Consider the following 72,089-nt stretch of genomic DNA (forward strand, 5'->3'; position numbering starts at 1 on the left):
AACATGGTTGTCTTCTCTTTTGAAGGATCTCGGCTTACAAAACTTGCCCCCAACTGTTTTGAAATGTGACAATCAAGCTGCCTTCTCAATCGCTGCAAATCCCGTGATGCATGAAAGAACTAAACACTTCGACATAGATTGTCACCATGTACGTGATCAGCTCAAGAATGGCAGCATCATAACTGAACATGTCTCCTAATTGCCAGGTAGCTAACATAATGACAAAAGTTATTCTTGTGAAACTTCACGTGTCCCATGCCAACAAGCTGAGAGCTTCATCTGCTTCTCACTCGCCAGCTTCCGATGCCAACAAGTTGGGAGCTTCATCTGCTTCTCACTCGCCAGCTTGAGGAGGAGTATTGAGAGATGTCCACATGATCATCACGTCCTCAATCATTTTCTCTTTGATAATATTCATAATGCCCTGATTATTAGATTGCAGTCTTATTACTATTGTACCCCTAGTATGTTGAGGTGACAATTTTTTATTTTCTTTTGTCTGTAATGAACCCTACAAATAGCCTAAGAACTGTCATGATAAGTCATATTGGAATGTTATCCTTGTTCACCAAAACAATCTTTTCTAGGCTCTTTTCAATAGCTTCATATTGAGTCAATATTGTAGTATACTTACTCTTTAGTTGCCTCTTAAAACAATGTGGCACCGCTCATTTGTTAGCATTTTATAATTTTAATTTGGAACTATAACTTATATTACGCCCCGAAAATTTGACTTACTTAAATAAGGGTGCCCCGAATTTGCTTATCAAATTCAGAGAATACCCACGAGTCTATTAGTATTTGTGGAAGGCAACCGCAGCTGTACCTTTTTTTTGTTGTTGTTGCAACGTTCCACAGTGTCGCGTGCATAAATAGCCTGTCCGTAGAAAGCATCACTCTTAAATTTTTTTTGGAGAGGGCAGTATTTTCACAATTCGATATAATTAAATAGTATTAAGAATTCAATTCATAAAAAAAATATTTGTAACTCAATTATACCCATGTCAAGTCTTTTTAAGTTGGATTGGGTCGGTTGATATGGATTAAACAATATTGTAAAATATGATTAATATTATACAATATGAGTCAATTAGTAAGTATAAGCAAACGGAAATAGATATTTCATAACTTATGATCTAGAGGTAATTTTTTGTTTTACATAATAATTTAATTTTAATAATATTAATTATATCGTAAATTATATAAATACATACAAATAGAAGCATATATCTATAGATGATAGTATTGTGAAGACAATCTACGATTAATACAAATAATCAAACAAGTGTGTGCGTGAGTAAACGAGATCAAACGGAGGAAGAAAAGATATAAACAGAAGAGAGATCAAATTTTTCGAATTCGGAATCCAAATCAAACTTTGTTGGGGTCCTGAACCTATTCGTTTCAGATCCAAAATCGAAATGACCCCCCCCCCCCCCGAATTCTTCGCGGTTGTGAGATACAATAAAATTCATGAGTCCAGTTAAAACTGTCTCCTTAAAGCTATTTCGCCTCTTACCGTATGTGCGAGTCGATAGCCTCCCAGGATAAAACGAGGTAGCGGCGGCGTTATAGATTACGAGCACCTTCAGCGAGCTTGAACGGGCACGAAACTATCACCGAGAGAGAGAGAGAGCGAGAGTTTTGTGTTTAGAGGCGAATATGTTTTTTTTGGTGTGTCTAACCCTAACGCCTTAGAGGTGTTTATATAGGTGTAGATAGACTTGTGCGCTACTCTTTTCCATAATTAAATATCATTAATTATGGAATCGGTGTAATACTTGCAAGCTACTCTATTCCATAAATAATCTGAAACAGAATCAGATTAAATATATCAAGACATACACCATATCAATTAATCTGAAACAAAATCAAATTAATTTATGCCATAATATTTGAGCCAAATTCTAATGGAAAATAATAATTTCCATTATTAAGAGAATATCATCATATCTCACACATCTTTTAGTCATAATGCTCAAAATATGACTTACCAATATGGGACTTATACCCATATTTTCCAACAATCCCCCACATGGGTGAGATTGGTGATCTTAGTAGCACACACCAGACAGACAGACAGACATACACGGAGTTTGACTTGGTGATAGTTTCTTCGATCAGATATAGCATACGATAGGTAGAGAATGCTCCTTGAACCTTCGCTCGAGTAAGCATACCGACTTTACTGGTAGACAGTAGACGTGCTTGTCCTTGAACTGTTCGACCGTTTGTGTAAACAATGATATACTTATCACTATATCGTTTCTGACTCGTTCAGCTCTTATGAGTATGTCCATTTTGGCCATAAAACATCGACCTGGTTCTGCAGAAGTTTCTAAAGAATTGTGCCTCGCAATTCTCCTTTGAAGCGGCCCCACTTCTCTCCCACATAGGTGATCTTTATCTTATAGAGTAACCCGCGTTTACTCAACTGAATTCCATGCGTTCACTCCTGAGCTCCATGTATTCATCAAAGATCATTAAAAGCTCAAAGTTTAACCTTGTACCTTACGGGTCTCACTGTTTCCTCATCATAGGAACAGGCCAGGGGTTACCCCCACAGTGATTTGGTCATCATGATTTAGTTTTCCCATTGAACCAAGTTCTTGGGATCTCCAGTCAGCAATGGTTGGGTGTCCACCATGATGCCGTTAAGCAATAGGCTTAAGGCCCATCCCTCTCGATGATTTCTCAACCACTTCTCTTGATAACCCTTTGGTTAGTGGATCCGCGATATTATCTTTTGACGGTATATAGTCAACAGTGATAATTCCGGTTGAGATCAATTGTCTAATAGAACTGTGTCGTCGTCGTATATGACGAGACTTTCCATTATACATCATGCTCTGTGCTCTGCCAATAGCGGATTGACTATCACAGTGAATCCCTATTGCAGTTACAGCCTTTGGCTATCTTGGAATATCCTCCAGAAACTGACGTAGATATTCAGCCTCTTCGTCGTATTTATCTAGTGCCACAAACTCAGCTTCCATCGTGGAATGAGTTATCACCGTTTGTTTTGAGGATTTCCATGATATTGCCGCTCCAGCTAATGTAAACACATAGCCACTCGTAGACTTAAGTGCTTTCTTGCTAGATATCCAATTTGCGTCAGTATATCCTTCTAATACTGATGGGTATCTGCCATAGTGCAGTCCATAGTCTCGAGTTCCCCTCAAGTACCTTAGTACCCTTATGATCGCTTTCCAGTGATCAGCTCCCGGATTACTCGTAAACCTACTCAACTTGCTAATTGAGTATGCAATGTCTGGTCTTGTACAACTCATGAGGTACATCAGACTACCAATTATCCTCGAGTATTCCAATTGGGAAACAGCTACACCTTTGTTCTTGGATAGGTGCAAAGTCATATCCACAGGTGTCCTAGCTTTCTCAAAGTCATCCTTAAGAAACTTCTCAAGGATCTTGTCAATATAATGTGGTTGACTTAATGCGAGACCCTCTGATGTTCTAGAAATTTGAATTCCCAGAATTACATTTGCTAGTCCCATGTCTTTCATGTCGAATCTTGATTTCAACATGTCCTTGGTAGATTTGATCACTTTATCATTGCTTCCGGCAATAAGTAGATCATCTACATATAGCGTCATCATGACATAGCCATTGTCATTCTCCTTGACATAGCTGTTCTCGTTATCCTTGTAATAGGCACAGCTATCACATTCATTGATTTTGAAGCCATTGGCCAGCACGACCTCATCAAATTTTTCATGCCATTTCATAGGCGCTTGTTTCAAACCATACAATGATTTTACCAATCTACAAACTTTCCTTTCTTGTCCTGGGACAACAAATCCTTCGGGTTGTTCCATATAGATTTCCTCATCTATGTCCCCATTTAGGAAGGCTGTTTTCACATCCATTTGATGTACAGTTAGATTACGCATTGCAGCAATAACAAACATCATCCTTATGGACGTTATTCTCGTTACAGGAGAATATGTATCAAAATAATCAAGGCCTTTTTGTTGCTTGTATCCTTTAATCACAAGTCTGACCTTATACTTATCAATAGTGCCATCAGTTTTCAACTTCTTCTTGAAAACCCACTTGCTACCTAATGGTTTGCAACCAGTTGGCAAGTCCACTAATTCCCAAGTATGATTTTGCATAATTGAATCAACTTTATTCTTGATGGCCTCTTTCCACATAGGCCCATCAGGTGAGGTAACCGCCTCCTTATAAGTTTTTGGGTCACCTTCTTCGAGCAAATAGGTCATAAAATCAGACCCATAGGATTTCTCCGTTCCTTGTCTTTTGCTCCTTCTCACTACCCCCACATTTTCGTCTTCACTTTCGTCACTCTCATTATCATCATCTACAGACTCATGAGATCGTTTAGACGTCGTAGGTTGTTGGTTTCCTGGATTACAGGGAAACATCGTCTCAAAGAATGAGGCATTCCTTGATTCCATAATGGTATTCTTTTGAATATCAGGAATCTTGGATTCATGAACAAGGAACCGATATGCAGTACTATGTGGAGGATATCCGATGAAAATACAATCCACAGTCTTAGGACCTATCTTCACCTTCTTCGGTGTAGGGATCAGTACCTTTGCAAGGCACCCCCACACTTTCAGGTGTTGGTAACTTGGTTTCTTTTTCTTCCACATTTCATAAGGACTTACATCCTTATTCTTGCGCATCGTAATATTTAAAATATTATTTGCGCTTAAGATGGCTTCCCCCCACATCGATTGTGGAAGCCCAGAGCTTAACAACATCGCATTCATCATTTCTTTCAGAGTGCGATTCTTCCTTTCAGCCACACCATTTGACTGAGGGGAGTATGGTGCAGTGACCTCATGGATTATACCATGTTGTGAACAGAATTCTCCAAATGGTTCAACATATTCACCTCCACGATCACTTCGTATCGTTTTGATTTTCTCAGTCTGTTGTGTCTCAACTTCTTCCTTATAGATTTTAAATTTATCTATAGCTTCGTCTTTGCTTTTCAACAAATATACATAGCAGTATTTTGTACAATCATCAATGAATGTAACAAAATACTTGTTTCCTCCTCTTGTTGGAGCGAATTTTAAATCACATATGTCGCTATGTATTAGGTCTAGCACTTTGGTGTTCCTTTCCACACGTTTAAATGATGATCTCGTTAATTTTGCCTCAACACAAGTCTCACACTTATGTTTTGAATCGATAGTAAGTTTAGGTATGTATTCTTTTGCACTTAAACGTCGTAAAGTGTCATAATTTACATATCCTAATCTAGCATGCCATAAATTAGGAGATTCAAGCAAGTAAGCAGAAGAATTCTTTATTTCATTATCGTCCTTAACGGACATTACATTGAGCTTAAAAAGCCCATCGGTTAAATAAACCTTGCCTACAAACATACCACTCTTAGACAAAATTACTTTATCTGACTCTATTATAATGCGAAAGCCATGCTTACTCAACAGAGAATCAGACACAAGGTTCTAGCGAATATCAGGCACATAAAGTACATTCTTCAAAGTCAGATTCTTCCCAGAGGTCATCTTCAGGATCACCGTGCCTTCACCCTCAATGGTAGAAGTTGCTGAATTCCCCATGTAGAGCTTCTCACCAGCATCAGAAGCTTTGAGGCTAGAGAAAATCGCCTTGTCTGAGCAAACATGCCTAGTAGCACTAGTATCAATCCACCATTCACGTGGATTAGAACCGACCAGGTTCACTTCAGAGACTGTAGCACAGAGGTCTATATCACCCATATCCTTGGAGATATTCTCTACCATGTTTGCTTCTTTCTTCTTGTTGGGCTTCTTGGGCTTCTTGCAGTCAGAAGACCTATGACCAACTTTATCACAGTTGTAGCACTTCCCCTGAAATTTCGACTTCGAAATCCCTCCTTTGGGTGCCAGCTTTGCCCCTTTACTAGAATTAGTCTTCTTGGGCTTGGAGCTTTGAACATGCTCCACCATGTTTGCCTTCTCAGTGGCAACATTAACTTTCTTCTCGGACCCTCTGTTATCTTCTTCAATACGAAGTCTAACAATAAGATCCTCCATATACATCTCCTTTCGCTTGTGCTTAAGGTAGTTCTTGAAATCTTTCCATCCAGGTGGAAGCTTTTCAATAACAGCAGCAACTTGGAAAGACTCACTTATGACCATTCCCTCAGCATGAATGTCATGAATGATCACCTGCAGTTCCTGCACCTGACTGACCACAGTCTTAGAGTCTGCCATCTTATAATCAAGAAAGCGGCCAACAATCCACTTATTTGCCCCAGTCCTCGGTTTTATACTTATGGTCAAGTGACTCCCATAAGACCTTAGCTGTTGGCTTCGTGCTGTATACGTTATACAACGGGTCAGACAAACAATTTAACACATAGTTCCGACAGATGTAGTCGGAGTGCTTCCAAGCATCAGCAGCATACACAGTCTGCATGTTACTCTCAGCAGTGAGCAACGGTGGTTCTTCCTTAAGGAAGCGATCCATATGCAACGTGGTCAGATAAAAGTGCATCTTTTGTTGCCAACGTTTGAAGTTCGTTCCGTTGAACTTCTCAGGTTTTTCAGCATGTGCAGCAGGCACAGTTGGCATAACAGGTGCAGCAGGCACCACAGGTGGAACAGATGGTACGTGCGTCTGTACTACATGTGTATGCACACCAGTAGGCACCGCAAGTATGATCGGAGGAGTGAATCCTGCCGATATCTGTCCAAGAGGAACACTAAACTGTCCAATGACAGTGTGTCCCACAAGCACATGTCCCGAAGGCACATGTCCAACAGGCGTTTGACCCCCATCAGATCGTACGATCTGTGCGTTAGGGTTAATCGGTTGCTGGTGAACCCCATCAGATCCAGTGATCTGTGCGTTGGGATCAGCCGTCATGTTCATCGAATCGTTCACAGTTTGGTTCTCCATCGATCGTACTCAACAAAACAAGCAGATACAGATGTATCAGTCACAGATGTATATAAAACAAATAGCTTTAAGATTGTGAAGACAATCTGTGATTAATACAAATAATCAAACAAGTGTGTGCGTGAGTAAACGAGATCAAACGGAGGAAGAAAAGATATAAACAGAAGAGAGATCCTCGAGTCCAGTTGAAACTGTCTCCTTAAAGCTATTTCGCCTCTCACCGTATGTGCGAGTCGATAGCCTCCCAGGATAAAACGAGGTAGCGGCGGCGTTACGGATAACGAGCACCTTCAGCGAGCTTGAACGGGCACGAAACTATCACCGAGAGAGAGAGAGAGTTTTGTGTTTAGAGGCGAATATGTTTTTTTGGGTGTGTCTAACCCTAACGCCTTAGAGGTGTTTTTTTTATCGTAGGTAACCCGCAGCCGCTACCCTTCGGGTGCGCACTGGGTATAGGGCTGAGCATTCGGTCGGTTCGGTCCGGTTTCCGGACCGAACCGAATAGACCGAAAAATCGAATAGTCAATTTTTCTTGGACCGAATCGGACTGAAGTTATATTATGGACTGGACCGAACCGAACCGAAATAATTCGGTTCGGTCCGGTTTTGGACCGAATAGACCGAAAATTTTTCAAAAAGAAAATTGCATTAAAAATTAAATCATAAATTATAAAATTTAAAATATAATTAAAGTATTGTGCTATGTAGAGTTCTAATAGTTCATGAATATAATTAAAAATTAAAAATTATGATTATAATTTTTAAGATATATGTAAAATGTATATAATATGAAAATATAGCTTTTATTATTTGGTCTATTCGGTCCGGACCGAAATCTTTGTTAAAAGAACCGAACCGAACCGAGACCGAATAGACCGAATTTCTGAAAAAATTAGGACCGAACCGAACTGAATTAGCACGGTTCGGTTCGGTTTTTCGGTTTCGGTTCGGTTTTGCTCAGCCCTGACTGGGTAAACCCTACGGGCTCACGCAATAGCCTGCAAACCACGTGAACCAAGGTAAACCGCATTTAAGCGACATGCTCTGACTCAGGAGGCATAATCATAAATTCTCCTCCCGTGGGATTCGAACCTGTGACCAAGATGACAATTTTCCTCTCTTTAACCAACTGAGCCAACCCTTGCGGGCGCCTTAGAGGTGTTTATATAGGTGTAGATAGACTTGTGCGCTACTCTTTTCCATAATTAAATATCATTAATTATGAAATCGGTGTAATACTTGCAAGCTACTCTATTCCATAAATAATCTGAAACAGAATCAGATTAAATATATCAAGACATACACCATATCAATTAATCTGAAACAAAATCAAATTAATTTATGTCATAATATTTGAGCCAAATTCTAATGGAAAATAATAATTTCCATTATTAAGAGAATATCATCATATCTCACACATCTTTTAGTCATAATGCTCAAAATATGATTTACCAATATGGGACTTATACCCATATTTTTAACAAGTATACTGTATTATTGTTTAAAGTAAAATATGTTAGAAGGGCTACTCCTGGAGTACCGTATATTTTGCATAATGTTGTACTTTAAAATATATAAAAATATAAATCGCTGAACATATGAGACTCAAATTTGTACTCCCTTCAAGGGTACACTGTTAAACAACACTCATATATAATATAATTGTATATAAAATGTAGATATAAAATTATTTATTTTATATATATATGATATTTTGATTTTACATATATTATTATTATATATATTTATGTAAATAAATTTAAAATATGGAATATAATCAAATATTATTCTTAAGACATAACTTATGAATTGAGGTTATTTTCAAATGAAAAACTAAGAAAGTTTATTATTTAATGCGATAATATTATTTTTACTAATTCCTTTTACAAATTTAATTTTCTTAATTTTTTTAGATATTTTCAAAATTTCATTAATAAGGCTGATTTTTGACCAATTAACACAATTTTTGACCTATTGATCCGATTTTTGGAGAAAACTATTTTTCACCTGATTTTTACTTAATTTTTACTGAACAACGATTAATAGCCGACTTTTAAAATATAGCTAATGAGTTTCTTGATTGAACAAATATAACCAATTAAAAATAATTTTTTATATTTAGTTGCTAAGGGCATCAAAGGATTATTTAGCTAAAGATTTTTTATGCTCACAAATTTAGCTAAAGTTCAATAAACTTTTATTAAAAAATAAGTCAGTGGCAAAAATTTGAGATAGAATGGACTGTGGAGGAGTATGTCTAATGTGATATACCCGGAAATAACAATAAATGTAAACATAGGATCCTAACCAATCTAGTCCTAAATTTTGCCACCAACGTGGATGCAGCTGCTGCAGCTAGGAAACAGCCATCAAACTGTGTTATAAAATTCTTCTTTAAGATCCGATTATTTTATTTATTGAGCTCAATGAAAACCCCTCACAATGTGTATAGAAAATAAATTGTACTAGTAGCTGATTGCGGATCATGTATTTTTTTGAACACTGTAGCGTCCGGAGACAGATCCACCTAAGGTTCACAAGACAGAAGAGAACAAGGAGTATCTTTGTTTTCTTCTGTCCGATTAGATTTTTCTAATTCCGTCCAAAACTGTGAAAGAAATAATATACACCCATATTCATACAAACCAGTTGTATTATTCTATTACGAAAGGTCCTTCTCAAAGGAGACAATAAGATCTTCTTCCCAGCAATAAGACAAAACCCCTCTCTTTTCTCATTTTTACATGTGATTGATTAATGTGTATTTGGAATATTATAAAATATGGCTACAAATTGTATGTTGATCGTTTTCTGACAAAATATTACAATAAGTCTCCGTCTAAAGCGTGGCACAAAATTAAGGCATGCATGTAATAAAACAAGAAAAGTTATATAAATACTTTATAAAAATGAACAATTTTAGTCTCTCAAATCCGCATCCAAGTTTTCTCTGTCAGGATGCTTTAACCTATGCAGTCCTATATCGCAACGCTAAATATTAGCTATAGAATGGATTTGGGCTTTGAATTCAAAATTCTAAAAAATATATCTAAGAAATTAGTGTTAGGGTCCATTTCCAAAGTAACCATGGCTTATCAGAAAAAAACAGTTTCATAAACACTATACGAAACGGTAAGACCATTTTCAACCAACTTCAAATTTATATTTTAACACTATTTTTGTATAAAAATTTTCTTCAACTCGACTCTAAATATTACACCATTTTTGTGTTGCACCAAAAATTAAATCAAATTCGGTGTCACACCAAATTTTTAGAGTTTTTGTTAATGCCAACATTACCTCTGTTCTCTTTACCTAAAATAAAATTATTCCTTCTATATTCTAGTAACTTTATTACTTTTATACTTTATTTTGTATTCTAGTAATAAAATAACTTATATAGTATAAGAATTGTGTAAGATTTAGTATATATGTGTTGGAGATGAATATGAAAATAATGTAATTTTGATGGTATTTTGGTGTAAATTTCACACCAAAATAATGTAATGTATCGGAGATTCTCTGATAAAAGGAAATGGCTTGCAGGATAATGAGGTCATTCTCGCGAATGCAGCTAAACACAGTGATTATTGTTTGAGATCATGTTTTTAAATTAAAATTAATATGGATTATTTCATTATATTGTCTTTTGCCCTCTATGAACAGAATGGTAAATCTATCGGACTTTGAGGTAACTTGTACAACTTTTAAACTCAGGAAGAGGGCTGGTTGATATATAATACTAACTGAAGAGTGTTAACGAGTAATGAGGCCCAACAAAATTGTGAAGTGGGCCTTAGGCCCATTATCCTGGAGGAATCAAAATCAGGTCCCCCATATATGAACTAGATACTCTATCTTCCTCGGAGTAGGAGCCAACGGTTAAGGCTGATCTTTGGTTCTCAACTTCGTACAACGGGGCAAGAACCTAAAAATTAAAATAAGAGTGGCATGATATCAAATTTAAAAATTCAATTTTATTACAGGGTGTTCTTTTTTAATAGTACCACTAATTATAGAAATTCGTCCGATTTTATAAAATAAAAAAATCCGATAATTTATTTATATATTCTTTATTAAAATTAGAAATCCCTCTTAATGATATGGTATCCATTTATACTGCGATATTCCACTAAATTAATTAATTAATTAATTAATAATAATAAAGGTTAAATACTAGAAATCTATTAATAGAAACCAAGAATATAAAATAATTTACAAACTCACGTTTCAACAACTATCAAATAAAAACATACACTATAGCAATAATAATGGAAGAACCTCACAACCCACAATTAATTGAAAAATAAATTAGAAGAAGTTATTAACTCTTTATTAATAATTTTTTTTACTCTTTATTAATAAGGGATTCATGTAAAATTTATATATATCAGGAGTCTATTAATTAAAAGTGGAGAATAACTCTTTATTAATAAAGAAACACTATTTGGATGAAAAGTATTATAAAGTAACAAAATGCAAAATAATAATTATCACAACATAATTTAATTAATTAATTTAAATTCAAATTCAAGTTTGACTCAACGTAACCACGTACTTATGCAAGACTTATATATTTAATTTCACCGTAGTTTAAGTTTAAATTGCGCATAGCAACATGATAATTAAATAACGAAGAAATAATATTCATATACCAAATTTTGATTATCGCTATATAATCCAATAATTAATTTCATTGCTCGGAACTACAAAATTATAAAAAACTTGTTTATTTTGTTTCACTTATTATATTTCATCATAATTTCAATTTTTGTTTCTCAATAACTATATAATATGTTGTATTAAGATTTAATTAATAATTTAAATATTAGGAACCGAATAATATAATTAATCAATCTTGGCATGTGCTAGAGGTTTTAAGTACCCCCAATGGAAATGCCAAAATCAAATACTAGGATTGACTTGATGAATTATTCCTCGGATAATAGTCTTATGTATATCATCATGCATTTTGATGCAAATTTTTTCTAAAAATGAGATTTATTGTGTTAAGTCTCATTTCCATTAACTTGTAGAACATAATTTGTAGATCCCTTAAACTTTGAGTAATTTACAGAGTGACATTTCAAATTTTGGCTAGTCCACAACTTAACCTCATTTTCAAAATTAAAGAAATGTACTCGTCTTAATATAACACTTATCGAACCATCAGCCGCCCCTCTGCCCCCTCATAGTCCCATCTATTTCGTAGAGACTCAAATTGACAGTACACAATCATGAACATAAAGGGAGATGAGGAAAACAATGAAAGAAAACTACCGGCCGCTCCCTAAAAAGTAGAACGTAAATCAAGATTGGCACATTATTTTCAGGGGATTGGTCATGAATCATGATACATCATTGTATGATAAAAATTAGAGTGAGTGAGGATGGGTATAGATGATTCTACCATACTATCACCTTCCCTAAAAGCTGGATTCGGATCAAATTTGAAATAAAAACGATTATCTTCTTCCCCTTATTCAGTTTCATTTGGAAGTAATTTTGACACTAAGAAAATGTATATTGTTCATCATTTAGACTAACCTACTTTTTTTCGAGCAGTTATTTTTTTATGTATTTGTTCTTCATTACTCATTTTAAAGTGAATTTTTAAACTTTTTTCCCGATTGGTTGTAACTTGCAGACGACGAGACAACAAGCAACAAATAATTAGATAAATCCCGTGTGAATTATACCATGGGCTAAGATTTGTTTGGACTTTTTTAATTTAAGTCATCAGATTTTTCGTTTGTTTGAAATGAGTATTAATTCTTGCTTATATGTTATATTGCTATTTTCACTTTTTTTATTATTTCTAACACGCACACATAAACCGGAGGTATTTCGGGAAACAACATCTTCATTTTTCGGAATGAGGGGAAGACTGCGTATATCTTAACATTCGCAAACCTCGCGTTTAACGAGATATACTGGATATGTTTGGTTTGATTTGATAATCTCGGCCCGTGCTAGGCACAGATTATCGGCTAATATAAATTATTCATTTTTTCTTAGCAGTAGCAATGTTGTCAAATTGAGGTATTGAAATTATTTAATTTTTTAAAAATCGTATATAAATCATAAATTAGTATCTTAATAGATTAATTCCAGTTTATTAAGTAATGTCACGTTCATATATCAAAAAATCCCAAAATAACAAACAACATAGTTTTGTTAGTGGAATTTATATCATCACACGTCCATTGCATCATGAGTAAGCAAAACCCTAAAAAATGAGATCCCCGAAAAAATGGATAAAGAAGAGATGCCATGGATTTTCCCCCCTTGTGGTGACAAAGAAGTTTAATTCAAAGATAGCCATAGGCCGGTAAAACAATACTCCAGTTTCTTCATATCTTCATGTTGACTTGCACAATATTAATATTGTAATTAATTTTTTTCTAACCAAATTAAGATTAAAATACATTTCATTACACCACAATGTACGCCAGGTTGATCATGTTTGACTGGCAGAACTGGAGGCATAGCATTTTGTTACTTATTTTGAACTGGAAATTCTCGTTTGATCAACCAAGCATCTTATTCCCTTGTAAGCCGTAACGTTGTTGTACCTGTTTTGGATTTGCTGAACTCTTTACAGGGAATCAGAATTGTAATGGTGAGCTGGTGTCTGTCCTAAAATTGTTAAAAGTAATGTAAAAATTATGTGAGGACGAGAATACATGATCAAGAGGGACCAGAGTCCAGAGTGTTTTGGATCAGAAGACATGCTTTTGTTGTTGATGGACCAAACACTAAATTCCAGTGGCTGGCTTGTCTTGTATCACCTTGCTTCAAGGGGCAGTACTGTGAGGCTGTGACTCACTTCATTCATTCCAGTCCCGGAGTCCCCCCAACCCAACCCCCAATTTATTCACAGGACCAAACTGTCACAATTATTTTACGGTTAACAAAACTGTTTTTCTAGTGTGACACATGTACAAAAATTCCCCCAATTAAACAAACTCGTAGAGATCAGTGCTTAGTGTGTGCACGGGAAGACCCTTAACAAAAACAAAAACAAGATAGTATTTGTTGTTAGTCATCAACTTATAAGATAAAGTATAGTGATTAGTGATTACTACTTCCAAGTTTCAGCAGTCAGATCCAAAAAATGACAGTTGTTATAAACACCATCAAACAACCTGAAATCCTGAATCATACCTACCGTGTTTGACATTAGAGAACCATGCTTACACATTTGTGATTTGTTATATAATTAAACTTTTGCCTTCGTATTATAAATAAGATATCCAAACGGAATCTCGCATTGTCAATGTAGGCAGTTCAAGATTCTTTACTAAAATACAATGTCAACAAGACAAGAACAATGAAAAATTTAAAAAGGCAGCAACTAAAGGGAGGAGTAATTTCTCATGAACATTACTTACACAAAAAGCATTTCTGCTGAATAAACTACAAATAACTTTAACAAAACTTGAGAAACATAGCAAAGTAAAAGAAAGAATCCAAAGTTATGACCTGTTTAGTAACAAACAACGGTAACAATAAAATACAACCAAACCCAAATCACCCATATTATATAACTAGAAAGATAAAAGAGAATTTAAAAAGAGAACAGTGTTCTTGATTAATAAATACATTCACACATCCCTAATTTAGTGATTAGAGTTTACAGTTATTCAGCGCGTCAATTCTATGCTCTTACTCAGTTCCTCCAGCTTCTTCATCCTTAATTTCTCGCTTTCGCTTACCAGCTGTTTCATAAACAAAATCCATTAAAACTGTAATCAAATTCATTCAGAGACTCAGATTGTTCTTACAAAACTTGTTAACAAAATGTAAGCTCGGTCCACTAACCTCCATTAGCCTGGTAATCAACTGTACTTTCTCCTTGTTCTTCTCATTAAAGGCTTCAAGAGCATCTTTATACTCTTTTTCCTGTTACACCCCCAGATCCCAATGGTTTTCAGTTGCTTAATAAATAATTCTACCATCAAACTGATATCCTCATATGTATAAATACAGACATATTGACAAAAAAAGAATCTACAATTAATATATATACTATTAAAAATTGCTAGATATAAAGTTGCCGTTGTAGATATAGATAATTTGATGATCAAGATTCATATCTTCATATATATTGACAAAAAAGAATCTACAATTAATTTCAATATTGCCAATTATCAAATTTTATTACATATATATGTAGTTGTCAGTTAGATTTTGACCTTCTTCTGGCAAGTTTGTCCCAACGGCTTCAACTCTTTATTAACTGAATCGACCTTTTTACGAACAAGACTAAGTTCCTTCTTCATTGGATCTGCTAATCCTTCAAGTTCCTGAAAAGAAAACGATATCCATGCATTTTAAACAAGAAAGTTTGATGACAAGCAAAGAAAAATGAGATTTAGCTTATCCAAACACTTTGCCTCTAATCATATAGGAGGTCAATGGTTTTATAGTATTCAACAACAAAAGCAAAGGGCCAGAATCGATAACAATCACAAAACCTGAATTGTTTAAATGTTGGAAGGCCTAAATATAATCTCGAGAAAACTGGGCACAAAGCATCAATGATTGTTTCTTGTACAACAAATAGGTACACAATAGAACCATAAGTTGAAACGGTCAGTCTACCAACTTCCTGTTGTGAATTCTTATTTCGAAACTCCTATTAAAAAAATTAGGAAGATGCAGAACAAAAAATTGAAGAAAAAAGTGACAACCTTTACAAACAAATTCTGCTATTCAGTTGTATTTTACTGAGAAAAACTGATAATTTAGCACAAAAAACCTGGTACATAAAGGTAAAGAGTTTGTTTGGTTCATGAACATAAGCCATGAAAGAGAAAGTAGAACATGATTGACCTCAAAATCAAGAAATTCAACCTTAAACACAAACATAATAAAAACAAAACAACCGAACATGATTTCTTAAACCCCATATACAATCCCCCTAAAAAAGTCTAAAAAACCCCAAAATTAAGACACAAAAATTACAAATCTGAGAAATGAAAAAAGGAGAAAAAAACAGTAAAATTTACAAGAAAAATACCTCTCGAATGTTAGCAAGGCGTTTGGTTTCTTGTTCAATGCGACCAAGCTGAGCCTGAACACGTTCTCTAACCTCAAGCTTCTTCTTTTCAATTTCTTCTTCTTTGGCTCTAAAAGTAGAAAGAGCAGTCTTTGACATCTCTTCATCTTCTTTAGACATGCTGCCACTGAAGCTTAGACTTCCTGAGAGTTGACCTGATTGTGTCACTGCTTGTTCTTGTGTTTGCATCATGCTTGTAAACCCTCTTTGCTTATAGCTTGGTTGTGTTCTTGAGTTTCTTTGTTTATCTTGTTTTTGTTTCTTTCTCTCTCTTCTTTTGCCTTTTTTGCCTGTCTTGCTTTGTGGTATTGTGTAATATTGTAAGTATTGTGTGTGTGTATGTACAAGTACTCACCCACTTTTAATTCTCAACTCTCTCTTGGGTTGTAGTACTTATGAACAAACAACTAAACACCCCTGGCTGGCTTGGCTGGCCTTGGTGGGTTTAAAGTCATCATGCCAGCTTAGCATTTTCTTTATCACTAACCTTCCTTTAAAGCATAAATAAATAATATTAAGTGACCGTTTAACAAATCTTAATTTATAATTTAAAATAAATAAATAATTTTTAAGTGATAAGTAGATAAAAACTTATAAATTATATATAAGTGTTTGGATAATATTATTTAAAAGTTAGATTTTTTTTATTTAAATGAACTAAAATAAATAAATTTCTAATAAAATTATCATAATTCATGAATTTTAAATTAGATTAACATTTAAAAATATTTTTTTTAAAATAAAATTAATAAAAAAGAGAAAAAATAATTAATTACTAACATTCAACTTATAGCTTAAAAATTATAAATTCAACTTATAAGTTAAATCGACAAACACTCGTCGATAAATTGTTGTGTGGTTATAATCATTATGGTGACTTATAAAATTTCCCAAACAGACCCTACATTTATTATTTGTTTATAAAATCAACTTTAAATTTCCATGTACGGATATATAATAATCAACAAAATGTCACACCATATATTATAGCCTGTTTCCGTAAATCAAATGGGCGAAAAATTAAAATAGCCATTCCTTGGGGCTAGTGATCAAAATCTGACTGTGGGTAATATCCATCCAAATACCCACGAAGCATGTATCTAAAAGATATGTATTCAATTTTAAAATTTTAACAAAAAACACTTACTTTTAAAATATGTATTTATTTTTTATTTTTTTGCACACTCATGATAATCATACGCATAAGTTAAATATTTAAAGGCTACAGGCATAGCATGCACATAACATGCATGCTATATGTTTTAAAAGAATTTAAATATAAACAATTTTGCGGACAATTTAGACGAACACTCACAACTTAAAAGAAGATTTTAAGTTGTGATAACATAAGATTACTGTATAATATTATCTCTCCGTTCACTTATCCCATTAACTAAAATTAATCTTTTATTTTAATCAAATCAAATAAATTTATTATTATCATAATATAATATAAAATTAGGACAATAATATTCATCCTTTATTTATCTATTATTTACCTTTTATTTCCCATATTTATTAAAGTTAACAACATTTTCAACACAAAGCAAAATGATAAGAATGAATATCTAAATTTGAACGGAAGAAATAATTTTTATCGAGAGACGTCACTTACAGTAACATATTAATATATCAGTGTCGTCTTTTAAACATTGAAATAATATCACTCTAATAATTTATGTAGAGTTTTGAAGTATCTGGAACTTGAACTTTGTTTTTTGATTATTTTACAACTGGTCTTGTATTATTATATTTATGACTATTAAAAATAAATTGACTAGAATTTAAATAAGAGTACTTCCAATTATAATCAAGCAAAAAAGTGCTGGGAGGATATGCATACGTCAGAGGAAGCATAGAAGTTAGATGAACCAACTGCCAACCATTATCTCAATTCAACAAAAAAACAAATATCGGCAGGACAGTTGCATAACTGTTGATTATTGTGAAATCATAAACAATAAACGAATAAGTTATGTTCTATTTACAACCACCATAACAGAGTGTGCAACTTTTATAGGCGAATGAATCCTTTTTTACAAATCACCAGGCGAATCTTTTTTTATAAATAAGAATTCGACAACAAACTCGTCAATTACAAGACCCCATTGAACTGTTTGAAAGTATTGCACTATAAATAAAATCATAATTAAACCATGACAACTTGACATTCATATATGTTTTAATCACTTTCATTTGTTTATCTTGGTTACCCACTTCTCCTCAAAGATCTTTTTCTCGAATTAACGTGTGTATTTTGGTGGTAAAGTTTTAGTAAATTTAATTAGCTACTTTAATTAGTCGATTGAATAATTGTTTTTATTATTTATTCAAATTTAGCTATTTTTAATTAAATTATTTGATAAACAGTTGTTTGTATTCTCTCGGAGACACATAAACTATTACCTAGAAAAAATAATTTCTCCGTTTTTTTTTAAATTAGCTTAGTGTATGCAAATCGCTATATCAATGGGTTAATTATCAAACATTAATATTAAATATTTTAGTGGATTAAATTTCTAATTTAATTCAAAAAACCCAAAATTTGACCGTAATTTATATTAACAATTATTCCTCAAATAATCCAAAAATGTGATCAAGAATTAAGATAAATAAGAATGACAGATATATTATCTTGCATTGCAACTTTAACCACACTTCCCATTACAAGTAACGGGAAAGAGGCATGTGATGATACTCATATATCAAACTAGCGACACACTAGGTGAGCCGCCAAGTTTGGAATTTTGTTGAAGTAGAAACTTGTGTTGAGAAGAAAAGGTGAGAGTAAGAACATGGACGATGAACTGTCAATAATATAAGGGGTAGCCATTTTCTTAAGTTGGTGGTACCCCTGCCATTTCATCCAACCTTATATGTTGTCATCGCTGTCACTACAAACACTATCCCATGCGTAAATGACAAAACATGACATGCACTTTCATTTTTAGCTCTTCTTCCATTTCAAGTCACGCTGCATTCTCTTCCTTCACTCTGATTCTACACTCTTTTTCCCCCCTCAACTAAATAAACGTTTATTCGACTACCAAAAGTCAATTCCTAAATATACAGGGCCGGATACAGAATCTCCAGCATGTTAATATACGTATATGTGTTTAGTTTAGTTACCATTTGAATAATCATTATATGGTTGCAAGTTATATTACAATTCTTTTTCTTTCTTTGGGGTACATAGACAGATGAGATAATTTCAAGTATGTACGAGATTATACGCAACGGAGGGTGGAATATTTCGTAACGTAATAGTTTTGCCGGCTGGAAGAATAACAAAATGATTATATAATATGAACATGATATATATAATGTGAGTGTAAGTGTGCACAATCACGGGGTAACCATCTTTGGAGTCTTGACTAGCGATTCTAATTTTGATGAGACAAATGGCGATGTCATGCCTAATTCAATATCAACCACTTGGTACGGTAGTAAATCTATGGCTAATGGCATTGAACTGTCAGAGGAAGTTCAACATGTGTGCTTTATATTATATGCAAAGGTAGAATATGTTATTGCCAAAATTTAGTATGAAAGTTATCCCGGTCAAAGTCGGGTCAATAGAATTCAATTTGGACGGACACCAAGAAAGTAGGTTTTCACGGACAGTCAAGGATGGACGACCAAGGACGAACGTCCAGAAAAATGGATTTTTGCTGGAAAAGTTAGGGCACGCCCAAACCTTGGACGAGTTAGGGCAAACCCAAACCTTGGACAGCTTGGCGAGCCAAAACCCTTGGACGGATCAGGGCAAGCCCTTTCCATTGGAAGAGTTAGGGCGAGCCCTAAATATTTGATTGATAGATTAATTAAACGGATTCCTCGGACATGATTACTTTGACGGATTCATACATTGGTTTTTCTTGGACAGAGTTAAGGCGAGCCCTAACCGTTGAATAAGTTAGGGCGCGCCCCATAAAGACATAAATGTATGATAACACAAGATGACGCTAACATACAGAAATGTTTGGGCGCGCCCTTAGATTCTACTTGGCGCGGAATACAACTTTGACATGTTGCTTGGCGTGGACTTTGGATGCTTCAAGTAGGATGGAGATTATTATATTATTACTAACTTATTTGATGCAGGTACTCTATTGAAGAACTCCTTTTTGTAGTGCATTTACAGGAAGGCGGTGTCCGTGGTCAGAGACCTCCAGGGGTATGTCTGGACGGAAGGCCTCCTCCTGTAGTCAATGAGTGTCCTCATTGAGGATGTGGGGTGAACTTTGGTGTGTGCTTTGGGAGCTCTTTCTCTGTAGTCAACGAGTGTCCTCATTGGAAGACTTCGGAGTATCTTGCACTTTGCACCCAAAAGCTTGAGATCACTTGTCCTGTAATCTGGTAGGGGCTCCTTATCGGGGGACAAGGATGCGTCCAACATTTGGGGTGAACCACGGCTATACCTGCGTCCACGGTCTAGAGAAACAGCTGGTAGCGGAGGGTTATCCTTGGCCAGGGAGATGCCTTGTCCGTGAAGTCTCGAAGCCGCGGACGAGCCTTGGGCCTTTGTGGTTGGGCCTCATCGGCGGACATTCCTAAAGCTAGTAGAAGACGGTTTCCAGTAGGTTTCCTATTGGGCCTAGGGACAAGAGATCTAAGCCCGTTAGGTTTCTTGTTCCCCAAGAACTACGTTGGCTTGATTCCCTATAAATAGGGATACGTAGGCAAATTGCAAGGGGTCGGAAGCGAAAGCCATAAGAAGCCAACACCAACCCTAAGCAATCTCAGCCCCCAATTCATCACAACCACCAAACACTGTTCATACTTCCCAACGAACACTGTTCATAAAATCCGACGAACACTGTTCATAAAATCTGACGAGTACTATTCACGTTTTCCGACGAATAACTACCATCACGGATCTTGTTTCCGGCTGCGAATCTCAAACTTTGTTGCTACCAGATTCCTCCATCAATAAATTGGCACTAGAAGGAGGGGCTAAACAAGATCTGCATCTAGGAGGAGAGATATCTCAATATAATGATGGAAGTTTTTATGAAGGAAGCTCTGAAGAAGAATCAGATCATGACTTTGATCACCATGAGACTTATGTTCCACCTATGACTGATTGCCCCATCCCGGATGTTGGGGAAAAGCCACGAACAGCGGGGATTCGCTGCTTTGAAAGATCGTTTGGGGATCCGCCTGGCAAATGATGACCTAAGGATGCTATTGTTGGAATGGCAGAAAGAAGCTGACCGCATAGATGTGACGCCCCATTGTACAACGCGTGCGGCACTGCGATCATGAGAGAGCTCCTCCTCGCGGGTCGTTGGATCGGTATGGCCGAGGATACGGAAGTGACCGCCGACGAAGATCCCAATGGAGGGGAAGAGGCATAGGACGAAACCGATACTTGGATGGCTATTGCCGCGATAACTATCGGGGTTATAAGGGCACTCGCACCCACGACCTCGCTGAAAGAGACAACAATACGGAGAATCATGACCGGAGAGAAACCCAGAATCATAATCACAAAACGCCTCACGACCATGACCAAGGCCAAGGAGGAACCCAATGAGGAAATAGAGGGCACAATCAGGAAGGGCAGACTAATGCCCATGGCACCAACCAGCAACAGGCTCCTCCCGTGGGTGATTAAATAGTGATACCTCCGCCTCAGTTGTCGGCCGGATATCGCAACACTACTAGCGATCTCCATTTCCACGGAAGCTCTGATCTTGTGGAATTCTTGGGCCGATTCAATATAGAAATGGATGTGTATCAAGTTTCAGACTTGGCTCGATGCCGACTTTTGGCGGAAACTTTCAGGGAAATTGCTCAATAGTGGTTCCCAAAACTCGGGACGGGGGTAATCACCTATTGGGAGCAAATGCAGACTTTGTTCCTGACTAAGTTCCAAGCATCCGTAATATACGCCCCATCTATCACTACTCTTGCCAACGTCAAGCAAAGGGAAAATGAAAGCTTAACGTCCTATTTTAAAAGGTTCAACTCAGAATCTACCAGCATGAGAGGTGCTTCGGACGAAGCTCTGAAGAGTTTTTTGATGCAGGACTAAGGATTAGCTCGGATTTCTGGAAACATCTACAGGGAAAAGACCCGAAAACTTTGGAAGATGTCTTTGCCTTGGCAAAATCATTCAAAGACACTTAACAATCCATGGCAGAGGTACAACCAGTTTTATAAACAAGTCAGAGAGTCAAGGCAAGGAAGAGAGACAGGTCTCTGAGTCCAAGATACCGAAGAAGTAGTCGCAAGCTATGACAGCAGAACATGTGGGTACACACCTTTGGCTGAGTCAATTGAGCACATCTTCGAAGTAAACAAGAACAGAGGGCTGTTTAGAAAGCCTGAGGCTCTATCATCTTGGCAAAGCAAAGATAAGAAAAAATATTGTGAATACCACGAGTCATCCGGACATAACACACATGAGTATCAATAGCTTAAGGATGAGATTGAAGCTTTAATCAAAGAAGGATACCTCAGAGAATGGGTAGTGAAGGAAGTAAGAAGGCATAAAAATAATGCCGACAGAGGAAAAGAGGCAGGAGGTCATACGCCCCGAGAGCCAAACAACGAAACCCTGGAGGAAAATAAATTTGTTAGGGATGGCACCATCCGAGCGATATACGGGGGCGATCCTGTGATGGAGTGTAGCAACAGAGCCTTGATCAGGTATACGAGGGAAGCCCGGTTCAGACCTCTGACTGATATTCACAGGGTGGAGACTCGGCCACCCAAAGTATTCAAAGGTGAATCCATGGACATCACCTTCAGGGGAAGCAGATGCTCGGTGGGTGCATCACTCCCATAACGATGATCTGGTTATCTCCATCCAAATCGAAACCAAGAACGTCTATAGAGCTTTTGTAGACAATGAAAGCTCGGTAAACATCCTCTACTACAACACATTCAAGAAGATGGGGCTACCTGATCGAGATATATCGGGAGAAGACTCTTGGGTCTATGGCTTTTCTGGGGAAGGATTCCGCGTCATGGGATCGATTCGACGGCCATGCACCTTAGGGGAAAGTCCGTTGGCTGTAACGAAAATGCTCGAGTTCAAGGTTTTAAATCAAGAATCATCCCATAATGCACTTCTAGGACGTCCCTTCCTTAGGGAGATGAGGGTCATCACCTCGATCCACCATCTTACCATCAAGTTTCCAACTCCAAATGGGGTCGGCAGTATAAAGGGCTCCCGGTATGATTCTAGGGAATGTTACAGACAAGTTATGAGGGGATTCAGGAGAAAAGATGGACAAAGTGGGGATGCGTCGGATGATGAACGAGAAAGAAGCATCGAATAGCTAATCGAAGAAATTCGAGTCTATTACTATGTTGATCAGGGAAATGAATGCTCCTCTGAATTGCCTTTAGCGATGTTGTTCTTAGAAGATAATATCAGAATTGAGATGTTAGACGGTGAAGAGCCTCTAAACTAAGTAATCCAAGCAAATTTCAATGGGGAAAGGCTCGAAGGAAGACTCGACGTCTTGCACAGTCTTGGGTTGAACATACATAAGGTAAATGCATCTCCCCCTGAGAGTGCGCCCTTATTATCAAGAAATCTGGAAGAGGTTGATGCCCCTGTTATACAGGGGCGCCCTCAATAAATAAAGAGGTTGATGATCCTCCCCGTGGGGATGCGCCCTCTCAAGAAAATGATGAGGATCATAATCAGCTCGATTTAGACCCATGAATACCCATGCCAACAGAAAAATGGGTCCAGTGGAAGATACAATCGAAATCAAGGTCGACGAAAAAGGTCCAAGCAAAGTTTTAAAGATTGGTTCTCAATTAGATCCATTATTGAGAGAAGGACTTTCTATATTTCTCCTGGAAAACCTTGATGTATTTGCATGGATTCATTCTGATATGGTGGGAATTGATCCAAAAGTCATGAGCCATCGACTGAATATCGATCCTAAACATAAAGGGGTTCGACAAAAGTGCAGGGATGTAAGCGGAAAGAGGGCTATAACCTTGGCATAAGAAGTGGATCGACTCTTGGATGTCGGACTAATCAGAGAATCCTTTTACCCGGAATGGTTGGCCAATCCAGTGTTAGTAAAGAAGCCTAACGGCAAATAGAGAACGTGTGTGGATTTCACTGATCTAAATAAGGCTTGCCCAAAAGATAGTTTTCCTTTGCCAAGAATAGACCAATTAGTCGATGCCACGGCAGGACATGCTCTGTTGAGTTTTATGGATGCATACTCTGTTATAACTAGATTCCCATGTATGAACCTAATCAAGAACACACCTCCTTCACCACAGATAGAGGTCTTTACTGCTACACTGAGATGCCATTCGGTCTAATTAATGTTGGGGCAATATACCAAAGGCTAGTAAATAAAATGTTTAAAAAGCAGATTGGAAAAATGATGGAAGTATATGTTGACGATATGTTGGTAAAATCCAAGAGAGCGGAAGATCACATAGCGAACTTGGCAGAAATGTTCCACATTCCGAGGCAGTTCAGGATGAAATTGAACCCACAAAAATGTGTGTTTGGAGTTGAATCAGGGAAATTCCTCGGGTTATGGTAAATCACCGAGGAATCGAAGCCAATCTTGTAAAGATAAAGGCCTTACTGGATATGAAATCTCCCGCCAGTATTAGACAAGTGCAAATTCTGACGGGAAGGATTGCAGCGCTAAATCAATTTGTGTCAAAATCTTCAGATAGATGTAAGGAATTCTTTAAAGCAATTAAAGGAATGAGAAAAGACTTTGTGTGGACCTCGGACTATGAGGAGGCCTTTAAAAAAATTAAAGAACAATTGGGGAATCCTCCCATGTTGGCCAAGCCAGAGGACGGAGAAACGTTGATTCTTTATTTAGCAGTCTCAGAATTCGATCAGCGCAACACTGGTGAAAGAGGAAGAAGGTCGACAGTCCCCGGTTTACTATGTAGGTAAAAGGTTATAAGACGCGGAGACTAGGTATACTAGCATGGAGAAATTGGTATACGCCCTTATCCTTGCGGCAAGAAAGTTAAGGACTTATTTCCAAGCTCACTGAATAGAAGTCCGTACCGCCTATCCTCTTAGGCATATTCTACATAAGCCAGAATCGTCGGGAATAATGTTAAAATGGGCGATAGAGCTGGGACAATTTAATTTGAAATATTGCCCTCGCACAACAATCAAGGGACAGGCACTGGCCGATTTTATACTTGAGTTTGACTCTGAGGTAGATGGTAAGGCTATAGTGTTGGCAGAACCTTCCTCACAAGGTGATGCCCCCACCAAAGTGAGAGAAGAGTTCCCATACCCTTGGTGGATCTTACATGTTTACGGGGCTGTAAATAGCAGTGGAGGAGGGGTTGGAATCATCTTAGTTACCCCAGAAGGACATCATCTGATGAGGGCAATTCACTTCAAGTTTTATGTCACCAACATTGATGCTGAGTATGAAGCATTAATCAATGGCCTGAAGATAGCTTTGGAAGTGGGAGTTTTGAACTTGATCGTCGCTCGGAGTGACTCAGAATTGGTAATAAACCAGGTCAACAGAGGTTTTCAAGCTCGAGAATCCCGAACAGAGTTATATATGAGATGTGTACGGCATCTACTAGAAAAATTTGGAAGTTCCAAACTAGAAGGTGTGCCCAGGGAAGATAATAGTAATGTTGATGGCTTGGTCAAAATGGGATCACAAATGGATAACATGCTACTCGGACAAATTCAATTGGGGATCCAAGAAATCCCGAGTATTCCAAAAATAAGGGTGTTCCAGACTCAAGTAATCCCACAAGAGACTTGGATGACTCCCATTCATAACTACCTTCGAATGGGAACTTTGCCAGAAGATAAATTGCAGGCTCGATGCCTTCGCTATCAGGCTACGAGGTATGTTGAGTATGACGGAGTGTTGTACACAAGAGGGTTTAACCAACCACTGTTACGATGTGTGGATTTGGAAGAAGGAAATTATATTCTTAGGGAGATGCACGAAGGTATTTGTGGCAATCACTCGGGGGGTGGTTCGTTAGCATTAAAAATCTCCAAACAAGGATATTACTGGCCAACTATGAAAAAGGATGCCTACAAGTTTGTTAAGGCATATGATTGTTTCCAACGATCTGCTAATTATACTAATGCTCCAGCAACATCTATCACTTCGCTGACCAGTCCTTGGCCTTTCGCACTGTGGGGAATTGAACTCATTGGGGATTTACCCAAGGCCAAGGGGGGTGTGAAATATGTTGTGGTGGCTGTAGATTATTTTACGAAATGGGCGGAAGCTACGCCACTAGCTACGATCACGACAAAGAAAATCAAGGACTTTGTCTTCAACTCCATAGTCTGCAGATTTGGTATTCCATATAAACTCATATCGGATAATGGAGAGCAATTTGATAACAAGGAGCTTAAAAAAAATTGTGTGAAGATGTACACATAAAGAAAGAATTTACCACGGTCTACCACCCGTAGAGCAACGGTAAGACTGAAGGCATTGACAAAATCATCAAGCATACGTTGAAGGTGATTGACCAGAGGATCTCCCCATGGTTTTATAATCTTAAACCACCGCTCCAACATCAACTATTAGAAAATTTCCTTTCACGTTTCATGGATTCGAAACCATGGTTCCCGTGGAAATTAGAGTTGTGTCATTCCAAAGAGATCACTATTTTGAGAATGAAGGCAAGGCAAATCTTACGTTTTACTAGGAACTTTTAGAAGAAGCAAGGGCAACCATGAAGTGTTTGGTAAAACCCTCACGGTTGCCCTAAATATTTGGTGGGCGTTTGAGAAAAAGCCTTCCTTAACTGGGTTAGTGATGACGCGCCCGCCACGTCTGAAGACCCTTATCGAGGTAGATGCTCCTCTTAGAGATGATGCACCCTCCAAGAATGAATACCTTGTCGAGGTAGATGCTCCTATTAGAGAGGACGCTCCCTCTAAGGATGAATACCTTGTCGTGGTAGATGCTCCTCTTAGAGAGGACGCTCCCTCCAAGAATGAATACCTTGTCGAGATAGATGCTCCTATTATAGATGACGCGCCCTCCAAGGATGAATACCTTGTCGAGGTAGATGCTCCTCTTACATAGGACGCGCCCTCCAAGGATGAAGATTTATCAAGGATGATGTTCCTCTTGTAGAGGACGCGCCCTCCAAAGATAAAAACCTTGTCGATAAAAATGCTCCTCTAAGAGAGGGCGCGCCCTCCAAGTTTAAAGACTTTGTCGAGTTAGATGCTCTTCTTACAGAGGAATTTCCCTCAAAGGGGTGGGAAAGATGCCAAAGGCCGATGACACGCCTTCATAGATGAAGATGCGGAGGGCGCACCCTCATGGTTAAGGATGAAATGATTTTTGCTTAAGTTTAAAAATAGTATGGACATATGTCTCCCATAATTGACGTATGAATCAGTTAAAATTCTTTGACTGCGTCCTGAAAGCTAAACCAATATAGGTGCACCTTATTAATAGAATGACGTGTACAAATTTTTGAAGCCGAAAAAGTTAAAATTCTAATCTCATTTCCAATGACATATGGAATTTGGGGGGTAGTTTTTATAGCCAAAATTTAGTACAAAAGTTATCCGGGTCAAAGTCGGGTCAATAGAATTCAATTTGGACGGACGCCAAGAAAATAAGTTTTCACGGACAGTCAAGGATGGACGACCAAGGACGAACGTCCAAGGAAATGGATTTTTGCCGTAAAAGTTAGGGCGAGCCAAAATCTTTGAAAGGTTAGGGCGCGCCCAAACCTTGGACGAGTTAGGGCAAGCCGAAACCCTGGACAAAGTTAGGGCAAGCCCCAACCTTGGACGAGTTAGGGCGAGCCCCAACCTTGGATGAGTTAGGGAGAGCCCCAACCTTGGACGAGTTAGGGCAAGCCCAAACCTTGGAACAGTTAGGGCGCGCTCAAACCTTGGACGAGTTAGGGCAAGCCCAAACCTTGGACAGCTTGGCGAGCTAAAATCCTTGGACGGGTCAGGGCAAGCCCTTTCCATTGGAAGAGTTGGGGCGAGCCCTGAATATTTGATTGACAGATTTCTTGGACGGATTTCTCGGTCATGATTACTTTGACGGATTCATACATTGGCTTTTCTTGGACAGAGTTAAGGCGAGCCCTAACCGTTGAATAAGTTACGACACGTCCTATAATGAGATCAAGGGCTGATAACACAAGATGGCGCCAACATACAGAAATGTTTGGGCGCGCCCTTAGATTCTACTTGGCGCGGAATACAACTTTGACATGTTGCTTGACGTGGACTTTGGATGCTTCAAGGAAGATGAAGATTATTATTACTAACTTATTTGATGCAGGTTCTCTATTGAAGAACTCCTTTTAGTAGTGCATCTACAGGAAGGCGGTGTCCGTGGTCAGAGATCTCCAGGGGTATGCCTGGACGGAAGGCCTCCTCCTGTAATCAATGAGTGTCCTCATTGGGGATGTGGGGTGAACTTTGGTGTGTGCTTTGGGAGTTTTGTCTCTGTATTCAACGAGTGTCCTCATTGGGAGACTTCAGAGTATCCTGCACTTTGCACCCAAAAGCTTGGGATCACTTGTCCTGTAATCTGGTAGGGGCTCCTTATCTGGAGACAAGGATGCGTCCAACATTTGGGATGAACCACGGCTATACCTGCGTCCACGGTCTAGAGAAACAGCTGGCAGCGTAGGGTTATTCTTGGCCAGGGAGATGCCTTATTCGTGAAGTCTTGAAGCCACGGACGAGCCTTGGGCCTTTGTGGTTGGGCCTCATCGGCGGATATTCCTAAAGCTAGTAGAAGACGGTTTCCAGTAGGTTTCCTACTGGGCCTCGGGACAAGAGATCTAAGCTCTTTAGGTTTCTTGTTCCCCAAAAACTACGTTGACTTGATTCCCTTTAAATAGGGATACGTAGGCAAATTGCAAGGGGTCGGAAGCGAGAGACATAAGGAGCCACCACCAACCCTAAGCAATCTCAACCCCCAATTCATCACAACCACCAAACATTGTTCATAAAATCTTACGAACACTGTTCATAAAATCTGACGAGTACGGTGCACGTTTTCCGACGAATAACCACCATCACAGATCTTATTTCCGGCTGCGAACCTAAAATTTTGTTGCTACCAGATTCCTCCGTCAACATAATATATGGTATTTGATAAAAAAAGTTGTTTCAAAAATGTTTTAATGATGCTTTATATCACTAGAATAATTTATTTGAATCTTATTTTTAAAGTACATCTTTCTTAGTGCTAATTTATATTTTATAATAAATTTTGATGTACATTCTCTTTCTCTCTCTATTATATATTATATTTCAATGATGAAATGGATCTTTAATAATAAAACAGTGAATATATAGTAAGGATAAGACATTGTTGAACATAAATTTACTTAAACATATCCTAAATTACTATGACATAATATTATTTATTTTATATTTAAGGTTTGAACTAAGATATTATTGGATAAACTCTAACTTCTTGATGTTATGTTAAATTGGGAGAAAAATAATATTCGACATTTGTACTGTTCAAATTTGTTTTAATTTCAAAATAAGTTTTTTTTCAATAAAAACACAGTTCTAAAATTTGTTGTTCTGGTTTCAGAGAAGAAATTTTGAAAATCTATACTCTTTATTAATAAGCTAAACTATATATAATTTGGTGATAAAAGTACCAAAGTACCAAAGTATCAAATTTTGGTACTTACCCGACATAAGTTGACTTCTATTCTCTATCAACTTTATTTTTAACATAACTCGACTTCTATTTTTTATAAATTTTATTTTCTTTTCAGTTACTGTTTATCCAATCTATACTCTTTATTAATAAGCGAAACTATGTATAATTTGGTGCTAAACCGAAGTACCAAATTTTGGTACTTATCTGACATAGGTTGACTTCTATTCTCTATCAACTTTATTTTTAACATAACTCGACTTCTATATTTTGTAAATTTTATTTTATTTTTAGTTAGTGTTTATCCAATCGTCTTTTTAATTTATAAAGTAAAAATATTTTTTAAATGATTTGTAAATTATATTAAAAATTTATTAAGTTACGTTTGTAAACTTTATTTTCTGTAGTATTATTTTAAAAATAACTAAGTAATAGCAAATGACTTTAGTAACATTTATTAACTTATAAACTGATAATTATTGATTTAACGATCGTATTTGTTACTGTCCATCACAACGTTTATATACTTTAAATTAATAAAACATATTTTATCAATAACAAACTTATGGCCTGTATTTAAATTATATTTAGTAATATTAAATTAAGTTTAATAACATCTATTTATTTTTAATTTGTAAATTAATTTTTATCGATAATTAAGTAATATTAAATAAACTATATTGAAAAGGCTAATTGTAAGATAATTATTAAATTATTTTAATTAATATTAAATTGTCTAAAGAACAGATATTTGGTTCATAAGATAGTGATACAATTCATTTTACAAAAATAAAACTAATATGTTAGATATTTTTATATTAAGTAAAGCAATGCAAAACTAGAATTATAGTAGACAATTTTATAACTGATTCGATTCTTTTTAACTACATAACTATTTTTTACAAGTACCAATTTAATATTTGATATTAATATATTAATTTTAATTCGTGTTTCGCACGAATTATGAATAATACTATACAAATATTAATTCAATATTTTTAGTCTCGGTCCTGTGTTTCGCACGGGTTATCAACTATCTAGACTAATAAGCGAAACCATGTTTAGGTCCCAAATCTTGGTACTCACTAGCAAATTATACAACTATTTTTAAAATTTTATGTAATAAAATCTCAACCGACAAAAATTAACTTTTACTCTCTGTAAATTTTATTATTTTCCTTAAATTTTTATTTGTTGCTGAACATCCAAGCGTTGGTTTACTTTAAAATAATCGTATTAGTAAGTTAACATGTCAGATTTATATAAGTAAATAATTAGACGCATGCATAACTAAAATTATACGGTGAAATTTTGGGGTTACACTTAATTTCGATTTTTTTAATTACATATTTTAAAAGTATTTTATATATTATATTTAGATATATATTTTGCACAGATTATGAGTTTCAATTTTATACAAATAATAATATGAGACAGTTATTTTTAATCACGGACCCGTATTTCGCACGTCATACCGACTAGTATTAACAATATAAAATAGTCTGGCTAAACGGTAATTAGTTATTAAGACTTGGATAGGGATTATTGAATCTTCGTTAAAAAAACATGATCTTATAAAGGTGTTGTTTTCAAGAGGAGTGCTGGAAACCGTCTAGATTAGGTCATTTAAGCGTTTGACCCGAAAACAGTTATTATGTTTTATTGGGTCAGAAATCGTCAAGTCCAGTCTGATCTAAGTTCAGCTGAAAAGTCGATCTCCAACCAGTTACGTGTGTATGATTTGATGTCCGATCTAAGTCCAGTTAAAGTTCCCACCTCCGACTAGTGTCACATGTGCATGGTTGGATTGTATCGAATAAAAGGAAGTGGTTCACTATTCTCCCACCTTGCATATTATTTTTTCAGGTCCGGCCGAATGACGTTTTTGATAGTTAATTTTGCAAAAATCTGGTTCCAAAATATAGGATTATAATTTGTCCGCTTATCGTACTGTGTTGAGTTTGTGATGTGTTTTTTTCTCTTTTAGCATGGACATATGTAATATTTCAAAATTTATACGTACTCTTTTTTTGTTTTGCATTATTACCCATGCCTACATTCTTCGAGCTGAATCTACAAATATTTAGAGTGTTCAATGTGTGTTCCAGGTCAATACATTGAAAATTCACGGGAAGCTTAAAATGAACATTACAATTTGAAAGTGTTTTTTCACGTAGTATCAGCGACTCTAGTACGAAATCAAATGTCATATTATCTACTCAAAAATCTGCAAAATCGTAAAATCACAATCATTAAAATGTTAATAATAAATATCAACTTGAAGTTAACTAGACAAAACCGTGAAAATTGCATAAACTTCAGTATTTAGTCGGCTTGAATATACGAGAATTTAAACTTGATCGGTTGGTGATCAATTTCTAGGTACTCCTCCAACATGATAGAATTTTATAATTATACTAGGAAATGGAATAGGGGCTCTTGGAATTTCCAAAACTTAAAGATATAATTACAAAGATAGAATTTGATAACCTATATTAGTACAGGCCCGATAACAGTCACAGGGCCCAATAAGAAAAGCCCGGGAAACACTCAGTTTTAACCTTGTAGAGCCTAGGACGCGTGATAACATCACCACCGTCCAGATACCCCGGATCCAGAACATTCCTACGGTCCGGATTCGTTAATACTTCAGCGCATCCCAGGCGTCCACACGCCCTACAATCCAAAAGACACAACTACGGTCCAGATTAAAAGGTACAAACCCCTAAACCCTAGTAGGATGCCTATAAAAGGCAGGACAAAAGGAAGGTTACAGGTTACACTCTCTCTCACATATACTCACATATACATACACGCACACACCACAATATTCTCGTATAATTCCCGTTTGCCCCCTTTCTCCTTGAAAACCCTCTCTCATTCTCACACCGGAGGTGCCGCGGAGACGCCACCCCCTTTGGTTCTGTTTTGTAGGTTCCCACCCTACAGTTACACCACACGCCGGCGTTATTTCTATCGAAACGGAGCTTGAGACCGGGCCCGATAAGGAGAAGACCCCGGGGTGAATTTGGAGTTATCATTGACGCTAGAAGGAGAGGTCGAACCCCCGTCCAGTGGTGCTCATATCAGCCACTCCTACCCCACCCAGCAACTCAGAATACCACTCCTCACATATTTTGGATCTAATTTATCTGTTTTAGCACTTGAAATTGCGAGTTATATTATTATAAATTTGTGGGATTGTTGAACAACCATGACGACAAGAAAGAGCAAAGTGGCTGTTTCTGCTTCTTTTCTTCCACCTCCGCCCCAACCCAGGGACAGAGAGATGGAAGATGTGGATGAAGGGCTCCCCATAACCCAGACTCCCTCTCAAAATCTCCAACCAGGGGACCAGAGACTAGTCATCGAGAGAGCTGTCCATAAGCATGCTGGAACTTCAGTCAACCCTTGGGGAGACATTACCCCGGATCAGATATGAGCTGCGATGGACCTTTGGAAGGAAAAGCATAATCCCGGGGATCCGTCTTTGATCGCATTGCAAATAACCTATCAGACGATGCCCGGGATGAAATAAAAAGAGCTACCCTTCGGGAGAGAATCCGGAAGGAAGAAGAAGTCAAAGCCAAAGAAACTATTGAAAAGCGAATCCGGGAAGAAAAGACAAAGCTAAAAAGGAAGGCGCACTGAATCCATGTTTCTTCGGATTCAGAGCCTGAAAAGGAGTCCAAGCAAGAACGAATGGTCCGGGCTCTTCGGGATCTTAAGAGAAAAGTAGAGAGCGATTTGGAAGTGGGTGCGGCGGCCACCCCGTTCACCAAAAAGTTGGAATCTACCCCCAAAGAATCAGGGCTCAGACACTTCAATTTTGACTCCTTTGACGGATTAGCTGACCCCGAAGAGCATCTGAACTATTTCGAACAAATCTCTAATATTTATGATTACAGCGACCTCACCAGATGCCGCTTCTTTGCATCAACACTCAAAGGGGGAGCGCATAAATGGTTCAACCGGATTCCATCCCGAAGTATTGATTCCTGGAAAGACTTCCGAGAGATGTTTTTAAAAAGGTTAAGGGCTAACCGGATGAACGAGCTGCAAATGTGTCATTTGGAGACAATCCAGCAAAGAAGTAAGGAGTCCCTCCTCGAATTCATCAAGAGGTTCCAGGAAGCAGTTAATCAACTCTCCAACTTAGAAGAAAAGGAGGCAGTAAATATCTTTCGGAGAAACTTGCATCCAATATCCTGTGAAGGATACGTGAAAGATTTAATTCACAGAGAACCCCAGAGTCTGGCGTCTGCCTATGCCTTGGCATCCAAGTTCATAAAGGAAAATAATTTTATCAAGTCAATAAAAATGAATCGGAGAATACATGATGATGACGAGTCCCCGGAGCGTCGCTCGTCGTCCCGAAAAGACAAAAGATACAAACTGGACAAACAGGCCAACTACATTCAACAATCTCGTGGAACCCCCCCCCCCCGGGAGGGATACGCCGAACAAAGGTGGAATGAGAGAAAGCCCAAGGCCAAGAGAGAACCCAAGTCGGAACCAGAGTGGACGCCACTCAATAGGCCCCGGGCCGACATATTACGTGAAGTTAAAGGTAAGCCGTTCTATTATCCGCCAAAACCTTTGCTTGCACCTCCCGAGAACAGAGCCGGGGAAAAATATTGTGGCTATCACGAAGATCATGGCCATACCACGGAGAACTGCTTCTCTCTCAAATGTTCATAGAATATCAGATCAAAAAGGGGAACATGAACCAATATCTTCAAAGGAGATTAAATGACAAAGATAGGGCCTCAGGAAGCGGAAAAAAACGTGGTAAATGTTGTCTTTGGAGGCACTGCTTCTCCGCCCCGGAGCCCGGACCTGGATGATGATGTGATGATGATCTAGCCTTTGGATGATGAACCAATCTACTTCTCTTACTCTGATTATGAGGGACTCAATCCGGATCACAACTTGGCTTTGGTGGTCTCCCTGGATGTCGCGAATAATGAGGTAAAAAGAATTTTAGTTGACAATGGTTCATCTACTAACATTGTATTCGAGCACACACTTAATAGGATGGAGCTCGGACACCTCCGAATGGACCCCTGTCTTGAAGATCCCTTGTACGGATTTGGAAACACAATGATCCCAATCCGGGGTGTCATTTATTTGCCGATTACCTTTGGGACTACACCCCAGCAGGTCTCTCACGTAATAAAGTTCTATGTGATAAGCGCAACTTCATCATACAACATGATCCTTAGAAGACCTACAATAACCAAGCTCAGAGCAATCCCCTCGACAATTCACTTGAAGCTCAAATTCCCGACCCCGGGAGGTACTGGAGAGCTAAGGGGAGATAGAGAAATAACAGGGAAGTGTTACGGCCAAGCGTTGGTCATGGCAGAAACAGAACTTGAGAATAGAAAAAGGTTAATGACCCTAGCCAAGGGACAGAGCAGAAAGAAGCATCCCGAGCACCTCAGTGAAATGGCCAAACTTGATGTGAACATGATCAAGGACTCCGGGTACAGCGTAACTAACGCGGACGCCCGAATCCAAAAATTTGTCGAGAGCAAGGAGAAGACGAAGGTAGAGCCTGCCCAGCAAATGGTTGAAGTTGATGTAATAACCCCAATTTTTGAGAAATTTTGAAACCCTTATGAATAGTGTTTTTGCTGAACGAGAAAACTTTTCATGCCACGCTATGTAGGGGTTCTGTTATTGATCTTATGGGATATTATTAGTACTCTATGAAGTATATAAGTGTATGTAAAGATCGTCAGAATCCAATTCCGAACACTTTGGTTTTTTCCCGGAAATCCACAAGATACGGAGAGAATTGACAAAAAGGTAACAGGATAAAGAGGATTTAAATTAAAGGATTATAAGAGAGGATCATAGAAGGAATACAATATATTAAGAAAGGTTAAGGGAACCTAAGTAATAAGATCCCGGGTATGATCCCTCAAACGATAAACGAGAACGAAAGTTAAGCGAACCGTATAACAGATCAGCGGTCATTAGGCAAACGATTAGGAAGTTAATCAAAGGGATTAGTGGGAATGATGTCATCCAACCAATAAAAAGAGGACAAGGAAGGGAGGATGACATCATGAGGATGACCTAAGCATGACATGGGAAGGAAGGAGGTGTGGTAGCTTTGTAACCACACAATTTCAAGGGCAAGAAGGTAATTGACTAAATCAAATACAAAAACCAAGCAACCAAGCCAAGTAAAATCATTCTCATCAAAAAAAATCAAAAAGCAACCAAGGTTTTGTTCTTGAAGCTCTCGGCTTTTCACTATTCAAAAGGCAAGAAGAAATTCAAAATCAAAGATCCAAGCTTCCTAAATTGGTAAGATAATTCCCTAATCATCTTCATGCTTAGTTAGGACTATACCATGAGTTTAAGCCATTAATTCCTTCTCAATCTTCTTCATTTAATCAAAGAAGAAGACAATGAATAGTGTTTTCAAGTTTTTAACTTGAACTTTTTCTTGTTTTTCTTGAAGATCCAAGCATTCTTAAGACTTCCCAAAGCTTCTTAAGGCTTCCTAGCTCCACCCACCACTTCAAGGAAGGTATACCATCTCCAAACCCTAGATTCCTATATATTATAAGATGATTTTGATTAGTGGGATGATATTGTAGCTTGTTGTTGTGATTTAGAGTTTGGGATTTGGAATGGTAGTGAAATGGAATGGTAATTGTTGTGGTTTTGATTTAAAAGAACTTAAGTATGATTAAAGTTAAGTTTAGGCATAAGTATGAATGATTAAATTGAATTGGTTGGGATTTTTATGATGTGATAAGGATGGGTGTTGGTTGTATGTTGGATTTGAGGTTGATTTGTGGTTGGTATTGAATGGTTTAAATTTGGGAAATCGCGTAAACATAGCCGTCGTAACGTCCGATTTTCTGTAGACTGTTTTTGTGCATAACATTAGGACCCGAGAACCCCCTGCTAGATTATGACCACTGCCATGTTTAGATAGCTCATGTTACGAGCTTCGTTTTGATATGTAGTTCGTTCGATTCCGATGCACGGTTTAGGAGAAACGACCGTTTCAAGTAACGGCGTTTCGCGAACGAAACTTTTCCCCTCGCCTTACTTTGAAGCATAGGTTAAAGACCAAAAAGGGTTAATTAATGTATCAAACATTTATGGTAAGTGTTTTAGGCAGTTGGTAAGACACTCGCGAAGGAATCGCTTTAAAACTCGTAAAGGTTAAATTATTAAAAATGGTGGAGCCGAGGGTACCCGAGTGACTTAAGCGAATCAGTGAGCGCAAAACAAGCGTTAGAGTCTAAGTTAGTTAAAGTATAGGTTTACAAGTGACTTTGGTTTAATTCCAACTTACTTGTTGTTTATAGGTTACCAGACTCGTCCCGAGCCATTCGTAACCCCCAGTCGCTCAGGCAAGTATTCTATCCGTTATACTGTTGTTGTGATGTATACATTTGTATATGCATGATCTTGCGATAAATGCATATTGGTTATTTAGCAAATTCTTGCGATATATTGTAGCATGTGATATGGTATATATGCATGCCTGTTTCATATTCTTGAAATATATATCTGTTGGTTCAGTTGATAATATCTATGCTAGAGAATAGCGGTAACTTGCATATACCCTTAGTATAGGGACCCAAAGGTGAAAATATTTTCTAAAACCGGGAGTCGAGGATCCCGAGTAGATTTTGTATATATGGATATGGATATATATATATATATATATTTATATATATATATATATGGTTATAGTTTTCCAAACTATTAATCGAATAAGGTTTATTCGATAACTTTAACTTTATTTTATTATTGAATATTATTTCGAATATTATTCGAGGGCTTATGACTCTTTTATATTATTTATTGAATATTATTTGAATATTCATTTGAAGGCTTATGACTCAGTTTATATTATTTAATGAATATTATTTGAATATTCATTTGAGGATCTATGACTCCGATTATTTGCTGAGGTATATTCTTTATTTTATTAAAGAATAAGGTGTCAATAATCAAACTTATTTTCGATTATTCAAATAAAGATAATACTTTCATATAAGTATATCTTTGATTATTTAATACTCGTTTCAAGTATAAGTTTTAATACTTCTACTTCAATTATTTTTATAAAGATTATTCTTTATGGGAATATTATTTAAATAATAATATTCAGTCATTTTCTAAATATTCTGGGGACTGATTTACTTCATTAAATCAGCTTTACTCCAAACACTCTATAAAGTGTTTTCGAGTCTTCAAAATGATTTTTAAAGTTAGAGCGGATCCCAAAACTCATTTTTATATTTAAGATCTTCCTTTTTTTAAGGAAATTTAAATACTCGCTCAAAACCTGGGGAATCCGGCTCTGTGGTGTATTTTATATTCGCAACGAGGTTGCAGTTTTGGTAAATGAATTGATTACTTGCCCAATGTTCGGGAAGTAAGCCCATCTAATTGAGTCGGCATAAGCGACAGGCCGGGGTACGGTCTATTATTGTGTAAGTGGCTGGGTGGCAGTCCATCAACGCGTAAGAGGCCGGGTGGCGGTCCAGCACAAGGTCCTTATGAGGCCAGGGTGATGACCGGTGGGGGATTCATCCATCTACTAGTAGAAAAGGTTACTTATTGGTATCTTTGCCTGATCAGCAAGATATCTGGTTTATGCCAAAATTCTTTTCCTTTCCAAAATTTATTGGATGTTTCAAACTCTGTTCATACTTTACATAACAGAGGTTCCAGGAAATGTTTAAGAGATATATATATGTGGATATATACATATCGGGACTAAATAAAGTATCTCGTAACTTTATTTCATTCAATAATATTTCAAAGATTGAATCTATTCAAATCTTGTCTTGTAGTCTCATCTATGTGATGAACTTTTGAAACTGGTTATAACTTGAACGGTGGTAGTTCAAGTAGTATTGGGAAAGATATAAGTATATTGGGGTATTTGGTAACCTCATCTTTTAAACTTATATCTAATTAATAATTGTCTTATGAATGACAAAGATTTTCAGAAAAACGTTGAGACAAGGTTAGATATATGAGATCACCTTGCAACGATATTTTTTTATATACAGTTATACACTGGGACTTTGTGTATATTATGCATGGAAGAGGACTTCCAATATTTTGAAAAGTATATATGTATATATACTGAATATTTTGCGACTTCATCGCATTAAGATATCAAACTTGGTTCATTTCTTTTGACCAAGACTTTCATGAGTATTATGAGTAGGCTCATATATTGTAAATCATTATACATATTATTTTGGTGGGCTTGCTGCTCACCCTTGCTTTATTTCTTCATCACACAACAACAGTTAGGAAAGATGGCCAGACTCCAGCAGACCCAGCGCAAGCGCGTGGGAAGCGTCCCGCGTCTTCCCGTTGATGTTGTAGCTGCTATAGCTGCAGAGGTAGATCTATTGTAGATCAGACCATCTACTTTTGAGAATCAATTATGTATAATTATAACTTGTGGCAGATAATGGCAATTAACTGTAAATTTATCAAGTAATCATTTTGGGTTGTAATAACTTTTAAATTGTGGATTCAAAGACTTGTACTTATTTAAATTTCATCTCTGAGACTATAACGGGTTGTGGTGTGTGTTAGTGTGGGGTCACAGCATAAGGTTATTTATTATTAATTAAGTGAAGTGATATTGTAAAAAGAAAGACCGTGACGACCCGGATCCCCGACCCCGGATCTGGGGGTGTTACAGTTGAGCTGGAGCCCGGGAACCCCACCCGGAAGCTTAAAGTCGGTAAAGGCTTGGAAACCGCATTTCAAAAAGAACTCGTTGACCTATTGAAGGAATATACTGATGGGTTCACTTGGACCCCGGAAGACATGTCGGGAATTGATGAATCGGTGGCGATGCACAGTCTGGATATGGATCCAAGGCAAACACCAATCAAACAAAAATGAAGAAACTTTGCCCCGGAAAGACAACATGCGATCGATCAAGAGGTCGAAAAGTTGTTGAAGGCAGACATCATATGTGAAATTAAGTATCCGGATTGACTAGCAAATGTTGTGCTAGTCAAGAAACCCAATGGAAAGTGGCGAATGTCCGTTGATTACACAAGTCTCAATTCGGCATGCCCTAAAGACTCCTACCCCCTACCCAACATTGACCAGCTGATAGATGCAACCTCGGGTCATGTTATGTTGAGTTTCATGGATGCTTTTTCAGGATATAACCAAATAAAGATGAATTCGGCAGACATCGCAAAGACTGCATTCATTACACATCAGGCTGTCTACGCTTTTATTATGATGCCATTTGGATTAATCAACGTCGGAGCAACGTATCAGAAAATGATGAACACCATCTTCAAAAGTCAACTGGGCAGGAACATGGAATCTTATGTCGATGATATGATCTCTAAGTCAGTCACAATCCCATATCATATCAAGGACCTCAAAGAATGCTTTGACAATTTGAGGAAGTATAACATGAAGCTGACCCCGGAAAAATATGCTTTCGGGGTCCCCTCTTGGAAATTTATGGGTTTTCTGGTCAGTGAACGGGGAATAGAAGCCAACCCGGAGAAGATCAAAGATATAATAGAAATGACAGTTCCCCAGACTCAAAAGAATATTCAGAAGCTCGCGGGATGTTTGGCAGCCCTTCGCAGGTTTATCACCAAATTGGCGGAAAGGTGCTTGCCTTTCTTTGAACTGTTAAAAGGAGCCCAGAATAAAAAGCTAGTTGATTAGACTCTGGAATGCCAGACAACATTTGAAGAAGTCAAACAACACCTGATGAACCCGCCTATTCTTTCAAAAGCAAAGCCTGGGGAGCCTCTTTATCTCTATATTGCAGCCGGAGAAAGAGCGGTATCCTCTGCACTCGTCCAGGAAGAAAATGGTTCATAAAGCCCGGTATACTATGTGAGTCACGTCCTAAAGGACGCTGATACCCGGTACCCAAACTTGGAGAAATTCGCCCTAGCTCCTGTGCACTCAGGCAGGAAGCTAAGGCAATATTTCCAAGGCCGGAAAATCAAGGTGATCACTAATCAACCATTTTGGAAAATCATTCACAAGCCAGATGCCTCCAGGAGATTGGTCAATTGGGCGATTGAATTGAGCCAATTCAACATCAAATTTGTTTCAAGGACGACTATAAAAGCCCAGGCGTTGGCCGAATTCATCATGGAATACACCTTCCCCGAAGTCCCAGTGACACCTAAAATTCAATCCGGAGAAGAAAAGGAGGTTAGCGACAGAAATTCTTGGACATTGTATTTTGATGGTTCGGCAACAGTCGAGAGGTCCGGGGCTGGCACTACTAGAAATTTGTCAATAGACATCGCTTATTAGCCTATGTCTATTTAAAATCCGAGCGATGTCTTTGCATGCGATGAGAAAGGTAGGTGTATTACACATCGCTTATTAGCCGATGTCTATACACAGTTGAGACATCCTTTTCCTTAACAATGTGATGTATTTTTCTTCAATGTATACCTTCACTATGGTTTCAGTTATTCATTCATATGTCATGTATATCATTTTAAACTTATCACATATAAAGCAATATGATACATTAACATCGAAAAACTTGTTAAACTGATGTGTAACTTAACATTCATCAGTCTTTTATCAGAAGCGATGTTGTACCTTTCTTTTTTTAATGAAACCGATGTCTTTGTGTGTGTTTAACATCAGTTCTTTCAAAATATGATATCTATTATATTGTTTTACATCAGTCATTTCTTGTTAGCTGATATATGTGCCTGCTTTTGACATCAGTTTATTGTATGAAATGTCTTATTTGACTACATTTTACATCAGTTATTTTGTTCATGAAGTGATGTTTGTTTATTTTTTTTTATTCATGAATCCCCTGTTTCAAACAAATGCCCAAAACCCAAACAAGAGTCATCCAAAAACATACCAACTGCCATATTACCATTCCAAAACTAACCAAACCAAAATAAACGCAAAACCAAACATATATTCATTCATTTACCATAGATTATACCAAGTAAGTACATATATCCACCACCAACTAAACTACATAATCCAAACAAACTATATAACTGCAAAACCAAGTACTAGACATTTCCACCATCGATTATTTACATAGTTTATCCCAAACAGAAATTTACCAACTAAAGTTCCCCCATTTATCAATAAAAACCACTAGTAGCTCTTACAAATTCAGTCCACATAAAGGAGCTGCAGATTAGGCCTTTTTATAAGAAGGACTCGATATGGCTAAGAGTCTCACATCGAACCTCGTCCAGCTCAGCCTTGGGAACAGTCACCTTTCAATTCTTCGTCGACCACTGAAAAGTGTAACACACAGGAATTAATAACAATGAATTCTACCACAAATTATATGTACACCAATTATATCAAGAATGAATTAAGCAAAAAAATATACCTTTTTGACAAATGTCATTTCATTATCCATGGCAATTTCTTTCATATACCACATAACAACATAGCCAATGGTAGACAGCAAATCGTTAAAGGCACTATCACTAATTCCGAACCTAGCTTTTCAATTGTGCAATTTTAGCATCGACTCCAACTTGGTACATTCACTACCTTCATACAAAGGTTGTTCAGCATCAGCCACAAATCTCCTACACTGATACGACTCATTATTGTACTCACTCGGATTATATGCGGCATCACAAATATTGACTGTTTCTGATGCAAGGCCAGGGGAAGGTATCGGTGCGCGGGCAGACGTAGGTGCAGGGGCAGCGTAGATGCAGGGGTCGGAGCATTGCTATTAACTGATGACCTAATTGCAGACCCTTGTGTATGCCAAATCCAATCAAGGTACCCCAGACTAAAACCATTTTCATATAAATGTCCCCTGATAATCTTAATTGCAAATTTTTTGAAGTTAGCACATCTTTTACAGGGGCAGGGGATTTTTTTAGGATCACTAGCATTTTCCTCGGCAAATATCAAAAACTCTTCAACCCCGATTTCATAGTCAAGTGTGTCCCTATATTTGAAAATCCAAGATTTGTCCATGTTATTCTCGAACTACCTGATTGTCAAATAAAGTATTAATTTACTATATACTATAGTATATTTACTACCTAATATAATCAATATAAAATTCCTTTATTCACTCTAATTAGGGAAAAAATGTAAAAACAATAGCTCAGTCTTAAGATTTCATCTAGTATTCACTCATAAACCATGTTACTTACAACGAGAAGCCCCAAACACCTCCTTCGATGGCGTTCAGTGGCTTTTGTAATCTCTAATTTAGACCTAAAACAAACAATATGAAACACATTATACCTCTATATATTTACAAACTACATAAACATAAATATATACAAGCACTTGTTATTACATGTAAATCCGTATTTTGACTTCATAGGGGTCTATAAAATATAAAAAAATACAAAAATTTCTAAGAGGACAATTTGCAAACAGTTTTAGATAAATAACTACACATACACCTACACATGCAACAACTACATATTTCAATTTCACATGCATACATACAACTACGCAAATATATACATGCAGTCCAAACAAATATAAATAGATATGTAAAGAAGAATATGCCTAACAAAGCAAGCTCCAAACTCCCAAAAAACTAACTCCGAAGCCCAAAATCCAACTTAACTCCAAGCTCCGAGCTTTAAGCTTTAACAAACCCTTAGCTCCAAGATTTAAGCTCCAACAAACTCTACTCCTCACCTTAAACTTCAATGAACACACTTCACTCCTTAATCTTCGAATTTGTCACAAAAATTGAAACAAATGAGAAAAAAGAACATTTGAAAGAAAGACAGTAAGAAAGTAAGAGATGAGTTGAAGAAATTGAGAGCTTTAATTGGAGATTAAAGGTCTAATCGGAAATTGAATATATTTGAGAGTTCTAGGTTTAGCTATGAGCAGTCGAGAGAAAGGGGGAATGAGGTGAATGTTTTGTCTGAAAATGCAAAACCCGTTTTATTTTGTAATTTTTTATTTTTGTTTTGATTTTGATTTATTTTTAATTTTATGTTATAATCTTATTAAAGTGAATGAGTGATAGGCAGGAGGGGGAAATATACTAGGGGGGAAAGGAAAATATTTGGCTAAAGGTGGGGAGCAAAAGGGAGAGGCAGCGGGCTCTAATTTTTTAAAATTGAGCTTAGACATCGGTTTATATGTCAACCGATGTTAAAAGTGAATTGGACATCGGTTTACATGTTAACTGATGTAACGTAATTTTTAAAAGAACAACTTAGACATCGCTATACTGAAAAGCTGATGTAAACATACCAAAAAGACATCACTTATTTTTTATGTGATGTAAAAAACGCTTTTAACATCAGTGACTTTTCTGACTGATGTCTAATGTGCGATGTCTAATGTTGATTTTCTGGTAGTGTGGCTTGACCCTTTCCAGCCCAGACGGATTCACAATCCAGCAAGCCATAACCTTCGCTTTCAAAGCAACGAACAACCAGGCTGAATACGAAGCTCTCTGATAAGTGGATTTTATATTCACCTGGAATGCTTCATTACAAGCTTAAATTGGTGTTTTGGACTCAAGTTGTTGGTATTTTGATGTGTTTTTGTGTTATTGCATTTCAGGTATCAGTTATATGAAGAATTGAGCTTTTAAAGGAAATATGATGAAACATGATCAGAATTGGAAGCCAAGTCCATTGTCAAGTTGTAGAGAATCTCAATAGCTTCGCGTGGGCAGTTGAATCGCCTAATTCGGACGAGTAGAACTCAAGTTATGGCTAAAACAAGATTCATCAGAAATTTTTTCAGACAAGAGCTGAGCGCCCGCCCAGAGAGCTGAGCGCGGCTGGTCGCTGATTTCGCTGAAAAAAAATTTTTTTGAGTGGAATTTGACGATTTTAAGGGTCCACGTCCACTAGGGGAATATATATACTTAAAAAAAGGGTTTTCATCATTCAGGAAGATTGGGATACTAAGAAGAAGACCTAGAAGCACAGAACAACTCCGAAAAAGAAGATCTTGTTTTCAACTTGTGATTCTTTGAATTAGTTGTAACTTTGGATACTCGTTTTCGTTCTTGTTGAACCTAGATCTCGTTTATTCGTACTTTAATTATTATTCAGTTTATTAAGACTTTGTTTTATACCATGCTTTCATTGGAACCCATGGTGACGATGAGTTCGATTATGAACTAATCGTTGTCATGGGGCTCTAGCGTATTTACTTATGGATTTTAATAGTTAATTGTTTCGATATCTTGGTGTGTGGTGATTGATTGATATCCTAGTATTGGTTGTGCTTATTCGTCTTATGTGCGTAGCTAACATATAAGATAGCGTGTTAATCTCTATTGAAGCAACAGTGGATATAGAGGTTTAGAACTTGTCATGCTAGCATAGGTTCATGTATGTGTATGCATGATTCATATGTAACTCTAACCGTTTTACTTTCCCTACGTAATCATTATGGATAACTTTTGCTTAAACCGTTATGTTGTCAAATTCTATAGATATATAGGGTCTCAATATAATTGGTGCCTATTTAGCTTCTATCTCTTTTGTGGATGTCGGGTAGAATGGTACTCGTGCAACGAAAGTTCGCGTTTATCAGTTTCGTGTTATCTGATTAGTGTCATCACCATCACATGATAAAGTTAATAATAATAAGGCTATTGAATGAAGTAGTAATGAAGTTAGAATCCCATGTTTGTCATATATAGTAATTCAACCTCAATTCTCTTAGTTAATGTTATTTAGTATAATCTCTTAGTTTAATCAAAACCCAATTTGTTATTTGTCTTAGCATTGAGCGATAACCATACATTGTTGCATAGGTGCATAAATTGAACTTAAACTAAATCAGTCTCTGTGGGAACGAATCTGATTTATATCTTATACTACTTGCGAACGCGTATACTTGCATGAATATTAGCGCGTGTTTCTGCCCTAACAAGTTTTTGGCGCCGCTGCCGGGGACTCGGTGTTAATTTTTAGTTTATGTGCTTGTAATCAGTGGTCGTTAAAGTTCACTGACTCGGATTCTTTTACTTTCACGGTTTATTTGTTTGTGTTTCAGGTACTCAGTACAATGGGAGATCCACAGCACAAATGAGAGCCTTGATGGAGTTCTCTCAACCCAAGATCAATGATATTCAATCTAGCATTGTCAGGCCAGCTATCACAGCTAATACCTTTGAGATCAAGCCTGGCATAATTCAATGGGTACATACTTCAGTCCAGTTTGAGGGTTCTCCAATGGAAGATCCCAATACACACATTAGGGATTTCATAGCGACACCTTCAGGATCAGTGGTGTTTTTGAAGATGCTGTGAAGCTGAGACTGTTCCTATTCTCTCTGAGGGACAAGGCTAAGAGCTGGTTACACTCTCTACCAGCTGGTTCGATTACTACTTGGGAAGATCTTGCTCATAAGTTTCTTACTAAATTCTTCCCTATGGCGAAGACAGCTGCAATAAGGAATGCTCTTACTCAATTTGCGTAGCAATCAAGAGAATCTTTATATGAAGCTTGGGAGCGCTACAAGGAGATGCTTAGGAAGTGTCCTCATCGTGGAATGCCTGATTGGATGATCATCAATTGTTTTTACAATGGGTTGGAAGCACAGTCCAGACCCATGCTCGATGCAGCAGCAAGTGGAGAATTATGGGCAAAGAGCTGTGAGGAAGCTTATGATCTAATTGAACTAATGACTGCTAATGAATATCAGTATCCAGCCCAGAGATTGCCACAGAGCAAGGTAGCAGAATTTTTTGAGGTGGATACAGCTACATCTATCACTGCTCAACTAAAGGCGTTGTCTATGAAGATCGATTCTCTGGCTAACTATGGTGTTAAGCAGATAATTAGTGTTTGCGAGCTGTGTGCAGGTCCGCATGTGACTAGGCAATGCGCTATATCTAGTGACTCAACTCAGTTTGTGAGCAACTTTCAGAGATCGCAGCAACCAGTTCCAGACACTTATCATCCTGACAACTGGAATCATCCTAACTTCAGCTGGAGCAACAAGCAGAATGCGATGCAACAGCCATTCCAGCAGTTTAGAAATAAGCTATTCAACCCTCCTGGTTTTCAGCAACAAATTGCACCAAAACAACAACTCCAAATTCAAAAACAAAATCATGATGCAGGTCTATCTTCGAATGAAAAAATCTGATTTGGAGGAGTTACGGCTTATGTGTAAAAACCAGGCTCTTATATGCCAAAGCCGGACTATTTCTACCAAGACTCTGAAGAACCAAATAGGGCAAATTGCTAATGCCTTATTGAATCGGCCACTAGGAATGCTTCCTAGTGATACAGAAGCCAATCCAGGTAAGAGGGAAGTTGAAGAACAGGTGAACGCCATCACCTTAAGGTCTGGAAAGGTCGCAAGCCCCCAAATTCAGCAAGACGAAGAGCCTGAAAAATCTCAAGTTTCAGAAAATGCAGTTGTGGCTGAAGAAGAAGTGCAGAAGGAAGTATAGGTGGAACCAAGGAAGACTACTGTGGAACACACTCCTCCCGAAGTAATACAGGGGAGAAACAGATCTATCATCCACCTCCTTTTCCTAAGAGGCTGCAAAAGAAAAAGCCGGATAAGTAGTTTGAGAAGTTTTTGGAGGTGTTCAAGAAACTTCATATCAATATACCTTTCGCTGAAGCTCTTGAACAGATGCCTAGCTATGCGAGGTTTATGAAAGGTATTCTCTCTTGGAAAGTGAAGCTCGATGACTTAGAGACCATTGCTCTAACGGAGGAATGCAGTGCTGTGCTGCAACAGAAGTTGCCTCCGAAGCTTAAAGATCCTGGAAGCTTCAATATTCCTTGCACCATCGGAAACTTGTCATTCGACAAGTGTTTATATGATTTAGGAGCTAGCATCAATCTGATGCCCTTATCTATCTTCAAGAAGCTTGGTCTGCCTAATCCGAAACCAACATACATGTCATTGCAACTAGCTGATCGTTCCATCGTTTATCCACGATGTATAGTGGAGGATGTCTTGGTCAAGGTGGATAAACTCATCTTCCCTGCTGATTTTGTAATTCTTGATTTCGAGGAAGATAAGAAGATTCCCATTATCTTGGGAAGACGAAGAAAAAGCCGGATAAGCAGTTTGAGAAGTTTTTGGAGGTGTTCAAGAAACTTCATATCAATATACCTTTCGCGGAAGCTCTTGAACAGATGCCTAGCTATGCGAGGTTTATGAAAGGTATTCTCTCTCAGAAAGTGAAGCTCGATGACTTAGAGACCATTGCTCTAACGGAGGAATGCAGTGCTGTGCTGCAACAGAAGTTGCCTCCAAAGCTTAAAGATCCTGGAAGCTTCACTATTCCTTGCACCATTGGAAACTTGTCGTTCGATAAGTGTTTATGTGATTTAGGAGCTAGCATCAATCTGATGCCCTTATCTATCTTCAAGAAGCTTGGTCTGCCTGATCCGAAACCAACATACATGTCATTGCAACTAGCTGATCGTTCCATCGCTTATCCATGAGGTATAGTGGAGGATGTCTTGGTCAAGGTGGATAAACTCATCTTCCCTGCTGATTTTGTAATTCTTGATTTCGAGGAAGATAAGAAGATTACCATTATCTTGGGAAGTCCATTCTTGGCTACAGGCCGAACTATAATCGATGTACAAAAAGGAGAGCTTTCGATGAACCTTTACGATCAAAAGGTCACTTTTAATGTGTTCAAGGAAATAAAGTTACCCACAGCTAAAGAGGAGTGCTTTAAAGTAGAGCAACTACAGGTTTTGAATGCACCTCCGTGGAAGAGGAAGTTGGATATGCCATTTGATTCTCTTGGGTTAGCAGAGTTAAAAATTTCTCAGGAGCGTTTTGAACCATTTACTCAAGAAGCTCCCATACTTGAGCTCAACCGAAAGCCAGATCACTTGAGTTATTCATTCTTAGGTGCACCCCATGATAAGGGGTTGTGATATATTTTTGATGATGTAGAGAGTGGTTGGACGGATCTTCCAGTGCCTACAGAGGGTTCTTCTCATGTGCCACAGATAGTTGATAGGTTTGGTCTTGGTAATGAGCAGTACAGGCGAGTGACTAGGCGTATGGAGGCCATGCATGACATTCACCATCTTTTTGCTGAAAATTTGACACACGCTTTCAGTACTGTTGTTCGAGACACTGGTGGCGAGGTTGATTGGCCACCTGATCCTCCACCCGACGAGGGTGACTCTCCGGCTAATTAGGTATGCCTGAAATCCTTATTATTACCTTCAATGAGGACATTGAAAATTTTAAGTTTGGGGGTGATAATGTAGGGATTAGTAGTGTTTGTGTCCATATAGATTTACATTGCATGTTTAGTTATAATTCATTCATATTTTTGCATGATTGATCATTTAGGACATATTTGTTTGTTTTTATGTAATTTCATATAGTTGCATTTGCATGCATATTTAGCATGATCTCTTAAGATGAACTATGATATTTGATAAGTTGATGTTGATTTCAGTATGGTGATGATGAATAGAGGGACGTTTAAGTCTTAATGAATTGATTTGCATGCCAGAAATAAATATTTTCACAAGTCTTATAGGGTTGCTTTTGATCTAGATCATGATCATACTTGTTTGTTGTTGAGATTTAATCACTTGGTTATATTTAGAATGTGAGATATTCTCGTAATGACGTAAAAACACTGATTTTTTTTTATCTGAAGAAAAACTTGGATTTTATTGCTAGTTATTGTAAGGCTAGGCGTCAATTGGCTAATAGCCGGCTCATATTTTTATGAGTAGTCTAGGGTTGAATGAGATGGAGCGAATTGCACTCATTCAGAAATTTTTGAACAAAAAAAGAAAAAAAAGAAAAAAAGAAAGAAAAAAACGTATGTGTTTATGCATAATTGATCAAGAGTGAGCTCTTTAATACTCGAGTTATTAAGTTCTAGGGGACTCTGTGCCTAGTGACCTAAGGCTTTTATAGTATGAGATCCGCTAACCTAACGCTCGCTACATGGGTATTATTGCATAAGTCTTTTGGGGACCTCATTCATTGCACGGTCAAATAAGCATCTTTGCTATGTGTTCAATAATATTGCGAATCCTTGTATAACTCTAGTAGAAAGGAGGTGTTGTGAGTTATAATGCATTTATTGTCTATTCTGTTTATAAACTTTTGATTGTTTCGATGATAGATAAGTTATGTTATTGATCTAGTATCGAGAGATATCTGTTAAGCATTCCACATATGCACGTTTCTGGTTTGTGAGTTGGTTTATGGGATTTATTCGAGTTCTGTTTAAAGTCATTGCATTCATTTGGTTATGGTTATTCTGAGGGGATCGATTGTATTATCATTTAGTTGCATTCAGATAGTTGCATTCAGGCATTAGGTTTGTTTTGTAGTTTTGAGTCTCTTTATGCTTGAGGAAAAGCATCGATTAAAGTTTGGGGGTGTGATAAGTGGATTTTATATCCACTTGGAATGCTTCATTACAAGCTTAAATTGGTGTTTTGGACTCAAGTTGTTGGTATTTTGATGTGTTTTTGTGTTATTGCATTTCAGGTATCAGTTATATGAAGAAATGAGTTTTTAAAGGAAATATGATAAAAAGTGATCAAAATTGGAAGCCAAGGCCGTTGTCAAGTTGTAGATAATCACAATAGATTCGCGTGGGCAGTTGAATCGCCTAATTCTGACGAGTAGAAGTCAAGTTATGGCCAAAATAAGATTCATCAGAAATTTTTCCAGACAGGAGCTGAGCGCCCGCCCAGGAGAGCTGAGCGGCTGCCCAGGAGCTGAGCGCCCGCCCAGAGAGCTGAGCGGCTGCCCAAGGCGCGGCTGGTCGCTGATTTCGCTAAAAAAACCTTTTTTGAGTGGAATTTGACGATTTTAAGGGTACAGGTCCACTAGGGGCGTATATATACTTAAAAAAAAGGTTTTCATCATCCGGGAAGATTGGGATACCAAGGAGAAGACCTAGAAGCACAGAACAACTCCGAAAAAGAAGATCTTGTTTTCAACTTGTGATTCTTTGAATTAGTTGTAACTTTGGATGCTCGTTTCCGTTCTTGTTGAACCTATATCTCGTTTATTCGTACTATAATTATTATTCAGTTTATTAAGACTTTGTTTTATACCATGCTTTCATTGGAACCCATGGTGACGATGAGTTCGATTATGAACTAATCGTTGTCATGGGGTTCTAGCAGATTTACTTATGGATTTTAATAGTTAATTGTTTCGATATCTTGGTGTGTGGTGATTGATTGATATCCTAGTATTGGTTGTGCTTATTCGTCTTATGTGCGTAGCTAACATATAAGATAGCGTGTTAATCTCTATTGAAGCGACAGTGAATATAGAGGTTTAGAACTTGTCATGTTAGCATAGGTTCATGTACGTGTATGCATGATTCATAGGTAACTCTAACCGTTTTACTTGCCCTATGTAATCATTATGGATAACTTGTGCTTAAACCGTTATGTTGTCAAATTCTATAGACATATAGGGTCTCAATATAATTGGTGCCTATTTAGTTTCTATCTCTTTTGTGGATGTCGGGTAGAATGATACTCGTGCAACAAAATTTGGCGTTTATCAGTTTTGTGTTATCTGATTAGTGTCATCACCATCACATGCTAAAGTTAAGAACAATAAGGCTATTGAATGAAGTAGTAATGAAGTTAGAATCCCATGTTTGTCATATATAGTAATTTAACCTCAATTCTCTTAGTTAATGTTATTTAGTATAATCTCTTAGTTTAATCAAAATCCAATTTATTATTTGTCTTAGCATTGAGTGGTAACCATACATTGTTGCATAGGTGCATAAGTTGAACTTAACCTAAACCAGTCTCTGTGGGAACGAATCTGATTTATATCTTATACTACTTGCGAATGCGTAAACTTGCGCGAATATTAACGCGTGTTTCCGCCCTAACACTCTTCTCTCCGAACTCAGGCTAGCCAAATCCCTTGGGGTAAGTCGTTTAATTATCTATAGTGATTCTCAAATTGTGGTAAGACAGACCAATGGTGAATATATTGCAAAGGATCCCAAGCTGGCTCAGTATCAGGAGATGGTGAGGGCTATCCTGGAAACCATCCCGGACTCAACCATATTGTAAATAAACATAGAAGAAAATGCAAAGGCAAATAAGCTGTCCAAGCTCGTCCAGAATACTTCGTATTTAAGCAGATCAGTTTACTTCGAGGAGCTCGGGGCACCCAACACCGACCGTCCCGAAGTGTTATGCGTCACCAGCCCGGACAACTGGATGACTCCTTACATAGCTTATCTTAAAGATGGGACCCTACCAGAAGACCAGAACAAGGCACGCTACCTCAGATATAAGGCCGCCCGGTTCTTTCTGGAAAATGATCAGCTTTACAGGCGAACCTTCTCTGCGCCGACTCTGAAATGTGTTGATCCCGAGGAGGCGGATTACTATCTGCGAGAGGTGCATGAAAGAATCTACGGAGATCACTTAGCCATTAAAGCACTAGCCTACAAAGTCATCAGACAAGGTTATTATTGGCCCACTATCCACGCCGATGCGGTTGCCTATGTGAAGAAATGCAACAAATGCTAAAAGTTCAGTAATGTGCCAAAGCAAAGTCCAAGCCTCCCCGGGTCAGTCCTGTCCCCGGTCCCATTCGCAGTTTGGGGAATTGACATCATGGGCCCTTTCCCCCGGGCGAAGGGGGATTTGCGTTATGTGCTGGTGGCGATCGATTTTATGACTAAGTGGGCAAAGGCCAAGGCCATGAGAACCATCAATCAGCAGGACTGCATCAAATTCATAGATTCAATTGTGATGAGGTTCGGGACTCTGATGGTTTTAATCTCGGATAATGGTCCACAATTTGTTGGTTCGGACTTCGAAGCATATTTGAAAGAGCTCGGGATAAAGCATAAGAAAGCATCCGTAGCCCATCCCCAGGGAAACGGACAAGTAGTTGTCACCAACAGAACCATACTCCGAGGTTTGGAAAAAAGGTTGGAAGAGTCTAAGAAGAACTGGCCAGACAAACTCCCGAAGGTCTTATGGTCCTACAGAACCACCTCCCGGACTGGAACCGATGAGACTCCATTTAAACTCGCCTACGGCACCGAGGCTCGGCTACCGGTAGAAACCGGGTCCCCTTCCCACAGAGTGGTCAACTTTGATGAAGTCTCCAATATAGAAGGCCTTAAAACCAACCTTGAACTCTTGTTAGAAGTAAGAGACCGGGCTGTAGAGAAAATGGAAAGCTACAAGGAAAAAACAAAGCTTTACTTCGCAAAGAAGGCCAAGATAAGAGAATATATAGTGGGAGATCTAGTACTCCGGGACACCGAAGCCTCAGGCCCAACTAACCAAGGGAAACTGCAGCCGAATTGGGAAGGCCCCTACATAATCAAGGAAGTGATCCGGCCGGGAACTTACAAGCTGAACTACCTCAGCGAGACCGAGGTCCCCAACATCTGGCACGGAACCCGGTTAAGGAAGTTCTATCAGTAAGAGAAAGGTGCACATTCTGGGAACATTTCTACATTTATACTATGATATTTTGATGTAAACACTATTCCCATTCACCCCAGAATATAATTTTTGCTTTCAATATAAATGAAAAACTCTACTTTAAGCGTCACATAGCTTGAATCAATTTCATTATATTGTTTATTTATTTGCCATCAAATTTAAATAAAATTTCTATAAGTTAGAAATTTTACCCCATCCCGGGGTCTGCATAAACACAGCTCATGTGTACTTAGAAGGTTTCTATGAATTGAAAACTCTACCCCTACCCGGGGTCAAATAAAAACACATACCTAGAAAATTTCTATGAACTGGAAATTTTACCCCTACCCGGGGTTGAATAAAAGCTCAGCCCATGAGTACTTAGAATTTTTTTATAAATTGAAAATTTTACCCTTACCCGGGGTCATATAAATTTAGAAATCTTACCCCATCCCGGGGGTCTGCATAAACACAACCCATGTATACTTAGAAAATTTCTACAAGTTAGAAATATTACCCCATCCTGGGGGTCTGCATAAACACAACCCATGTGTACTTAAAAAAATTCTACAAGTTAGAAATTTTACCCCTACCCGGGGTCATAGAAAAACACAACCCATGTGTGCTTGGAATAATCCCCATAGTTTAGAAATTTACCCCTCCCCGGGATCAATTAAAGCAAAACATTAGAAATTCTCGTATGCAAATCAATATGACGAGTGAAAAGGAAGAAAAACACTACATTAAACTACTCCGGGGAAACACACCCCGGAGGGCAAATCGAAATCATCCCAGTTACAAACAAGATTAAAATAGCCAAAAGGCTGAGTTCAGACAATACATAAAAAACAGGAAATGGAAATTACATGCCAAAAAATGGCAAAGTCTTCAAGATTCTGCTGCTGGCTCAGCGGGAGGAGAAGGAGGCTGTTCCGGATCATCTTCTGGAATCGGAGGCTGCTGGGCGAGTGGCGATTCAGGGAGAGGAGGGGCGTTGGTGGAGGTTCCGGCCCCAGACTCCCTTACCAGGATGGCTTCTGTTTCCTGCTCCATCCGGGTCTCCTCCTCGATATACCTCTCAAGGAAGACATCAATTGTACCCTGAGGATTTTCGCCGAGGTAATTAGAGGCAACCCTCCAGCAAATCTGGATCTTCTCCAAGGCTTTGTCATTCAGCTCCTCATAGTACGCCGTAGTACCCCGGAACCCAACCAGGACCTCTTCGGGAGTGGGCCAGGCGGCGAGATCATCCTTCAGCTTCTTGTTTTCCGCCCTCATTTCCCAGACGGAAGCCTCGGCCTGGTCCTTCCTCTCCCGGATTTCATCCAGAAGTTTCTTATGGGCCGCAGCCTCCTTCACATTGGCCTCCTTTACGCGTGTATCTTTGACCCCGGCTGAAATCCCAACAGTCTTCCGCCACTCCGGATTCGCAGCATCAACTTTTCAGAGTCCGGTCAAATCGAATGTCAGATTGCTTTTATCCACCAAATCTTATCCAAAATTAAAATTATATATCAAATGACTAACCAAATCAACCCCAGAGCCTTATTCCCATTAGACCCCGGGGTTAGGGGGCAACAAATCAAATAAAATGCCCAAATCTTTCCTAAGTGTTTCAAGGAATCCCACCTTGGACTCGAATTAAATGACTAACCAAGTCAACCACGGGGTCTTATTACCATTAGACCCCGGGGTCAGGGGGCAACAAATCAAATAAACCCCCAAAATTTTTCCTAAGGCGTTGCGGCACAATGATAACTAATCTACTCCCCCATCCGGGTAAACCCGCATAAGGGAATGGGGGGCAAATGATAGCGTATATTAGTACATGCCCGATAATAGAGGCTCAGGGCCCAATAAGAAAAGCCCAGGAAGCACTCAGCTTTAACCTTGGAGAGCCCAGGACGCGTGGCAACATCACCACCGTCCAGGTACCCCGGATCCAGAACATTCCTACGGTCCGCATTTGATAGTACTTCGGCGCATCCCAGGCGTCCACACGCCCTACAGTCCAAAAGACACATCTACGGTCCAGATTAAAAGGTACAAACTCCTAAACCCTAGTAGGAGGCCTATAAAAGCAGGACAAAAGGAATGCTACAGATTACATTCTCTCTCACATATACTCACATATACATACACGCACACACCACAATATTCTCGTATAATTCCCGTTTGCCCATTTTCTCTTTCAAAACCCTCTCTCATTCTCACACCGGAGGTGCCGCGGGGACGCCACCCCCCTCCGGTTCAGTTCTGTTTTGTAGGTTCTCACCCTACAGTTACATCATACGCCGCCGTCATTTCTATCGAAACGGAACTTGAGATCGGGCCCGGAAAGAAAAAGACCCGGGGTGAATTTGGAGTTATCAGAATTAACGTGTAAATAACACCTAAGTTGCAAGTTGCAAGTTGCAAGTTGCAACTTTACTGACGGGGTATAAAGAGTGACACAATGACAAAATGAAGGCCTCAAAGAGATAAATATAATCTTAGTCGCCCGAAATTTTATCTGAAAAATATTTTATCTTTAGAACTCACGCAAAATTCTACTACCACAAATTATAATACGGCTCCAAAAAAATGGGCCTAGTGTTCCAAGGTTTCCGTTGGGGGACCAGCAGTGGCGCTTGACCCATTCAAACTTGAATTTATGTTTCATGAGTTTCCCCGATATTTATTTATATCTTTATAATATAAGTATAAATTACTCAACGGTCGTGATTCTGGACCTCAAGAATCTGATACGGAGGGTGGGGCCATGAGCCATCACATGGTGGGGGAGTGACAGCTGGCCGGGTCTGGGTGGATGAGTAAATCTTTTTATTAACGTCACTTAAGCTTCTTCATGAGTCATTATACTCTAATCTAATTTGATCATATTCTAACCACTGATATTTTTATTACTCCCTCCGTTTCTAAAAACGTTTATTATTTGTGTTAGATATGTTTATCGATGTATATTTTTAATTGTTAATATCTTTAATTTCGTATTAATATTAAATATAAACATTTTTTTGTATTAAAATACTCATAAATACGAATTCAACAAATTCACTCATAATTATATTTGATCTTATATATTTGACTTAAATTAATAATTAATCATTTATCATAAACAGTACAAAGAATCAAAATAAGAAAATATTTTGAGACGGAGAAATTGTATATATGCCAACTTTTTACCAAATGAAAAGCATTGTCCACATTGCAAAAGAATGCAAACGCAATTATTTGCATTTTTTAATCGCATTAGAATATATTCACGTTAACTAGGCTGTCAATATTCTGCTGTAAAATAATAACTCAGGACATTAAAAAAAAAAATTTAAGAACCGTATCGCCCCGCTGTTTAACTTGGAGGTTGTTTGAACTTTGAACTAGTTAAAAACAGTCTATTTTCACTTTAAATGGGCGTGCGAAGTATTTGATAGTTCCAATTCATCAAGTTTATGTATTTTAAATATTTTTTAGCCCCCATTTTTTTCTTTATTAAACTTTATATACAGTTAAATCTCGATTAAATAATATTCGATAAAATAATAAACTTGCTTAAGCATTATTTTAAAAGTCGGCGAGTAATCATGACTAATCAGCAATTACTAGTTGTTCGGTAGAAAATCGAACTGATTAAGCGAAAATCACATCGAACATTATTTTTTAGGAAAATTGATCAAAAATTGGAAAAAAATGGTTTAATCGAGCAAAAATTGTCCTTATTGGTAAAAAATTAAAAAAATATTTAGAAAAATTAAAGAAAAATAGAAAATGTAAATTTGTAAAAAAAATAAGAAAAATTATATTCTTGTATACAAAATTACTATTTTAAATGGTTAAATAATAAAATTCTTAATTTTTCATTTCAAATTGACATCAATCATAAGTTTTTTTTGCTAAGTACATCAATCATAAGTTAAATCTTAAGAATTATATTATCTTTATTAATATTATATATTTTTTAATTTTTTTGTATAAATCTTTATAACAGTTATATAAGTATAATTAAAATAGTAATACAATTACATATATTATTATTTATAAATAAAAAGTAATATTAAATTAGTTCCAATTAATGACCCGATTAATCATTCCGATTAATCTCTGATTACCCGATTAATCTCTGGACGGTACCTCCACTGTCCAAATCTGATTCATGTTTTTTACAATATTGCGCTTAAGTAATAAATTTTGTCGATCCCAACTTAGACCAATGTTGTTAAGTAATATTCTAGCTAAATGCATAAGATAATAAAAAATTATCAAATAATTAAGCGCCCAAGTACTATGTAAAGTAATACTCCGTCCATCTCCTATTATGTATCTTATTTTGACTAGTTTATGGTCATTTTTTTTTATACTTTGATAGTAAATTATATTTTATTTATAATTAAATATGATTCAAAACTTCTATTATTAGAAAAAATATTAAACCCTTTTCAAAATATATAAATTGCCCGTCAAAGTGTGGTCAGTTTGACTCAGTTCCTTAAAAAGGGGATAACTATCCTTTTGTTCACAGGTTCGAATCCAACGGGAGGAGAATTTATGATTATGTCTCCTGAGTCGGAGTCTGTCGCTTAAATGCGGTTTATCTTGATTCACGTGTTTTGCAGATTATTGTGTGAGCCCGTGGGGTTTATGTTGGGAAAAATAATAGTACAACGACTAAATTAACACAACGAGCCAGTTATATAACGAATAACAAGAAAAAGGCAAATAACCAATAACGAAAACAAGGCACGAAGGTCGAAAACATAAAAACAATCAGAAACTGTTAATTAGAAGAAGACGAGAATGAAAGCTTATCATAATGAAGCTTTCACAGCTGAGTCACCAATCCCTCAAGAAAAAGAGGCTGTTCTTGAAGAGTTTATTGCCCTCACTTACTGTGTCCAGAGCCTGCAATAACCCTCCCAGGATAAAACAACAACAGAACACCAGGCTCATAGCAGCGCGATGCTCAACGGCAATCAGACCTCAGTCGCCCAAAACCTATGTATATATGAATTTCAGAGTGCCCAAAACCTATGGCAATGAAACGAGGTTCCTATCCTTCGTAATAAAATATACAGGCGGTTTGTTGTATTGTTTCAGGGGGAACCGCCCCAAACAACCAGGGTGTTGTCGCCCTATATTTACAAAAGCGAACGGGTGCATGAAGCAATCTATAATCTGTCAATAGACACTTACGGTTCAACGACAGATTCAGAAGCGTACCAGGAAAATAATTAAGCGCCCAAGTAGTATGTAAAGTAATACTCCGTCCATCTCATATTATGTATCTTATTTTGACTAGTTTATGGTCAATTTTTTTATACTTTTGATAGTAAATTACATTTTATTTATAATTAAATATGATTCAAAACTTGTATCACTAGAAAAAATATTTAACCCTTCTCAAAATATATAAATTGTCGGTCAAAGTGTGGTCAGTTTGACTCAGTTGGTTAAAAAGGGGATAACTATCCTCTTGGTCACAGGTTCGAATCCCGTGGAGGAGAATTTATGATTATGCCTCCTGAGTCAGAGCATGTCGCTTAAATACTGTTTATCTTGATTCACGTGTTTTGCAGATTATTGTGTGAGCCCGTGGGGTTTATGTTGGGAAAAACAATAGTATAACCACTAAATTAACATGTTAGATATATTTGATAATGTCATGGCTAATATGTTTTATGTTTAGATTTCAGATCTTATTTGAACAGAACAAATCAGTACTTAACTGATCAGTACTTATACTGGAAGTCAGAACTTAAAGGATATCAGTACTTATGTTATCAGGAGATAGATATCAGAACTTAAGTGCTGAAGGACGATCAGATAAGGACAGTAGCTGATTAAAGTTAAGAAGATCAAGATAAACATAAGAAGAGATATGCATGAAGAAGGAATTCCGTGAAGAATGGAATACTTGGAATAGAAGATATCTGATTGATATATTTTAGGAAGCAGAATTATATTCCATATCAATTAGCGAATATCTTGTAACTGTGTAGTATATAAACACAGACATAGGGTTTACACTATAAGTGTTATCATTATCGAGAATATTATTTAATATAACTCTAGCAGCTCTCGTGATATTTTGTTCATCACTGAGAGATAACAGTTCCAGATTGTAACAGAGTTTATTGTTTAAATAAAGTTTGTTTTCTGTTACATAAGTTCTTGAAGTTTGATTTGATTGTAATAAACACTGTATTCACCCCCTCTACAGTGAAAGTGTGACCTAACAAGTGGTATCAGAGCTATCTGTTAACACACATACAGTTAAAGATCCAAACACAATCATGTCTGATACAGAAACTCCAACTAAGCCTACCAAAACTGAGGAATCATCAAAGACATCAACTCAGAGTCGATATGAGACTATCAGAGTTCCCATATTGAGACCATCTGAATATCCCATATGGAAGGTAAGGATGACCATGTTTCTGGAAGCAACAGATCCAGAATACCTTGATAGAATCAAGGAAGGGCCTCACAAACCTACCAAGCTCGCTGTTGTAGTTGCAGGTGAAGCAGCAATGACCGTACCAAAGGAAAAGAATGATTACACTGCTGAAGATATAGCATCTATTGCTAAGGATGCAAAGGTACGTCACTTATTGCATAGTGCCATTGATAATGTAATGTCAAACAGGGTAATCAACTGCAAGACTGCTAAGGAGATATGGGATGCACTGGAGACAAGGTGTCAAGGAACTGAAACAGTTAAGAAGAACAGGAAGACAATACTCACTCAAGAGTATGAACACTTTGACTCTAGGACTAATGAGTCATTGACTGATGTATATGATAGATTTGTCAAACTCTTGAATGACTTGTCATTAGTAAATAAGGAGTATGATCTTGAAGATACAAACCTCAAATTCCTGTTAGCTCTTCCTGAATGTTGGGATTTGAAGGCAACAACAATAAGAGACAACTACAATCTTGATGAAACAACTCTTGATGAAATCTATGGAATGCTCAAGACTCATGAACTTGAGATGGAACAAAGAAGCAAGAGGAAAGGAGGAAAGTCAAGGACAGTTGCTCTCAAGGTTGAAGAGGAATCCCCCAAACCACCTTCCTCAAAGAAAGATAAGGGTAAAGCTCTTATCATAAAATCTGATACTGAGTCATCAAGTTCTGAGAGTGATGATGACTCAGATTCTGAAAGCTTGCCTGAAACTGATGCTGATGAGGAGATGATGAAGCTGTGTGCTCTTATGGTGAAAGGAATCACAAAGATTGCATACAGGAAGTTCAGGAAGGGAAAGAAGTTTTCCAGGAAAGGCATAAGTTCTGATAAGAAGAATTTCAGAAGATCTGAAGGAAGAGGAGGAAAGTCTAACAGAGGAGATTACGCTAATGTTAAATGTTATAATTGTGGTGAGAAAGGCCACATATCTCCTGATTGCAAGAAGACCAAGAATGACAAAGGCAAAGCTCTTGTCACAAAGCAGAAAAGCTGGACAGACACCTCAGACTCTGAAAGTGAGGAGAACTATGCATTGATGGCAAATGCTGATAAATCATGTTCTGAGAGCAGTTCTGAAGCTGCTGAAACAAAGGGCAACAGGAAAAATATTTTAGTTCTGGACAGTGGATGTTCAGGACATATGACTGGAAATAAGGCCCTGCTATCAGACTTTGTGGAGAAAGCTGGCCCAAGTGTTTCTTATGGAGATGGCAACATTGGAAAAACTTTGGGATATGGCAATATCAATCTTGGGAATGTCATTATTAAAGATGTAGCTCTGGTCTCAGGACTTAAACACAACTTACTGAGTATAAGTCAAATCTGTGACAAAGGTTATCATGTTGATTTCTTTGCAGAACATTGTGAAATAGTTAGTAAATCTAAAGGAAAAATTGTTCTGAAGGGATTCAGGCGTGGTAACATTTATGAAGCTAAGCTTTCAACAAGTTCTGATGGTTCTGCAATCTGCTTAGTGAGTAGAGCCTCAACTGAAGAAAGCTGGAATTGGCACAAGAAACTCTCTCATTTAAACTTCAACAAGATAAATGAACTGATCAAGAAAGATCTTGTGAGAGGACTGCCAAAATCAGTGTTTGTTCCTGATGGTCTTTGTGACTCATGTCAGAAGGCTAAACAAAGAAAATCTTCGTTCAAGAGCAAGACTGAATCATCAATTCTTGAGCCTTATTATCTACTTCATGTTGATCTATTTGGTCCAGTGAATGTCATGTCTATTGCAAAGAAGAATTATGCGTTGGTCATAGTAGATGAGTTCACCAGATACACATGGGTGTATTTCTTGCACACAAAAAGTGAAACTGCATCTATCCTGATTGATCATGTCAAACATCTGGAAAAATTGATCAAAGATTCTGTGAAAATTTTGAGGAGTGATAATGGCACTGAATTCAAGAATTTGATAATGGAAGAGTTCTGCAAAAATCATGGAATAAAGCAGGAATTTTCTGCTCCTGGAACTCCACAGCAAAATGGAGTTGTTGAAAGGAAGAATAGAACTCTAATTGAAGCTGCACGAACAATGCTTGAAGAAGCAAAGCTTCCAACCTATTTCTGGGCTGAAGCTGTGCAGACTGCTTGTTTTACTCAAAATGCAACACTCATTAACAAGCATGGAAAAACACCATATGAGATGGTGAAGAACAAGAAGCCAAATCTCAAATACTTTCATGTATTTGGATGTAAGTGTTTTGTTCTCAAGACTCATCCTGAACAGCTATCCAAGTTTGATCTAAAAGCTGATGAGGGAATCTTTGTAGGATATCCACTTTCTACAAAAGCCTTCAGAGTCTATAATTTGAGAACAAAAGTGGTCATGGAATCTATCAATGTCTCTTTTGATGACAAGAAGATCACTGGACTTGAAGATTGCATTGATCATGATAAGCTGAGATTTGAAAATGAAGATTCATATTCTGATACCTCAAGTCCTGACAGTCTAAGTCCTGATACTGTAAATTCTGATGGATTAAACTCTGATGTTATTGAAACTGTGGTGACTACGTCAAAGGAAGATGCACCAATGCAGGGGGAGCATACTCAAGATATTATCACATCTCAAGAAGCATCAGAACATACATCTGGCTCTTCAAATTCTGATTCGTCAAGTTCTGATAAGCCAAGTACTGACAATACTGAAAATCTAAATACTGAAGGATCCAACTCAGAGAGCATAGTTTCAGGGGGAGCATCAGAAAATGAAACTGAAGACAGCATGAATCATGGGGGAGCATCCAGTTCTAGAGAAAATCTTCCATCTGCAAGGAAGTGGACAAAATCACATACACCTGATTTAATAATTGGAAATCCTGAGGCAGGTGTCAGAACTAGAACAGGTACTTCGAATGAATGTCTTTACAATTCTTTTCTCTCTCAGTCTGAGCCAAAGAAAGTGGAAGAAGCTCTTCAAGATGCTGATTGGGTGCAAGCAATGCAGGAAGAGTTGAATGAATTTGAAAGAAACAAAGTCTGGACCTTAGTGCCAAGACCCAAGAATAGATCGGTTTTTGGTACAAAGTGGGTATTCAGAAACAAAACTGACAGTGATGGCATAATTGTAAGGAACAAGGCAAGGCTGGTTGCAAAAGGATATTCTCAACAGGAGGGAATTGACTATGATGAAACATTTGCTCCAGTTGCTAGGTTAGAAGCCATAAGGATATTCATGGCTTATGCTGCTCACAAAAAGTTTACTGTCTTTCAAATGGATGTGAAAAGTGCTTTTCTCAATGGAGAATTGGAAGAGGAAGTATATGTTGAACAACCTCCAGGCTTTGTAGATTCCAAACATCCAGATTATGTCTACAGGCTTGATAAAGCACTTTATGGACTTAAGCAAGCTCCTAGAGCATGGTATGAGACTTTAGCTCAGTTTCTTCTGGAAAGTGGATTCAACAGAGGAACTATTGACAAAACATTGTTCTATCTCAACCATGGCAAGGACTTACTTTTGATCCAGATTTATGTTGATGATATTATTTTTGGGTCTCCAAATGACAAACTTTGCAAAAAGTTTGCCAACCTAATGCAGTCAAGATATCAGATGAGTATGATGGGAGAACTTAGTTATTTTCTGGGCCTTCAAGTCAAGCAGAGTGAAGAAGGAACTTTTATTTGTCAATCTAAGTATACCAGAAACTTGCTGAAAAAATTTGGAATGCAAGACTGTTCAAGTGCATCCACTCCCATGGCCACTGCAACAAAACTGGATAAGGATACTGGTAATTCAGTAGATATTACTGATTACAGAGGTATGATTGGCTCACTTCTCTATCTAACTGCTAGTAGACCAGATATCATGTTTGCTACCTGTCTTTGTGCAAGATTTCAAGCAGATCCAAGAGAACCTCACTTAACAGCTGTAAAAAGAATCTCTAAGTATCTTAAAGGAACAGCTGATCTAGGATTATGGTATTCTAGAGAATCAGATTTTAAATTAATAGGTTACTCAGATGCAGATTTTGCAGGTTGCAAAATTGACAGGAAAAGCACAAGTGGTAGCTGCCAATTTCTTGGAGGCAGGTTGGTTTCTTGGTATAGCAAGAAACAAAAGTCAATTTCCACATCAACTGCAGAAGCAGAGTATATTGCTGCAGGAAGCTGTTGTGCACAGATTCTCTGGATGAAGAATCAGTTACTAGATTATGGGTTAACGTATTTCAAAATCCCTATTTACTGTGATAATCAAAGTGCTATTGCTATGACAGGTAATCCAGTTCAACACTCTATGACAAAGCACATCAGCATCAGGTACCATTTCATCAGGGAACATGTGGATGAAGGTACAGTGGAATTGCATTTTGTTCCCACAGATCAACAAGTAGCAGATATCTTCACAAAACCACTGTGTGAAGCTACCTTTACAAAATTGGTAAATGAACTTGGAATAATTTCAGGTTCTTTCTCTAAATCTGCTTAAACTTGTTCTATGTTATCAGACTTTATGATCAGTATTTACAGAATTAATCTCTTTGTATATTCTGTGCATTAATTGATAAATGTCTTTAAGTACTGCCTGTTGTCTGATATATGTTTCTAAACTCTGATAAGTGATATGTCTGTTTCAGTAACTATTCAATCCTATGAGGATAACTGTGCTAGATACTGACCTACTAGTCTTCAATAAACAAATGATCCCATGAAAGAAGTAATTATTTCTGTGGAAATCTTATGACACAAGCAAATTCTGATAACTGAGCTTAGTTAAGTTTACTTTGTATATCTTATTACTAAGTCACAAATTAGAATAATGCTACTCATCTGTTTAAGTTCTGATTCTAGTAAAACTGCTGAATGTACTAAGTGCTGATAAACCTCACTTATCAAAAGAAGAAGAACAATAATCAAAGAATAATATCAGGTACTCCTTTGAGATCTAGAGTAAAAATGTGAAAGGGACGACCCAAGTGCATTGCTGGTTTTAAGTAAATATGCATTAGAAAAGCAAAATATTTTCTTGGTGACTTTTCACACTCTATGATTACTGGAGAAATACTCTGATAATAGCATAAATTCTGATAAACAGTCGTGACTCACTTACACTGAGAAGCCTCTGTAAAATAGAATTTCAAAAGATGCATAAAATTAGCACAAAAACAGTAGAGGTGAACTCATGCATGAACTCATTTATCAGTAGGTTTCAGGATAATGACAGCTCTTTAGCAAAATTTTAATTATGACTTATTTCTAAGATGTACTGAAGTAGATCAGACTTTACTCTTTGTCTGTTATTTAGCTTAATGCACACACACATCACTCCATATGAATGATGAAATTTCTGTGGTGGTCTATGTTATTTTAGATCAACAGTCATTGTGTCACTTTTGCACAAATTCTGAGGACAAGTTTTAGTTACACGTTCTGATGATTAAGTTCTGACGTTCATAACTAAGAACTTGTATGAGTATTTACTAAGATAGATATTCCTTGTTCGAGTTAAGACATTATGTTCTGATGACTGTTAAGTTCTGGTATAGGTCTAAGTTCTGATTTTTCAGTCTAACCCTTTACTTGACTTATCTGTGAGTAAAATTTGGTAACAGTCTCAGATTAATTTCGAAATGTTGAAGTGGAAGATTAATAGTCTATGGTTAAAACATAATGGCACTCGTCCTTGAACAGTTCACTCTTGTTACATGTGCACATTCTCTTTCCAATGACTGTTATTCTTTTTCAAGGTCTAGGGAGACGAGGTAGAATTAATTCTACCTGTCTGCATTCAATATCTTTGTGTCTCTTGGCATTCTCTTGCCTATATATGCAACCACTTCACATCAGTCTTTCCATCACATTCTTCTCACACACTTATCCTCCTTCTTCTGTCAAAAACACAATGGTTCGATACAACATGTTTTTGAACACACAAACCTTCACAATGGAGCTCAGTTGTGCCGAGTGGCAGCAGGAGTGGCATATAACAGCCATTCCTGAGGAGATCTGGGACTCTGTCCCACAGGAGGTGCTGGCTCACCTTCTATTCTTCGAGATGGATTACCATCGCCATCTGGAGCGCCTGGAGGAGGAAAGGCGGGAAGCTATCCGTCAGCAAGAGTGAATCATTCGACTCGCTATCTTGTTTGTCGAAGATAGGAAGAGGAGGATGACTTAATCTCGTCTTCTTCCTGTTCTTCTTCATCCTCAGCTTTGTCAGGCTTCTTAGCTAGGACTAAAGCTGTTGACGTTAGGATTAGAAGCTTAGGGAAAATCTTGTATTGATGTAATTTCTATTTCATATATGTATTGACTTGATATATTAATGAAAACTGTTTTTACTTCAAGATTTTGTCTCTGAGTTATTTTATCTGTGTTGTTAAATCCTGCTTGATATTCTGATGACCATTTAAATTTTGTCTTTATTTAAGTTCTGATTCTTTGTCAGCACTTATTCATCGAAATTATCTCGGTCATTTTTAACATGATTCATTTTCAGAATATTAATGTTGCAGTGAAAAACAATTCAATCAGTGCTAACGGTTTCAATTTTGAATTAAACCTGTGTCTCTTGATAACTGAAATGGTTTTTCCTTGAATCAAGGCAACTGGATAAGTAATCATTCCTGTTTTCTCGAGCCCAGTAACTATCCGTTATTACTGCATGTCTGACAGGTGTCCAACGGTAACATTTTTCTTCGAGTATAAGAACAACAGAGAGAAGATTTCTTTAATCTTTTACTTTCTTTATACTTTATCTCTCTTCTTACTTTTACTCTCTTCTCATTCTTTCTCACGTTGGTTTTTCATACAGACATTATCTCACACACCTAACAGGCATACTTGAATTTCAATATTTTTTCACATGGCACCAAAGGATTTAATCATTGATGGAGCAAAGTTTGTTCCAAACAACTATGCTGCAATTCTTGATCATGCTGAAGCTCCATCTGAATTGCATTTTGTGCAAGATCTTCTTGCACATAGTGAGGTTGGGTACGCCTTAACTCAGCCTGAATTATTTTCAAGTCAACAAGTTCTGCGGTTCTGGAGGACTGGAGTTTATGATGATGGTGGTAAACGAGGAACTCCCAGTATTATCTTCCAAGTGGGTGATTCTTCCTATGTAGTCACTCCTGGTACAGTACGAAGAGCATTACATCTTCCAGAAGATTGTACCTTCTCTATACCAGAGGAATCAGAACTTCGGGGGTTAATGACTGATTTGGGATATGAAAAGAGTCTGACGAAACTTGGACAGTTGAAACGGGCTAATATCAGAAGAGAATGGAGTTTTTTCTTCGATTGCATCACCAAGGCTTTTGGCAACAAGTGTTCAAATTTTGATGCCATCCCAATTCTGAGTCAGCACATCGGGTATGCTATTATCCATCAAACTCATTTTGATTTTGCAACTGGAATAATTGGTTTCATTGGGGATAGGATGACAGAGGATCGAGATGTTGTTTATTTTGCTAGATTCTGTCAACTTATTTATACGTATTGTACTGCTGAACCCCAGTTAGTCAGCACTCAAACCCCACCTTTTAAGGTTGCAAAAAGGTACTTTAACGACCTGATAAATGCTGACACAAAGAAATCAATGGTGAGACAATTACAGATTCCTCAGTCTGTGAAACAGATTCTGGTAAATGCTGATCCTGCTACTTACAAATCTGTTTACTCAAATGTTCAACCAACTCACCATAACCAAAATCCATCAACCTCAGTCCCTACCTCTCATTCTACTCAACCTACCCTCAGAACTTATCTCAAATCCTATCTCTCCACTTCACAGACTGCTCAACCTTCTTCTTCAGCACCTACTGTGAAGCCTACATCCTCTAAGCCAAAGAGAACAAAGACTGTTCCTCAAACATCTCAGAAGAAGAGGAGGATTACTTTGAGAGATGAATCAGATTCTGAGGATCAGACTCCCTCTTCAGAACCTATGATTGATGAAGCTGAGAAGGCAACTTCTCAGAAGGATTCTGCAATTGGGGGTTCTAGGCTTCTCAAGAGGCTTAGACGTATGACGGTTCCTGCAACTCCCAAGGAATCCAAATCAACAAGGAAGTACAAGAAACAGAGGGCACAGAGGCCAGTTTCAGATGATGAGGAGGAAGCAGCTAAGGAAGGGGATCAGGAATCTCTGATCTCACAAGACAAGGAATTTGCTCCAGTCACTTCTTCTCCATCAACTCCATCTCAGGAACCTGTATCTGACAAGGCTAATTCACCTTCTATATCTCTTGTTGATCCAGGCACAAGTGCTGAAATTGATATTCAGAACTTGGTTGTGCCTGAAATACTTTTCTTAGAAGCTCCAACAGCAAATAATCCTTACACAACACCTGTTACTGATGCTGTTCAAACTCCTGAGTTATCACTAACACCTTCTCTGCATCAAGATGATGATCAGATTTTAGGTGAGCATCAGGATATGGCTGTTGATCAGAACTTAGTATCAGATCAGCAATTAGAGGATGTTGAAGCCTCCATTGCTACTCATACAGTTGTCTTATCAGAAGATACTGATTCTTTAAGTTCTGATGCTGCAAATGTTGGAGATACTGGTGAAGCTGCTACAACTGTAGATGCTGATGAAGCAGGTCCTTCAGGACATACTCCTCCTAAGTCTGAACTGCTAAAGGAGTTTGTTATCAGGGATGCACCAGTACCTTGGAGTGAAACTCCTGCAGGTCAGGAGTGGACTAAGGAATGGAACTCAGTTTCATGTGTTCCAAATGCTTTACATCTTGCTGAGCACTTGACTAAAGCTGATGAAATGTTACATTCTGATGATTTTAAAATCCAGCTTAGAGTCACTGCATTGAGTACTAAACATCTACAAGGTCTTCATTCCAACACTCATGCAGAGCTACACAAGATTCAGGAGAACTTTATTAAACAGGAACAAGTTTGGAAACTTGATAAGAAAAAGTTCTTCCAACCTACCATTGACAGGGTTGCTTATATTGAGAAAACTCAAGAGAAGCAACAAGCTCAGATTGATCAAATTCTGACAAATCAAGCTTCTCAGCAATCGCAACTTACTGAAATCCAGACCTCAGTGGAACTACTTATCTCTCTTTTATTACCTGCTGATGCCAAAAAGGGGGAGAAGGTAATTAAGTCCAAATGCAAAATCAACAAGTCACTGCAAGGAAAGGATGATGGAAAAGATGACCAAGGAAACTCTGGAATGGGTGGTGGTCATAGTCAAGGTAGAAGGTTTACATCAAGACAAGCTAGTCACAGAACAAGTTCTGATACTGGGAAAAGAATAAGTTCTGCTGCTGGTAAAAGGATAAGTTCTGATGAACTTCTAGATCTTGATGAGGAAATGTCAAGACAGTTATTTCTTCAAGAAAATCCAGGGATGGACTTGGAAAGTTTAAAGGAAGAAGAAGCCAGACTTAAATCAGAGAAAGTCACATCTAAATCTGAAGCTTCTGGTAAAAAGTTACTTCCAAAACCTAAAGGCATTGTGATCAAAGAAAGGATACATACTGAAGAAACTTTGGCTAGATCACAACCACAGATAGATCCAAGATCCAAGGGTAAAGAAAAGGTTGGTGAACCTATCAAGCCTTATGTACCTCCTGAGGAAGAAGAAATTACTGATGGAAAAGATAATCTTGCTCTGACTTCAAGAAAAGTTCTTAAAACAACCTCTGACATGGCTCAAGTTGTTCAGAGTCAAGAAATTGTAAGTTCTGATATTCAGAAGAAGCAAGTAACCTCTGACAGTGCTCAAGTTAACTTGATATCATAAAATAAATCTAAAACACTCCTACCAGGATTCACTAAAGCAAAACAGACTCAATCTTTGAAGACTACTTCAAGTGGTTTTGAAGCAAGAGTAGTTACTGGAAAGGAAGCTAGAGATAAAACTGGATTGGGAAGTGCTGATGAAAGAAGAGTACACAACACTACCGATGATCCAACTTCCTTGAGTGAACCAGGTATTGGAGCAACTCCTGAGAGATTGAATCAACTAGAATCTGTACAGATGGTTTATCATACCTACTTGAAAGAATACATCATGTTGTATTTCATGACAGATGGTAGGGTTTATCATATAAGACAAAATGCCATTCCATTGAAGTATTTTGAAGAATTGGAGCATGTATTATTCTTACTTCAAGTGGATGACAGAATAACAGAGACTGCTGCAAACTACTTAAAGGAACAGATTCAGAGACAGAAAAGACTTTATTCTGTTAAGTCTGACAGCAGATATGTTCCAAAGTACAGAAATCACAATGGTGATATTGTTGATATGAAGCCTAATACTGCACAGATCAGAACATATCTTGGTATTAAGGGGCTTGAATTCAATCTAGAGTCTAATAAAGCTTATGTCATAAGACTAGATCGGGAGTTGAGAAAAGCAAAGATTAATGATCTCAGAGCTGCAATATTTCAAACTGGTGAAGATACTGCAGAGCTTAAAGATGTCAAACGGAGAATGATTGATGAACTCAGATATGCTGAGAAATGTTTGTTGAAGAATTATCTCAGAACAACTCCTGACATCAGAGAGATCAGAAAATGATGAAGCCAAGTCGAAGATCTACAACTGCTTAAATTCTGATATTTATACAGATTGAAGTTGTTATCAGAAGTTGAATTGGTAAAAACTTTAAGGACTGTAAGTTGTAGTTATCTTGTCTATTTCTCATGCATTTGTACTTAATGTTTTTGACATCATCAAATATCTGTTAAACTTGTATATTTTGTTAATTTACAAGTTGGGGGAGATTGTTAGATATATTTGATAATGTCATGGCTAATATGTTTTATGTTTAGATTTCAGATCTTATTTGAACAGAACAAATCAGTACTTAACTGATCAGTACTTATACTGGAAGTCAGAACTTAAGGGATATCAGTACTTATGTTATCAGGAGATAGATATCAGAACTTAAGTGCTGAAGGACGATCAGATAAGGACAGTAGCTGATTAAAGTTAAGAAGATCAAGATAAACATAAGAAGAGATATGCATGAAGAAGGAATTCCGTGAAGAATGGAATACTTGGAATAGAAGATATCTGATTGATATATTTTAGGAAGCAGAATTATATTCCATATCAATTAGCGAATATCTTGTAACTGTGTAGTATATAAACACAGACATAGGGTTTACACTATAAGTGTTATCATTATCGAGAATATTATTTAATATAACTCTAGCAGCTCTCGTGATATTTTGTTCATCACTGAGAGATAACAGTTCCAGATTGTAACAGAGTTTATTGTTTAAATAAAGTTTGTTTTATGTTACATAAGTTCTTGAAGTTTGATTTGATTGTAATAAACACTGTATTCACCCCCTCTACAGTGAAAGTGTGACCTAACATAACACAACGAGCCAGTTATATAACGAATAACAAGAACAAGACAAATAACCAATAACGAAAACAAGGAACGAAGGTCGAAAACATAAAACAATCGGAAACTGTTAAATAGAAGAAGAAGACGAGAATGAAAGCTTATCGTAATGAAGTTTTCACAGCTGAGTCACCAATCCCTCAAGAGGAAGAGGCTGTTCTTAAAGAGTTTATTGCCCTCACTTACTGTATCCAGAGCCTGCAATAACCCTCCCAGGATAAAACAACAACAAAACATCAGGCTCACAGTAGCGCGATGCTCAACGGCGATAAGACCTCAGTCGCCCAAAACCTATGTATGTATGAATTTCAGAGAGAGAGAGAGAGGGGAGAAGAGGTTGTTAGGGTTTTTCACTAATAAAAAATAAACGTTTTTATTATATTCTAATCCTAAAAACGTAACTGATCTGTTTTTAATTAAAATAAATCTTTTACTTAAAACATATTTCAATATGAATATTATTTATAATTGTAACAGTTAGACAGGCCGAATTTACCAAGCCCAAGCCCATACATTCTAGGCCCACTAACAAATTCTAACACATAATATTTATATTAAAATATTATATTAAGTCACTATTTATTTAATTAAAACAATAGTAAAATCCCTCGCCCAGGTAGCCTCGCGTACGCGAGACGCCGAGACGTTCGCCCAAATCGCCCTTCGACCCGACCCGACCCGAGTCGAGTCATGGCATGGCGAGGCGAGGCGGCGCGCGCGTGTGTGTGTGCGAGGCCCACACAACACCTATGCATACCCACATATCTTATTAGTTGTGCACTACACTTGCATATATATAATGCAAAGCCCCCAACACTCTTTTACCATATCAATGTGGTACTCAAGTTTTTACAACTTCATCAACCACAAACCCATTTCAAACTAGCCATTTCAACTCCATTTATTTATGGATTCCACTAAGAAAATATCTTAGATCCAAACATGAAAGTTTGAGTCCTCTTAGCAAGGAACAACTTCCAACTATTAGTTTCCGGAAATTACATCAAGATCATAATCTAATTATGCCTCAAAGTTCCATTTTCTAAATCTGTGTGTACTAAATCTACCCGAGTCGAGTCGAGTCGAGTCGTGGCGTGGCAAGGCGGCGGAGGTGCGCATGTGTGTGTGCGCGCGAGGCCCACACAACAACCATGCATACCCACATGTCTTAGTAGTTGTGCACTACACTTGCATGTTATAAAATATAAAGCCACTAACACTCTTTTACCATATCAATGTGTGTTAGGAAATGAATAACATACACAGGGGGG

At 37.5% G+C, this 72,089-nt stretch overlaps 4 protein-coding genes and 1 non-coding gene across 5 annotated transcripts; 3 read left to right on the forward strand and 2 right to left on the reverse strand.

The window, feature by feature from the left end:
• Positions 1-14,365: 14,365 nt before the first annotated feature.
• Positions 14,366-16,367, reverse strand: LOC141711838 (uncharacterized). Its single transcript, XM_074514523.1, has 4 exons — positions 15,932-16,367; positions 15,105-15,215; positions 14,731-14,811; positions 14,366-14,627 (listed from the first exon to the last, which is right to left on the reverse strand). Exons 1-4 carry the CDS (start codon positions 16,160-16,162, stop codon positions 14,553-14,555), a joined length of 498 nt encoding a protein of 165 aa, XP_074370624.1. The 5' UTR covers positions 16,163-16,367; the 3' UTR covers positions 14,366-14,552.
• An 8,130-nt stretch (positions 16,368-24,497) lies between these two features.
• LOC141713932 (uncharacterized) lies at positions 24,498-24,875 on the forward strand. The gene has a single exon (XM_074517490.1). The coding sequence runs from the start codon at positions 24,498-24,500 to the stop codon at positions 24,873-24,875; it is 378 nt and encodes a 125-aa protein (XP_074373591.1).
• A 166-nt stretch (positions 24,876-25,041) lies between these two features.
• Positions 25,042-26,361, forward strand: LOC141713933 (uncharacterized). Its single transcript, XM_074517491.1, has one exon. It carries the CDS (start codon positions 25,042-25,044, stop codon positions 26,359-26,361), a length of 1,320 nt encoding a protein of 439 aa, XP_074373592.1.
• A 6,930-nt stretch (positions 26,362-33,291) lies between these two features.
• Positions 33,292-34,290, forward strand: LOC141713934 (uncharacterized). Its single transcript, XM_074517493.1, has one exon. The coding sequence runs from the start codon at positions 33,292-33,294 to the stop codon at positions 34,288-34,290; it is 999 nt and encodes a 332-aa protein (XP_074373594.1).
• Positions 34,291-45,997: 11,707 nt separating this feature from the next.
• Positions 45,998-46,104, reverse strand: LOC141715851 (small nucleolar RNA R71). The gene has a single exon (XR_012572598.1). It is a non-coding gene; the product is annotated as a small nucleolar RNA R71 (small nucleolar RNA).
• Between the last annotated feature and the right edge of the window lie 25,985 nt (positions 46,105-72,089).

Source organism: Apium graveolens, chromosome 3, assembly GCF_009905375.1.
Source record: "Apium graveolens cultivar Ventura chromosome 3, ASM990537v1, whole genome shotgun sequence".
Taxonomy (NCBI): Eukaryota; Viridiplantae; Streptophyta; class Magnoliopsida; order Apiales; family Apiaceae; genus Apium; species Apium graveolens.

Coding starts and splice junctions, on each gene's coding strand:
- LOC141713932 (XM_074517490.1), top strand. CDS start 24,498: ATGGTAAATCACCGAGGAATCGAAGCCAATCTTGTAAAGATAAAGGCC.
- LOC141711838 (XM_074514523.1), bottom strand. CDS start 16,162: ATGATGCAAACACAAGAACAAGCAGTGACACAATCAGGTCAACTCTCA. Junction 15,216..15,931: donor GCCTTGCTAACATTCGAGAG/GTATTTTTCTTG, acceptor TTTTCTTTTCAG/GAACTTGAAGGATTAGCAGA. Junction 14,628..14,730: donor TGATTACCAGGCTAATGGAG/GTTAGTGGACCG, acceptor TTTATGAAACAG/CTGGTAAGCGAAAGCGAGAA.
- LOC141713933 (XM_074517491.1), top strand. CDS start 25,042: ATGTTAAAATGGGCGATAGAGCTGGGACAATTTAATTTGAAATATTGC.
- LOC141713934 (XM_074517493.1), top strand. CDS start 33,292: ATGGTCCGGGCTCTTCGGGATCTTAAGAGAAAAGTAGAGAGCGATTTG.